General features: G+C 38.7%; 3 protein-coding genes across 3 annotated transcripts; 1 reads left to right on the top strand and 2 right to left on the bottom strand.

Annotated features, from left to right (window-relative positions):
• Positions 1 to 13,138: 13,138 nt before the first annotated feature.
• LOC110877143 (probable RNA methyltransferase At5g51130) lies at positions 13,139 to 20,003 on the top strand. The gene is made up of 8 exons (XM_022125302.2): positions 13,139 to 13,320; positions 14,672 to 14,786; positions 15,507 to 15,554; positions 16,454 to 16,706; positions 18,352 to 18,439; positions 18,526 to 18,591; positions 19,512 to 19,580; positions 19,760 to 20,003. The coding sequence occupies exons 1-8, from the start codon at positions 13,192 to 13,194 to the stop codon at positions 19,847 to 19,849; spliced, it is 858 nt and encodes a 285-aa protein (XP_021980994.1). The 5' UTR covers positions 13,139 to 13,191; the 3' UTR covers positions 19,850 to 20,003.
• Positions 20,004 to 21,305: 1,302 nt separating this feature from the next.
• Positions 21,306 to 23,688, bottom strand: LOC110877141 (putative aldehyde oxidase Art an 7). The gene is made up of 3 exons (XM_022125301.2): positions 22,934 to 23,688; positions 22,669 to 22,832; positions 21,306 to 22,577 (listed from the first exon to the last, which is right to left on the bottom strand). The coding sequence occupies exons 1-3, from the start codon at positions 23,603 to 23,605 to the stop codon at positions 21,374 to 21,376; spliced, it is 2,040 nt and encodes a 679-aa protein (XP_021980993.1). The 5' UTR covers positions 23,606 to 23,688; the 3' UTR covers positions 21,306 to 21,373.
• Positions 23,689 to 23,717: 29 nt separating this feature from the next.
• LOC110877140 (auxin-responsive protein IAA14) lies at positions 23,718 to 27,925 on the bottom strand. Its single transcript, XM_022125300.2, has 5 exons — positions 27,483 to 27,925; positions 25,809 to 26,035; positions 25,014 to 25,137; positions 24,691 to 24,752; positions 23,718 to 24,068 (listed from the first exon to the last, which is right to left on the bottom strand). The coding sequence occupies exons 1-5, from the start codon at positions 27,812 to 27,814 to the stop codon at positions 24,031 to 24,033; spliced, it is 783 nt and encodes a 260-aa protein (XP_021980992.1). The 5' UTR covers positions 27,815 to 27,925; the 3' UTR covers positions 23,718 to 24,030.
• Between the last annotated feature and the right edge of the window lie 44,164 nt (positions 27,926 to 72,089).

Below are 72,089 nucleotides of genomic sequence, written 5' to 3' on the forward strand. Positions count from 1 at the left end.
CAGAAGTTTGAGAATACAACGAAGGTGTTTCTCATGATCAGCTTGGTTCTTCGAGTAGATAAGAATGTCATCAATGAAGACGATGACGAACTTATCTAAATAAGGCTTGCAGACGCGATTCATGAGATCCATGAACGCGGCTGGTGCGTTAGTGAGTCCAAACGGCATCACTAGGAACTCGTAATGTCCATAACGAGTCCTAAACGCGGTCTTGTGTACGTCTTCCTCCTTGACCTTCAACTGATGATAACCTGACCTTAGGTCAATCTTGGAGAAATAGCTTGCTCCTTGCAACTGATCGAACAGATCGTCGATCCTGGGTAACGGATACCGATTCTTGATAGTGACTTTGTTAAGCTCACGGTAATCGATGCACAGACGCATCGAACCATCCTTCTTTTTAACGAACAAGATTGGCGCTCCCCAAGGAGATGAGCTAGGTCTAATAAAAACCTTTAGCTAATAGATCATCCAACTGCGTCCTCAACTCCTTCATCTCCGTTGGTGCCAATCTGTATGGTGCTCTTGCTACAGGTGCAGTGCCTGGAATGATATCTATCCGAAACTCTACTTGTCTATCCGGTGGCAATCCGGGTAGTTCTTCAGGAAACACTTCAGGATATTCCGAGATAACAGGAATATCTTCAATCTTCGGCTTCGGCTCATCAATGGTAACTTGTGCCATATAAATGACACATCCCTTCTGCATGCACCTGGATGCCTTGAGCATGGACACTTGCTCCGGCAATCCATGCTGGGTATCTCCTTGAATAGTAAGTGACTCACCAGACGGAGTCTTAACTATTACTTGCTTTCTGTTGCACAGAATCTGGGCTTGGTTACTCGACAACCAATCCATGCCTATTACTATGTCGAATCCAGCTAACTTAAAGGGAAGCAAGGATAACGGGAAGGAATGATTCCTAATGGATATAACACATCCATCTAGAACAGTCGAGGCGGTTTCTATGGTTCCATCGGCTAATTCCACCTCATATTTCACACTTAAGGTTTTAACAGGAAGGTTCAACAGTTTACAAAACTTATCATCTACAAACGACTTATCAGCCCCCGAATCAAACAAGACTCTAGCAAAAACATCATTTACAAGAAACGTACCGGTAATGACGTTATCATCAAGGACTGCTTCCTTTGCGTCCATTTTGAAGACTCTCGCATTAGTCTTCTTCCCTTCCTCGGCCTTCTTTGCAAACTTTGGGCAGTTGGGCCGAATGTGCCCTTTCTCGTTGCAACCAAAACACGTTGCATCCTTCATCTTCTTGCAATCCACAGCTTTATGATCTGTGGACTTGCAGATTCCACAACGTTTCTCGAAAGACTGGGATTTAGTTTCCAACCGACACCTCCCGAAGTGGTGTCTCCTGCAGATCTTGCATCTGGGTTTTTCACCCGACTGATGATCACTTCTCCTAGACCCCGACCCTTTCCGGTGGTCGTTGTTCCCTCTATGTCGCTTTTCAGATCTTCGTGAGGTGTCATCCTCACGTTTCCGTTTGTTCTCCTCAGAGCTCTTCATAGCTCTCAATCTAACCACGTCTTGAGTGAGGGAGAGGGATAGATCCGCTACTGATCTAAATGTAGTAGGTCTTGAAGCTTTGACGCTGGCTTTAATCTCCGGTGCCAGACCCCCAATAAATCGAGCAATCCTACGCGGCTCCGGGGTCACCAAGTAAGGCACTAAACGAGACAGCGTGTTGAACGTAGTAAGATACGCTTGACAATCGAGGTTCTTCATGACTAAGGATACAAAATCCGATTCAATTCGCTCGACCTCGTGCTGCGGACAGAAATTCTCTTTAATCAGGGCCACAAACTGTTCCCATGACAAACCGTACAGTGTGGCCTTACCGGCAGCTTGTAGGAGTGACTTCCACCAGGCTAACGCATCTCCTTTGAATGACTGGGACACGTACTTCACGACGTCCCTATCAGCACACCCGCTGATATCAACTACAGTGTCCATCTCGTCAATCCACGTCATGCAGTCGACGGCTCCTTTTTCCCCAGTGAAATCTCTGGGCTTGCAAGATACAAAGTATTTGTACGTACAGGACCTGCTGTACGTATCACGTTTCAGTCCAATCTCCTGCTTTGGGACGCTGCTGTGGTTGGAGGAATGATTATCATCCTCAACTTTCTTTGGCTCACTCTTTTTAGATGGAGGCTTACTATGAGCCCCAGAATGAGTCTTAGCCTTGACATGCGTCACTGAGCGGGTTCTACTCTGAGTACCACTAGATTCTTTGAACTGCCTATCCATAGCCTTGGCGACAGCATTATCTATCAGTGCTTGCAGTTCTGCACCGGTAACGTGAATCTTTGCATTATCTGAGCGTTCCCCAGAATGACTGTTGGTTTCTTCCGATTTGGCCATCGTAGCTTTAAGCTACAATAAAGGACAAGGTCTTATTTAGAACCTAACAGTATTATCGTCCTAGACGATTTATTAACCATGGTATCAAAAACCTTAGCAGTTAATTTAATAAATTCATTCAGGCTCTTATTAGCAATCAAGGAATGAAAATATATATATTGGCACCATAGGCCTAGTCACAAGGACAATCACTAAATTATAAATTTAGATTTTTATAGGACTATAAATTGTATAATTAAACAAATAATCCTTTACTAGACAGAGAGTCATAAACCACAACTGTCATTATATAACATAGTTATAACCCGTAGGTATCAAGCCATTAACAGACTTGTGTACAGATAAAATCTGTAGATATTTCTTTACTAGGCAGGGAGTCATAGACCACAACTGCCACTATATGACATAGTCATAACCCGTAGGTATCAAGTCATTAATAGACTTGTATACAGATAAAATCTGTAGATAATTTATTAAAAAGGGTGGCTTGTGTGATTTTACAGATCACGCTTGGCCAGGAATGTTAACATGTTTTCAGATGTTAACAGGGAGTTGAATCCTTTCAACCAGGTTTTACCATCAGGGCCAGGCCTGTTAATAAGGCATTCAGGCTAGGTTATACCTTACTAAGATTCTTATAAAATGGCAATTCAAATAAAAATTGATATTTTCCATTATTTTAATATTATTCATGCATACAAATAAAATGATAAATTCAAATTAACCATTTTAAATTTCCAATAAAATACCAGTACATATTTGCCCTAAACGGGACTTTGAAATAACATGGATAACATGAATAACAGGCCCGCGCAGGGGCTAAACAAGTAACAACAATAACAAAACAAAATAAAGCAAACCCACGCAGGGGTCAACAGAATAGCATACCCACGCAGGGGTAGAATAAGATAGATATACCCACACAGGGGTAGAGTACAAGGATAGATGTCCACACAGGGACATGAGTACATGAGACAAAAATCGAAGGATTCAATGATCCCTCTTGCTCTTACCCTTGAGCAGGTCAAACACCTTCTTGAACATGCCACGGTTGTGACGGCGATCATTCTGCAACTCCCGTCGCATGCTATCAATCCCATGCAGGATTTCCTGAACCTGCGGCGGCGACATCATAGGCGCCGGTGGCGGTGGCTGGTAGTGCTGCGGCTGCGGCGGCTGGTACGGCTGCGGCTGCGGTGGCTGCTGGTAACCCGGAGGGTAACCAAAAGTAGACTGCCCAGCAGTCCAAGTGTCTCCCAATGGACCACTGGGTGGGAGTGAGCTGTAGTTCACAGCTTGCCAGTAAGGGTCACCTGTGTAATCATAACCCTGAGGGAATACATGCTCGAACGGGTTGAACTGAGCGGCACTAGCATAAGCCGGAATCGGCTCTCCAAAATTCTGCGGCGGCAGAGGCGGGATCGGAACAGAAGTAACCTCCGATACGGGATGCTGAGACTCCCCTGTCTCGGACTCCCCGGGAAGAGACGTGTAGCGGCTGCTACTAACATGTGGAGGGGTGCTTATGCGAATCCCTCCGCGCGTAGACATGCGCGCATTCCTCCTAGGCCTCTGAGGCGGAGGAGGTAAGACTGGTGGCGGCGGTGGTGACGGAGTGATCACGTCACGCCACAGGGCCTCAGATAGGTCCTGCGGTAGAGGCGGCTGCTGCTGAAGCTGCTGCGAGTGGTGCTGCGAGTGCACCGGTGAACCATGGAGCGATTGGAGCATCGGAGTACCATGGAGTGATTGAAGCATCGGAGAGTTGTGGCTAGGAGTGTGGTACCAATCATACTGCCGAAACCTCTCCTCGTAACTATCCACACCATTAAATGGTGATCCTGTGTATGGTGACCCATCCGATATCTCAATCGGATGGTTAGGCGTACCTGATGGAGGTAGCGAGGGGTCCGTATCCTCGTCTACGTCCATCTCGTGCCCTCCCGGAAAATGGTCCTCCGGCCCGAGTGGGTTGTGGCCCACTGGCTCCTCCACATAAGCATTAGGGTTATACAAACCCTGGTAGGCTGGCGCTGGATACTGGTGCGGTGACTGGTGCAATGGTATGTATGATCCATGCGAACCATGGGGCCCGTTCTCCGAATGGGGCCCAAACGAGTGGGGTAATGACGGAGAAGTGCTCGCGGAAACCGAATGCCTAGCAGGCTCGGCAAAAGACCTCCAAAGGTCGTTGGCGGCTGTGTGGTGTGTAGCGGATGGAGCCCGCCTATGCGAGGGGCCAGCCTCATGATCGTGCGATGTAGGAAATCCTCCACGACCTCTCATCCTTGGCGGCATCCTGATCCTGTCAAAAATCAAACAAGTTGCACAACAATATATGTAAGACAATGCAATAATAAATAGAAATAATTTAAACGAAATGTTGAACATTTCCTAAGTTCTTTGTCTAGACTCGAAAATCGAGGAATGTGCAATTGTGTAACTGAGATCAAACACAAAAGACTAGTGTTTAATTCACTCAGCGTTGGCTCTGATACCAACCTGTCACACCCCCATTTCCACGTGTCACCGGTGGGCCCGGTGTGGGGTACAGTGACGTAGTTGGCATCGTTAGACAATCAACACAATATAATAATGCACAGCGGAAGCAGAATAGAAACATTTCAACTTTATTTAAAGTGCAATAATAAATATCACAGTCGTTGAAATGGATCCACAGGCGGATCAAATAAAAATAGAAATAAATAGTTCAACAGATAAATGTCGTCCGAGTTTGCGAGACTATTGTGGACGCTCTCTAGGAAACAGCCAGCCTATTTCCGTATAGTACCTGCACTTAATCTTTTGGGAAAAATACGTCAGTTTACACTGGTAAATACAAATCGACTGACTCATTTTGAAAATGATTGAAAATTGATTTAAATGCACAAGGCATAAATAATTTTTTATTAACTTGGGATAATTATATAATATAAACTTGTGAACGAATTACATGCACTTATATCTCTGGTGGCCCGGGATCTACTGTCCGGGCTAGAGATTTAATTGACACACCACATCAAAGAGTTATACACGACGGGTGTACGCCTACACCCCGTGCTCTGGTCGTGGCCATCTCGTAAGATAATGCCAAGGATATCCGGGACACGGTCAACAACCCCCCAAAGCCTTTAAGTAAGACAAAACTGTTTAAACGAAATCACACAAGCTATTCAAGACTGTACACCCATAGGGCGCAGGACTTGTGCGCCCGATCAAGCGGTATTTTAAATACCGTACCCCAAGCCCGTATAGGGAAAATAAGTCAAAATGTATTTACCTGAGCAAGTATAAGTCACAAACGATAAGTGGTGGTAGCTTTTACCGGGCTTCCTAATCTGGAACAAAGGTTTATAATTAACCTATTAGATTCCTAACGGCCTTTTATTTAAGCTTAAGCTTTGACCGGTTAGTTTTAGGAGTGATACGGTTTACGCACGATTAAGCGAAAGACCGGATAGAATGTGATTTAGACCCGACAAGTTTGAATACTTGTATAATATGGGTATACTAAATACATTCTGGATTTTGAAGTAAAAACGATATCGTTTGACCCGTTTTGGTCAATTTACGCAAACTAGTTGCGTAAACCGAACCGAACGCGAAAAGGGCGATACGGGTAGCCAAAAGATTCAAATGCAAGTTCCCTGAATTAATATGCTTAGAATATGATATTATATCAGTAAGTTATGTTCTATATTGCCCGGGATAATTTTAAACTCAATTTATGCCTTAGAAGGGCATTTTGGTCATTTAAAGGATAATAAAAGGGTGAAATTAGTAATCTGAGTTTCGGGTCTGGTTCATACAGTAAATATACTTAATATAACATATTATATCAGTAGGGTATGACCCATATGTCAAATATATCATTTAAAACCAAACTATGCACCGTAGGGGTAATTTAGTAATTTCACAAGGGCTAAAAACGCCAAAACTGGAAACCTGAGTTCAAAATATTATACTTACTGTTATTATATGAAAATATGTAATTTACATCAGTAGGTATAAGTCTTATAGGTTTAAAACAAGTACAACGCTTACTATGCGCTAAAAACGCTAAATATGCGATTCAAGGGCGTTTTCGGGTTTTCAAATAAAATCTGAGATTTTTATATTTCCAGAATACTTAAAATAATTTATTCATCATATAAAATCAGTAGAAAAAGGTTTCGGGTCAAAAGGATGTGTAAAACTCATTTTATGGCTAAAACGGTCAAAACCGACATAAGCCGAAATGACTAGGCGACCTAGGATCCGTTCAGCCAAAAATTAATTAAAAATCATCAAAATTCCCAGAATATTATAATACATCAGTTGGTAAAAAGTTTCGTGTCAAAATGTGGCCAGAAACGGGTTCTACGCGAAAAGGACCGTTTATGTAAATTTATAATATAGTTTTACGCTAATGGCCATAACTCACAATCTGGACCACCAACTGATCTGAAACTTTCGGTGCAAGTTTATATAATAAAAATAAAGATTTCTATCCTTTCACTTTTCCAAAAATCCCGTTTTAAATCAAAAAGGGCAAAATAGTCAACTTTATGCATAAACCGGAAACATGCATTCGAATAGGCTAAACATAGACTCAATCAAAGAAAATTCCAGAAAGTTTAACTACAATAAAAATAGTCAAAAATGCTATCCAATACAGATCTCGAACATGCATGTATGAATCCGAATCGATAGTCTACGAAATAACCGTTTTACAAGACTTTCGGTTCCGATTCGTGGCTATACTATAGATTGTCGAGTTGATGATGATTAGAACACATTCTTATATGTGTTACAAGTTATTTTTAATGATCAATCAGGTTGCATGTCATCTATATCATTAATCATGTCATTTTTCACAAAAATCGCTTCTGTTGACTTTTTAGAAATAGGTTTGACTCGACATTAAGCATGCATGTAGTGGGAATCAGTTAGTACCCTTTAGAGGGTTTGTTTCCCACATAAATACCAATCTATAACAAGTTTCAATTCGAGAAATGACTGAAAGAAATCCGTTTAATCAGAAAGTCAAAGGTTATGAACACCCAGTTTGACTTTTACTAATAATCAAAGCAAAAACGGATTAAAGAACGAATTGAAGGCTTACAATGGTCCTAAAGATGTTTAGTGGACACTAGAAGTCGGCCTTGATGATCAGATTATCTCCAGAGAAGCTTTGAGAGCTCTTGCAAGTCTTGGTGTTCTTGTTCACAATGGTAAATGATCAAAAATGAGATGAATTCGGATTTAAAGCAGAGATTCTGAGGTTTACTGTTGATGTAGGCATGCATGGCATGTTATTGGTGCAAGAGGAGGCGAAAATGAGCTGTATTGCACTTGAATTCGGACCCAAATAACCCAAAAACGAATTCCGGTCGCTGGCAGTCCCACGCGGCCCGCCTGGGCATGTCCAGGCGGGTCGCCTGACCCTCCTGATCAGCCAACAAGTTTCAATCTTTGGCAGAAATGGTCCCTGAGCTTGTACGTGCTGTTTCGGCTACTTTTCTCGACCCGTAAACCCCCAAACTTGGTTTTTAAGGACCTTAGGACTTTTACCAACATGGTAATGCCCTCGGATAACTTTGCGCTCAACCGAAAAGCCCTGAAATTCGACGTTGACGCTTCTAGTCCCTTAAGTACGGTTTTGGCCATAACTTTCTCATACGTTGACGAAACTTCATGAAATTTTAACCACATATTCTAGTGAGTATATTTTAGCTATACAAAGCTTCGGGTCTGCCAAAAGTTCACTCAGAGGTATAAATTGAACATGTTGACACTTTTGGCCCCTATAGTTTACAATACTTCACTTTTGGGCAATTTCCGCGTCGTATGATCCATGAACCATCCGTTAAGGGTTATAAACATCATGTAGGGTTATCATAGAGCCTATTTATCCATTGTTGACACTTTGGACCCTTACGTTCGATAGTTTTCACTGTTTGTCACTTTTAGTCCCTCTAAAGTATGTTTTCACATAACGGAACCTTATGACACGTGTCAAGACATTATTGGACGAAATTTTTCGAGGTGTTACATTAGGTACTTTAGAGCTTGCACGAGGAGGCGTGGTTGTTGTGGGGCATGGATAGTCATATGCCATGTTAAACATTTATTATACTTTTGAACTTACACTTTGGTTTTGAACATTATGCTTGCGCCTACAACTTAAACTATGTTTTGTTTTGAACACCAATTATATTGTGTTTGGGTTTGTGTTTAATTGTATACTATGTTCAATATGATTGGTGGCTTGATCCTGGTCAGTCACGCCTCCAGGCGGTGATACTCCGCATGTGGATTTTGGGGGTGTGACATCATGTGGCAAGGGGCGAAGGTCACCTTCGTGTGGCATGAAGGCCACGGAGGCTGCCTTCATGCACTTTCGTGTGCCTTCGGCCCAGGGAGATGGATTTTGGGTTCTTTTATGTTGCTTCCTTATATTTTAGCCCGTTTTTTAGGTATCTAGAGTGTACCAAAGTAGTGTATGAATATAATGTATGTACAATTAATATTTCTAAGTAAGTCGAGTCTCGGTTTTGCATATAAACACGCAGGGCCGGTTCAACCATTTTGATCGCCTAAGGCGAAGTAAAAGCTTGTGGCCTTTTTCCAAAAAAAAAAAAAACAATTTGAGAAAAACTCTCCTCCTCGTTTTTGTTTCTTTTGCCTTTTAGAATGGCCGGATTCATGTTTACAATATCTATTAGATATTATAAATCTATCAAAGATTCAGAAAATTAGGCAACTAGTAAATTAGGGCTAATATCACAAACTAGCAAATATATCACAAACTTCAATTAGGCAACATATTTTAACCAGAATTCGATTTATTCATACCTTCAAAAGACGATGATGCAACGGAATCTATTATGCAGCGTTGAACTAGAATTCGCAGCGGCTTGTTGGCTTGATACTTTGCTTCGACTGTTTCTGAGTTTCTGAGTTCTGACTGTTTCTGAATCAATTGAACTGAAGAAGATGATACATTTTTTCGACTGTTTCTGAGTTTCTCTAACATGTTGCAATCTCGAATCTCCATATAAAGAAGATGAACGGAATCAATTAATTAACTGAAGAAGATGATGCAGCGTCTGTTTGTCTTCCCGGTATGCCGTTGCCAGTTGGCAGTTGCCGCCTTAACCTATACAATGCCTTTACCTATACAGTGGCTTTCATGACCTTTCAGTTTTCATCTCCAATCGCAGACAAGCATAAGCTGCTGCATATGCATATTTGATGGGCTGCCCAATACTAGAGATAGACAAATCGGGTTTTTTGTATACCCGAAACCGGTTGCTACCCGTACCCGGTTCTTGACTGAGTTTGGCTGGACCCGATTCTTCTAGGACCCAGTTCCGGTTAGTACCCGGTTTCAAACCATAATTACCGGAATTGTTCCTCGGAGGAACCGGTTCCCCGGGATCTTCCAGAAAAAGCTGCAAGAAAGCTGCCGGAATCGATTCCTAACTGCTTTATATCCATTGGAATCGATTAATTGCCACTAAAATTTTGAAATCGGTTTCTAGTATTTATAAGAACATCACCTTCAACCAAAACTTAATCCCACACAAATTGGTTTCACCCTACAAGTTACAACTAAAATCGGTTATGGCATGCAACGACGAAGTGATAATGGTTTTGGAAACCAAAAGAAACCCCCAAGTTTGGAAGCACTTTGATCTGTGCCTGATGTCTGATAGCCATGAAATGGCACGTTGCAAAGGTTGTGGGAAGTTCATGAAGGCTACGACGAACTCGACCCTCAAAAAACACACTGACCGTCATTGTCCGGTAACAAAGGCTGCGGCGAAGAAAAGTGAAGGATGCGAATCATCCGGAACCGGTTCTTCGAAGGTTTAGTGTGTTTATGTGATGTTAGTTTGGTTGTGTTTATGTGTTTGTGTTTAGGTATAATGTTTGGTTTTAATGTATGGTAGGTAGGTAATGGTTTATGGTTGGTTGTAATGTTTGGTTGTGACTTGTGATGTTTGGGTTTAACTTTTAATGTATTTGGTTTCATTTAAATTCTGCTGGTTCTTCGTGTTTATAGCGGAACCGGTTCTGGGTAGGAACCGGGTAGGACCCTATTTTTTTACAAATTGTGGAACCGGGTACGAACCTACGGGTTTTTTTTGAACCCGGAATCAGTTCTTCTATACATCGGGTAGGAACTGGAACCGGTTCCAGGTAGGTTCTACCGGGTCGGGTTTGGAACCGGGTATTATGCCCATCTCTACCCAATACATATAATATATAATTTTTTTTTTAAATGGAGGCCCTATAGTTTTGGTGGCCTAAGGCCCAAGCCTTATTTGACTTGAGCTTGGGCCGGCCCTGTGAACATGTATTCAACGACTGATTACGTGGCATAACTATGTAACATGTATATGTATAAAAATGAATTTCTATCATGATCAAAGTCTCGGATTACAAGTTTGGGAAAGAATACGAATATGACACGATTAAAAGTTTCTAAAAATAGAATTACGAATACAACTTTTTAAATAATGAAAGCACAAAAATGCGAAGTATTACAAGCTTCTACCAAGTAGCTAACCTCACATTGATATATGATTTTAGGGTAAAGGATCAAATAAAAACAAAATTAACGTACGATACGTACGCATTGAGGGAAAAAGCAAAAAGTGGCGGTGTCATTTTGGTAATTATCAGCAACTTCAAAATAACTGGGGAAAAAGCAAAAAGTGTCTTGTAGAATAATTTTGAACATCTGTAGAGTAATTTTGAGCATCTATAGAGTAATTTTGGGAAATGTAGGGTAATTATCAAATTACTCTAGTAGCGTAATTTTGACTTCTGTATAGTAATTTTGGAAAATGTCTTGTAGAGTAATTTTGTTAGCATTTAGTTATGGGTTTTAGCTTATGGCTTAGTTTTTAGCTTTTAGTTGGGGGGGGGGGGGGTTAGTGTAATTTTGATAATCACCTTACACGACCAAAATTACTCTACATGAACATTTACGATGGTTTAGATTTTTTAGGTTTTTGGGGGGTGGGGGATGGTTTAGGTTTTTGGGGGGTGTAGGGATGGCAATGGGTCGGGTTTGGGACGGGTTTAGGTAATCCCAAACCCAAACCCGTCCCAAAACCCGTCGGGTTTCTAGCGGGTAAATACCCATCGGGTATCGGGTATACCCGCAGGTTTCGGGTAAACCCGTTAATTTAAAAAGATTACTCGTTGGGTATACTCATCTCAAAACCCATTGGGTATATCTATCAGGTAACTACTAACCGGTTACATTTTATATTGTCATTATAAAAATATATATCAAATAACTACAATGTATACGGAATAGAATACCTATATGTGTAAAAAATGGATGTATCATATATATACATATTTAATAATATAAAAGAAATTATATCGGGTATACAATCGGGTAAATGGGTACACTTTATCGGGTAATTGGGTCGGGTAAACGGGTATATCACTAAATCCCAAACCCGTCCCAAACCCGCGAAAAAAATAAAAACTATTCCCAAACCGTCCCAAACCCGGTTAACCGACCCTAAACCCGTCCCAAATATATCGGGTTTCGGGTTTACCCAACGGATTCGGGTTTGATTGCCATCCCTAGGGGGGTGGGGGGGTTAGTGTAATTTTGATAATTACCCTACAATTTTGATAATTACCCTACACGACCAAAATTACTCTACATGAACTTTTACAAAATTACTCTATAGAAGCTCAAAATTACTCTACTAGAGTAATTTTGAAGTTGCTGATAATTACCAAAATGCCACCGCTACTTTTTTTGACTTTCTTTCAATTCGTACGTTTATTTTATTTTCACAGGAACTTAACTCATGATTTTAGTTGATAGGTATTTTTGTTTTGTTTTTTTTTTTTACGTTTGATACATAATACATTACAAAACCCAAATATCATGTTGTAATGTGTTTTTTCTTTATGTTTCAATATAAATTTTATAGAAACAAAGACATATCATATATACGACTATTTTTTTTATTAGAGACTTCGTTCCTACTAAATTATCTCGAAATGCAAATAAAAAATTTTCAATGTTATACTCATTTTCAATAAAACATCTTGTGGGTTTCGAGAGCACTCTTTTCACCATAGGACTAACTCTTTTAAAAGTTGTTTCATACAAACTGATCAAACACAAGAAAGCGTGACTCAACAATCAACACATATTTATACTATTTGCATTTGATACTTCTAATTTATTTGCATCTGAGGCTGTGAAGCTAATTTATTTGCATCTGAGCCTAGTGGCATCTTGGGGGTGGTATAAGACTTTGGGACCAATAAGTTTTGGGTTCGATTCCCACAAGGGAGGTTTTTCCCATATTTATTGGGTTTCCTCCTGAATTGGTGTATAGGCATTGCCTAGTGGAGATAGATATGATCGGGTGGTTCTGCTGGTGACACGATGATACCCATGGCGTTATAGCCTAGTGGTATCTTGTGGGTGGGATAAGACTTTGTGACCAATAGGTCTTGAGTTCGATTCCCACAAGGGGGGTTTTCCCATATTTATTGGGTTTCCTCCTGAATTGGTGTATAGACATTATGTCTAGTGGAGATGGATATGATCAGATGGTTTCGCTGGTGGCACGAAGTGGTCCGTCAGTGATCCAAATTTGTCGTTCAAAAAAAAAAAAAAAGTTGGGTTAGAGTATTGTATCAAAAGAGCCCTTACACTTCAAAGTTATTACAAAACAAGTCCTTATATATTAACTTTAGTCATAATCAGGTGCCTATTTCATTACAACAAAACCTTCTTTGCATAAACCCTAGAAAGAAAGAAAATGGAAGACAAAGAAGAAAACCCCCAAAACGACAGCGTACAAGCCAACGGTCAACAGTCCAGCAAGAAGCGAAAGAAGCAGAAAGAAGTTGCCATCTTCGGCAACTACAGAAATTACTACAGTTATCGCGTAAACCCTAATTTCCCAAATTCATTCATATGTTCGTCTAGATATTATTACGTTTGTATACATTATATATACATATGCTTTACTCTTTCATACACTGATTATCTTAATTGAAGGTGAAATTGTTAAATGTTAGATTTTTATTTGCTTAAAATTTTGTCAGTTAGATGTTTCAGGGCAGTGATTGGTATAATAAACTCAGTTTGATAGGGCTGCTCCTGCCCTTTTACAAAACCGAACCGGCTCGGCTCGTGTATCTTAACGAGCTGAAATGTTGAGCTTGAGCTCGGTTCTTAAAAAGCTTAGGCCGGCTCGTTTATATTTAGAACTCAGTTTATATGGCTTTAAGTTTACAAACCGAGGCGAGTCTACTCGGCTCTAATATCTTAACTGGCTGAAATGTTGAACCACGCTCGGGTCATAAAAAGCTCAGGCTATCATAGAAAAAAATTCGGTACCCAATTTTTTGGCGTTTTTGGGATCGCTACTTTCGGTTCAGTATGGCGGTACGAGTTTGGTACGGTACCGGTATTTTACTGATTTTTTAACTTCAAATACCGTACCGTAACGGTATTGTACTGTATCAAATCTACCAAATCGAGCATTTTTGGTACCGGTACCCAGTTTTGCCAATTTTCGGGATCAGGGGCGCAGCTTAAGAGGGGGGGGGGGGGCGCCCGACCCCCCGAACTTTTCGCTCAGTAGTGTTACATATGTAGTTTTCGTATAGAAATTTTTGGGTATATACGTTTTTGACCCCCGGTTCTACCGAAATTTTTGGGTATATACGTTTTCGAACCCCCCCCCCCCCCGGCCGCGTCTTCATTGTCAAGCTTCGCCACTGTTCGGGATCGGTATTTTTGGTATTGGTATATTCGGTACCGGTACCGAGCTCAACCCTATCTCAGCACGTGGCTCAACGAGCCAACTTGTTTATTTTTTGTACTTAAAATTTTGTATTTTTTGCACATATTGATAATGCATGTAACAAAAAATAATATTTTTTTTAACATGCACAAACTGCAAAAGGTACAGGTGCATTATACAATTCTAAAGAGTTCAACATATTCTTGGTTTTGAAATGAACGTTCCTGTATATACACATACACACACACATATATATACATACATATTAAATCTTTGGCTTTAATTTAAACGAGCTCAACAAGGGATCTTACCTTGGTTCTGGCTCGAGTTTTTTTAGTGGACTCGAGTTGCGAGCTTTTTGAACAATCCTAGTTTGAATTTTTTTGTTTCTGTAACGAAAATTGATTCTTTTTCTGATCGATCAAGATTTAAAGAGGTTTGATTTTGTGTTTATAGACGATTTATACATCAATTCATTTTTTTTCAGATTGATCAAGGGTTGGAAGAAGATCCTAGAATTAAGGTTATGAAGAAAGAATGGTTTGAAGGGAAAAACTGTCTTGATATTGGCTGCAATAGTGGATTAATTACCATCACAATCGGTAATCTTCACTTTTAGCTTTGAGTCAAAGTGCATAACAAAGAATTAAGTACACAGATGGCCCCGATGGTTTACCAAACTTTCGGATTTAGTCCCTAGCTTTCTAAAAGTACATAGATGGTCCCTGTGGTTTGCACTTTGTAACACATTTAGTCCCCATCTTTTTCCAAAAGTACATAGATGGTCCCTGTGGTTTGCACTTTGTAACACATTTGGTCCCCATCTTTTTCCAAAAGTACATGGACGTACATAGATGGTCACTGTGGTTTGCACTTTGTGACACATTTAGTCCCCATCTTTTTCCAAAAGTACATGGATGGTCCATGTGGTTTGCACTTTGTAACGCATTTCGTCCCTAACTTGGAGATGCTAAAACCTTTAGATTTGTTGGTTAGGGACTAAATGCGTTACAAAGTGCAAACCACAAGGACCATCCATGTACTTTTGGAAAAAGCTGGGGACAAAATCCAGGATTTTGATAAACCACAGGGACCATCCGTGTACTTTACTCGCTTAACAAATAAACAATCTGTATGGTCATATGGTATTTTAACAACGATTTCAGTCTCCATTATGCATTCTACAATCGATAGTCAAACAAAAGTTATATACAGTCATAAAATTTTGTGATATATCATGTCACATGTGTGCTATATGATCGCATATTTCATGCTGCTATTGTTTCTGGATTTGATATGAATGTGATTTTTATTGATTGCAGCAAAAAAGTTTGGTTGCGAGAAAATTCTTGGGATCGACATAGATTCAGGTGAGTGACTTTGATCTTGAAAGAACTCGGAACACATAAAAAATTTATTATAAAGGTGGCAATTTTGGCCCATTAACCTATACATGGGTTGATTGTGCTTGTTTTTTTTTAATCTCAAACGGGTTGGATAAAAAAAAGTTAGCTAAAAGGTAGGGTGCAAACGTGCCGAGCTTGAGCTCGTTTAACTTATGAAACCTCGAGCTCAGCTCGATTTGAGCTTTGTTTCAAAACCTCAAGCTCGACTCGTAGGTAGCTTTTTAAAGCTCGAGCTCGTTTAAACTCGGCTCGTTTGAAGCTTTTTTTTAGCCGAGCTCGGATTGGGTCGGGTCGAACAGGTTGAAAGTGATTCAAATTCATTTTTAACACACACGACTTCCTAAAACATTTTTATTTTAGAGTAAACTTCCGTTTTGCTCCCTGTGGTTTGGTCACTTTAACGGTTTTGCTCCAAACCTTTAAAAATAGCCATTTTACTCCCTGATGTTTCGGTTTTTTTGCCAGTTTGCTCCCCGCCTCTAACTCCATTCAAATTGTTTGTTTTTCCATTTTGCTCCCCACAGGGAGCAAACTGGCAACAAAACCAAAACATCAGGGAGTAAAAAAATGGCTATTTTTAAAGGTTTGGGGCAAAACCGTTAAAGTGACCAAACCACAGGGAGCAAAACAGAAGTTTACTCTTTATTTTAAATTACAGGCTATTGTTGTGATAATATTTCTTTAGTAGTCATAGTTAATGCATTAACTAATAATTTTTAAAAATGGAAAAAAAAAGAAAACATTTGCGGGGCAACACAACTCGACCCAACGTCTTTTGATCCATTTAAACATATGCATGATCTTATTCTCATTATGTAGTAATGAGAATTCTATTGCTGAGCTACCAATTCTTTATTTTCCAGCTCGAATTGAGGATGCATATTGGAACCTAAGAAGAATTGTGAAATCGAGTGAAAGTAAGAAGAATCAAAAGGTTGACAAGTCAAAAGATGTCGGAACCAATGGTATAACTGATCCGCCAGATAAAACGGGCCGGGTTGAAATTTCAGCGGATTCTCCTGCTTCACATCTGTTTGACCAAGTCTCTTTCCAGAAAGACAATTTCGTTCTTGGTTGGACAATACCAGGAGATAAGGTGTACGATACCATTCTTTGGTAAGCTTATTCCTTGCCATATAACAACAACCATACCCAGTAAATCCCACAGATAGCAAAGCTACTTATAGGGTCTGGGGAGGGTGGGATGTAGACAGACCTTGCCTCTATCCATACGGATAGAGAGACTGCTTCCAGAGAGACCCTCGGCTCGAAAACGAACAGCATACCAACACTCCAAGTCAAAGAATATAGAAAATAAGAAGTCAAACATACCAAGAAAGGGATCAAAGTGACATAATATTATGTAAATCATGTATAATAGCATATAACATCATTTGGGCATAAACACAAGAGACAATCACCGGAAAGGTACCTTAAAGATAAGAGGAACCTACGACCCTAAAATACACCCAAGGCCTAACTGCAATATCCTCTAAAAGTCCTTAACCCTAATCCTATGCCTCCACGAAGTCCGATCTTGGACCACGTCCTCAGAAAGATGCAACTCTAATAAATCATGTCTAATCTGCTCATCCCATGTCAGTTTGGGTCTGCCTCTTCCTCTCCTCCCCTCCACCGTAAGGGTTTCCACTACTCTAACCGGTGCCGTCGTTTCCCTCCGCTTCACATGCCCAAACCATCTCAATCTCCCCTCCCTATTCCTTGCCATATATTAACTAAAATACCAAAACTAGCCTCGACTAGCTAATGTAGTCACATATTACCTTTTGATTCAAACTATGCAATTTATTATATACGATGTTTCGGTAGTTCAAACAATTGACATATACTCTATCTGAAGCTAAGCCAGTCAATAGCGGTGGGATAGCGGTTATCGGGCTCTTCCAAAATAGCGGTGTCAAGTAGCAGCCCAGAATAGCGGAACCGCTATTATCGGCGCTATTGACCGCTATTTGACTGATATTGACCGTTGGATGCTTTGGTTGATGTGGGCTCGGAGGAAAGATTACATGGCTTACGATTAGATCATGTTTCAGATATTGGCACCTTTGAGTTTTGACTTTTGATGTTACTATTATATATTTTTACGTTTCATATATTTGTGTGTATATATATAGAGAGAGGCAGGTTAACGTACAAAATCCCTTAACGTACAAACTGTACGCGATTCAGAATCAACATGCGAAATTGGTTTATAAACATGCGATTTTGGTAACTTCTACACCATGCGAATTTTGTTTTTAAACTAACATGCGAAAATTGTTTTTTATACAAACATGCGATTTCCCGTTTTCATTTGTAACATGCGATTTGCATTTTCTTGGAACATGCGAATTTAATTTTTTTTAAACATAACGTGCGAAATTGATATCGCGTACAGTTCGTACGTTAAGGTATTTTGTACGATGCACTTTTTCTATATATAAACTCTGCATGATATAAAATTACCGATATCCCACCACTATATGACTATAACCTATATCTCAAATATCGGCCCTTGACCGCTATTTGATTTTGGACCACTATAACTGCATAGCGTAACAAGTCAAGAATGACCCACAACGCTTTACCGTCCGTTTCTTAGACTTTTAAGTGATTAATGTCTTGAATATGATTACGCTCTTCATGACTTTCAACCCATTTGACCCGTTTCATTTTTAGCTAAATTATTTGACATTTTTTTTGTTTCCATTTGACCTGTTTTATTTAGCATTGAGTGCATTTGTTTTCTACCGTGCAGCCTAAGTGTTTCCAAATGGATCCATTTGAACTGGGGCGATGAGGGTTTAATAACACTATTCTCAAAGGTTTGGCGGCTTCTTAAACCTGTAAGTGATCATTTAGCTACAAAAACCGTAAGGGCATTTTTTTTGTTTACATCTTTTATATATAATGTTTAATTAATCCTATACAGGGTGGTATTTTTATTTTGGAACCTCAGCCGTGGAAATCATACGTCAGTAACCGTCAAGTGTCGGAGGTATATTCAAGTATTGGATTTATACACTAAAATGCAACATAGTTGTCAATAGCGCGCTATGTAGCGAAGCGACCAAGTGTCGCTATTTGGGTCATAGCGACCAATAGCGACAGTTAGTTTTTTTTTATGTAAATAGCAATTAGATATAGCTATAAAATAGCTGGATTTGTAGGTTTTTGTTAAATATACATGTAAAATAGCATATATACCAAGGTATTTTGATATAATATACATATAAAAATTTTAAAATTCTTTTTCTAGTGTATCGCTATATATAAAATAGCGGTCGCTATTTGTCGCTATTCGCTATGTAGCATATAGGTCCCTTGTCGCTATTTGTCGCTATTCGCTATTAACAAGTTAACAACTATGAAATGCAACTTATCTTCGCTTTTCAGTCATAGTATATAAGGAAAAAAGGTTTTCCCCATTTTTTGCGTACGTACTTTCAATTTTGTAAATCTTTCATCGTAAGTAACCTTTTATATCAAGTAAAAATGATGTCGCCACGTCACAATTTTACCTGCTATAGAAAGTTACTTAAAATGATTAAAAGTGGCAAGTGTGTTTACATATAATGGGAAGAAAACATATAAAGTACACGGATGATCCTTGTGGTTTGCACTCTGTAACACATGTAGTCCCTAACTTAGACCTGCTAAAACCTCTAGATTTGTTGGCCGGAGACTAAATGCGTCACAAATTGCAAACCACAGGGACCATCCGTGTACTTTTGGAAAACTAAGAACCATATCCAAAATTTTGGTAAATCACAGGGACCACCATCCCATCCGTGTACTTTACCCTTTTTTTCAGTTTGACATGTGTGTTTTACGAATTTACGGTGTAGCAGCTTGTTACCATGAATGTTTCGTTTTTGTTTTTTATATATTAAAGATTTATTTTCTTGTCATCTGTAGGTAGCGTCGACTAACTACAAGAATCTTAAAATATTTCCAGATCAATTTCAGGAGATTCTTTTGGACAAGGTTTGTACTTCTTTCTTTTTCGTAATCGAATACATAGTTTACACAAACTTTTGTAAGGATATAATATGAAACGAATCTGATTACGTAAACGCAGGTCAAAGTTAGTACATACATCGAGAACGTGTATTTGTCCGCCTTCACGAGTTCATCTTTACATTTTCTATTTTTTGTGATTGCAGATCGGATTTAGGAAAATCGAGAACTTAAGTTCGAGTTTATCTGGAAGCAAAACCGGGTTTAATCGGCCAATCTTAGCTTTATGGAAGTGAATACGTTCGGCTTTTGGGTATCCATTTTTGTTCTACAGGAAACCCTTTTATAGATGAATGAAATGTGAATGGATATCGTTTATACAAGTGCCGATATCAATCCTATATCTTGTCTTGGTTGATTACTAAAACCGCATATCGCATCTTGATACCACTAACAATCTAACAAGTAGTTTAGAGAGCCAAAAGCGATCGATGCGTGAAGCGATTACTGTGATGCGCAATGATCCCTTAAGGCAGCACCAAGACGATAATTCTTAATGCGTACAGACCGGTTAGACCTGGAACATGATATATAACCGGTCTGGTTGCGTCTATTAAGACCGCCTTCATTTAGCAACTAGATTTTATATTTTCAGGGGAAAGTTCTTGTACAATTAATCTTAACATACTAAACATTCAAATTGAAGGAAAACTCAAAAAGACAAGGTGACATTTTTGTAATTATTAATAACTATCAAAGTTACTCTACAAATATACATAAAAAACCTAACCCCCCCCCCCCCCCAAAAAAAAAAAACCCTAAACCCCCCCACCCCCCAAAAACCTAACCCCCACCCTTTCACCCAAGCTAAAATGCTAAAAACTAAACCCCCAAAAAACCTAAAAAATAAAAAAAAACACAAATTATTTTATTTTTTTAACATTTTTTATTAAAAAATCGCTACTTTTAGTAGCAGCAAAAAAAAAATTTTTTTTTTGCTAACAAAATGTAGCAATTTTTTTTATTAAAAATATTAAAAAAATTGTGTTTTTTAGGTATTTTTGGTCGAGTTCACATTTGTATAGTAACTTTGATAGTTGGTGGTAATTACAAAAATGCTACCTTGTCTTTTTGAGTTTTCTTTCAATTTGTATGTTTAGTATGTTAAGATTATTTGTATTTGATCTTTTGCCTATATTTTCAGTACTTTTGTTATGCTTTCACTGATTAATTTACTATTAAGGCTTCATATTTTTCTAAATTATATTTTCTTAATACTTCAAATCCATACAAAAAGATACAAATATCTTAATGTTTTGTTTTATGTTAGTTATATATTAATATTTAAAAAAAAACTGAGTTAACTATAACGTTATCCAGTTTTTGAAATCGGTCTGATCAGTGAAAATGTATTTTGTTATGTTTTCATTGATTATATTTCTATTTTGGCTTCATATTTTTTAAGGATTGATATTTTATTGCTACTATAAATCCGTACAAAAAGATACAATACTTCAATATTTTGTTTTATATTATATGTTAATGTTAATATTTAAAAAAAACTTGTTTTATATTATATGTTAATGTTAATATTTAAAAAAAAAACTAAATTATCTATTGTAGTGTTATCTACTTTTTAAAACCGGTCTGATCAGTGAACATGTAAGACGCTGTTCAAATGCAATTGCAGCTGTAAAAACAATGGTCAAAAAACAATGGTCAACGTAGAAAACTTTCTATGTATTACTTCTTTTTACTCTACAATACAAACTCCTAAATTACACAAGTCAAATGCTTGACTTAAACAAGTCAAACACATTTTAGTCAACATGTACCCAATAACCCTTGCTAGGAACACCCCTAAAACTCACAAACAACATATAATACCCCGGCGGAGCAATCTTTCCGGATGGCGGCGCTACGGTGGTGATCGACTCATCTGTCACCGCCTTCACCGGCAGAACCAACAATCTTTGATTCATTGAAAACCCATGAGTTGTAAATGGTGGATAAACCATTGTCACCTTCACATTTTGAGGATTCACTTGACCACTATTGAATTTCACTCCAACTTTGAACTCTTGACCATACTTCAACACCTTATCCGTCGTCACCTTATCCGCCATCTCCGGCAAGATCTCCGGCCGATGTTTTGCCAATGCCGGGTCAAGATAATGTGGGGAGAATTTTTCGACCCGGAGTTCTGTTGGGTACTCGGCCTTTAGAAGGTATTTCGCATGCGGATTACTTCCGGCGACTAATATTTTTCCGTCGGGGATCAATGCCGAAACCGAATGGTACATTCGGGCGATGTTTGTTGGAACCATTTCTTTAAACCGTTGGCCCATCGGTTTATTCGGAGTGTATAGTACGGGAGTGAAGTTCGGGTCGATCGCATTTTCCCATCCCGCGACGCCCTTTTGTGCGCCGTTGATCATTAAAAGATCGCCGGTTGGGAGATGTAAGAGGTCGCCCATGCACCGGCCCGACGGCATGTCTTGTTCTTTCTCCCATTTCGAGGAATGATCGCTCAACACGAGTCGGTGGCAGTCCCGAAGAGCAGGCACGAAAACCCGAGTTTTCGTGTGTTTACTGTCGACCGCCTGGTAAGATTCTTGTGTGTTGCCGCCGCAAATCACCACCTCGGCGTGGATATCCTTCGAGGTTAGGGTTAGCGGGAGGAGGGCAGCCATGCCGGAAGGTGGGTAGTTTCGTGCACCACCGGGTAGTTTTGGGAACTCGCGAACGACCGTGCCCGTGGAGGGGTGGAATATGATGGCACGGTCGTTTGCGAAGAGGAAAACGTTTCCATCGGGAACTAAGAAGAGGAACGGGTAGAGGTTGTTTTCGATGTACATACCGGGTCCGGGTTTTTTCGGTACGGTCGTTTCTTGGAGGAATTTGAGGTTGAATTTTTTCGACGGGAATTCAAGCTTATTCGGTGGCACAATCTCGTAGCTAAAGGAGTTTCGACCACCAACCACAACTGCGCTTCCGTCTTCCAAAACTTGGTTAGATGAATACCTGCATTATTGGTTATTCGGTTCAGTTCAGTTTTATCATACGGTTTAGTAAATTTTTAAAACTATTTTCAACAAGAAAGGATATATAGTACCATCTATTATCAGCAAGAACATTCTTTTTCTCCACAAAGTTGGCATTGAGGTCACTTACGGACAACATTCGAACGGATTTATAACCGCCTCGAGTGCCACCGGTAGCCACCAAGTCGCCGTTGGGCCATAAGTGTCCCGACGAACACCATGGTTCTCCATCCATCTGCGATACACACATATTTACATATTCAAGTACATTGTAAAGACAATGTATATTCATATGCAAAACGAATGCGTATACGATGATTAAAAACGAATACTCACATAAACTGTCCGACTTTCTCCGGTTTCGACGTCATAAGCGATGGCATGTGCCCAACAATCGGGCTTAAAGTTCATCTCGGGGCTTAAAGGACAGTTGCCCGGTGGGCCGAGTTCCCGAGCAGACGGGCCTAGAGACGTTGTATCAAACCACACGGCCTTGTTGTTTGGCATCAATTGGAATTGCATCGCGGCAACACCCACATTTGGATTATCAATGGCCCATGAACCCTTGAAATTTGTCTCTAAGTCATTTTCAGCTGGCGGAGTTCCTGGTGGAATTTCAGCAGGAGTTCCTGGTGGAACTTCGGCTGGAGTCCCAGGCGGAACTTCGGCGGGAGTTCCAGGTGGAACTACAGTTCCACCTGGAATTTCATGTGGAACTCCACCTGGTGGAACTACGCCAGGAATTTCATGTGGAACTTCGCCTGGTGGAACGACACCTGGAATTTCTCCGCCAGGTGGAACTACCGTTGGATTTCCAGGTGGAACTACGGTTGGATTTCCAGGTGTGACTTCACCTGGCGTTCCTGGTGGAATTATGTAGCCATGGTGATGGCCCTTGCCGTGTCTTCTCTGAATGATACCGTGGTGCGGACCGGCGTTGGTGACGGAAAACGCAAGGAATAGACAGATGACGGTGCGGCGGATGGCGGCCGAGGGTGGTAGAGCCATTTTTTGAGATAGAGGGTAATCATATTGTTGCCTTTGATTGATGAAATATCAAATATTGGTCCAAAAATCATGGAAGTCCATACACAAAACAAATGGTTGTTAGATTTTGCTATAAATGAGTACAACAAACACATGTGGAATCTAACAATGGGATTTTGCAAAATCTAGAGTACACACAAACAAGCACAAGGTACAAGTAGTAGCTTATGCTAAAACATCCATATTAACAATTACATATCTAGGGTACATATTTATATCTTTTTATATATAATATATATATATATAAGTGTCTATGCCCCCATAAGCCTAAAAATGGGACACACAAAATGAAAAATGGAATAAAATGAACATTATCACTTCACAAGAATCATAAGATGAAAACTATAGAAATCCAAGTGTCGGGTCGTCAGATTGAATGTTTGCGACTAGTTACCGCTTTTGCATTTGTCTGCGACTCGAGGGGCTGTAAAACCACACATCAAACAAGAATAAGAACATTAATTACATGAATATATGATCGAATTTTCGATTCAAAGCAAGAATCGTCACATGTTATAGGGTTCTTGATTCTTGTTTAAACGAAAAAGATTACCAACTTCTTGATGCTAAATTGTACTTTTCGTCCTTTATGTTTCAATGTTTCGACAGGCGTTGTCCTTTAACTTTAAAAATTACACCGTACGTCCTTTATGTTTGCAATCATTAACGGGTCGTGTCCTTTCAGCTAAACCTGGTTAACTTTTTATGTTAAAACCCCTCATGTACACATCACGTGAGGGTATTCTCGTCCTTTCCCCCCCTAGATTTTGTGAATCGAGGGAGAGGATACCCTCTTATTGCAGATTTTAGGAGGTAAAAAGACAAGAATACCCTCACGTGATGTGCACGTGAGGGGTTTTAACATAAAAAAGTTAACTGGGTTTAGCTGAAAGGACACGACCCGTTAATGATTGCAAACATAAAGGACATATAGTGTAATTTTTAAAGTTAAAGGACAGCGCCTGTCGAAACATTGAAACATAAAGGACGAAAAGTGCAATTTAGCCATTTAATAATTTATCGTTTACATAACAATCAAGATTTACCTAAGCCGATTGCATCTGAACTCTTCATGATCCGCATCCTCTTACAAGTTCCAGTAAACATACTGTAACAATCAACAACGGTGAATGTCAACGACCCATTTGACCAAAAAGAGTTTGACTTTAAGTCAAACAAGACAATAACTTTCAGCTTCAAATTAAATGGAATTAATGAATTTAAGACAAAAGGAAGGTCACCAACATTGTAATAACTAAGGTCAACGAACAAGATGTGTTCTTGCTAAGTTGACGATAGAACTACATCGGGTTTAAACCCGACTATAAGGTTTGACCAAAAAAAGTCAAAGTTATGAAATGAGACTTACTCCCAGGGAACATCTCCAACGAGCATCAAGTCACCATCTTTGTCTTCGTAAGTTAGTACATATTCAGAACCGTTCAGAAGATTCATCAATGGGTTTTCACTCGACCCGTGAGTACCGTATTGACCTGAAAAGTCAACCACATTCAAAATCAATTATTCCAACAAGAAAAGAGTGAAATCTATGAGTTAAGCAAAAATATTTTAGCTTTTTGTTCCAGATTTTATATTTTTTTTATAAATATTTTGTAACTTAAACAAGACTATATAATGTTATATTATATTATTCAAATTTCAAGAATATATTATTTCCAACAAAATTATCTAGGAGGTTTTATTTAGGGGTGGCAATTTCCGACATGACACGAATATCATCAGGTTTTCAGTTGTCATATTTAACCCGTTTAATTACACACGTCAACACGCTAACCCGTTTAACCCATTTTTTACAACCCACCAACCCGATAACATGTTTACAAGTTGCATACTACCCGCCAGGCGTCAAACCGTTTAACACGTTTAGATAAAAGAGTTAAACAAGTCGTGTTTAGGTTACACCATTTTAAGTGTGAGCAACTTTGAGTTAGCGTCTTTTACACGAATAAAAATACAGGTCGTGTTCAGGTAGAACAATTCGACCCACCAATCCGACACGACTGACACACATGTTTCCTTTTAAGGTATTTATTTTACCCGTTAGATAAATAATAAATAATAAATAATATAATCCGAATTGACCCGTTTGTTTACGGATCGAAATTGTCACCTTTAATAATACTAATAATAGAAGGAAACTTACCAAGGGTGAAGCTACTAAACATTTTCTCTAAAGCCAAAGAAAGATCCTGATAACTTGAATAGATCTTAAGATCCACTTTCCTCAAATATGGAGCTCCATCCATACTAACTTTCACATAAACACATGATCCGATTTCGGCATTCGGGTCATCTTCGTTCTTCGTGTTTTTAGCAGCCATTGAATTCTTTCGAAAAGACCGAATTGGAGGCCATCCCACAACTTGTGCCCTGAGTCAAATTAATATTTTCATAATTTTAACTCGCCGAAGAATATGGTCAAACGTTGACTCTTGTGAGCATATGTTTGACTTTTGAAGGTCAACAGTGTTTGAATTTTTTTTAAAGAAATAACAAACAACAGCATATGATCAAAAAGGTACCCTTTCAGTCTTTCACTCAGTCTTTTTTATTAGAAGTAAAATAGTTTGACTTCAAAAGTCAACAAAATTACTATATATATTAGAACATTTAGTCCAATATGGACCTATGGTGATTCTTTCATGTAAATATCCCCAACAAATAGTGAAGTACAAAAAGTACTATGAACTATAAGTGAATTTATGCTCAAAATAAAAACAAATATGCTCAATAATTTTAAATTTCCTTTCTTATATACAAGTTTGACTTCAAAAGTCAACAAAATTACTATATATATTACTAGTTATGGTAATTCTTTCATGTAAATATCCCCAACAAATCATAGAGCACAAGAAGTACTATAAATTACAAGTGAATTTATGCTCAAAACAAAAACAAATATGTTCAATGATTGAATTTCTTATATACAAGTTTGACTTGGAAAGTCAACAAAATTACTCTATATTTCAACATTGATTCCAATATGGTAATTCTTTCATGTAAAAATCCCCAACAATTATAAAGTACAAAAAGTACCATAAGTTATAATTGAATTTATGCTCAAAAACACAAAAATAAGTCCAAAAAATATTAAATTTCATACACACAGGTTTGACTTGAAAAGTCAAACATATTAAACTAGCAAAAAAAGTGACAAAAATCCTTACTTTGAAGCATGAAAAGAAGCTTGAGGATGATAAATAAGAGGTCCATTATAAGTAAAATACTTTCTTCAAAAGGCAACAAAATTACCATATATTTCAACTTTGGTTCAAATATACATATTCTTTCAAGTAAAAATCCCCAAACCATCATATATATGTTCAAAAAATATTGAACAAATTAAATGCATATATATGTTCAAAAACCATAAGTAAACTTATGATTCAAAACCATAAGTAAACTTATGTTCAAAAAATATTGAACAAATTAAATATTGAATTACCAAAAATATATGTTAAAATATTGAACAAATATATGTTAAAATATTGAACATATATATCTTCAAAGAATATTGAACAAATTAAATATTGAATTACCAAAAACCATAAGTAAACTTATGCTTAAAAAACATATATATGTTCAAAAAATATTGAACAAATTAAATATTGAATTACCAAAAACCATAAGTAAACTTATGCTTAAAAAACATATATATGTTCAAAAAATATTGAACAAATTAAATATTGAATTACCAAAAACCATAAGTAAACTTATGCTTAAAAAACATATATATGTTCAAAAAATATCAAAACTTCTTAAATACATGTTTGACTTAAAAAGTCAAACAAATAAAACTAGCAAAAAAAATCCTTACTTTGAAGCAGCAACAGGAACTTTAGGTGAAGATGAAACAGCAGTATCTTTCCCAGAAGTATTATTCTTGTTTTCAGCCAAAAAGGCACCATTTTTAACAAAATTAATGGTATCTGAGAAACCCCTTTTGGCTCCTGAGACCAAATTAGGGTTCTTGGCACCACCAATAGTGGTTCTTTCAGGTGACTCAGAACCAGGCAGACCGAGTCTTAACTCGGTGGCTTTCAAGTTCAAATCTTGGTTGTGGGTTTTGGGTATTGGGTCCATTTTGGGTTGTGGTGAGTGAGTGTTGGAATGGTGGTGGTGGTGGTGTTGTTTTAAGGATGTAGACATTGAAAATGAGAGGGTTTTGGTGACATGAAAATGGGAAGAATAGTGTGCATAAACCAGTGGAAAAGAAAGGTGGTGGTGCCTTGTCACCCTTGTTACATCTTTATTTGATAGAGAATAGAGAATTTTAAATTAAAGTTTTATTTATTTAAAAAAGAATTACATGGTTAGTCCCTATTTTGTGTTAATATTCTCACGCCTCACCCCTCTATCTCTCTGTATATATATATATATATAAATATATATAGAGATAGAGTGAAAAATGGTGCGAGAATAAGATTTAAGGATGTGGGAATAAGATAAGCCTTAAAATATGTATATAACGGTTTTGATTGATCTTTAGGTTTGAAAAATTATATATCTGGTTTTCGGTGTTTAATTGAACGTAATATGTTTGGTCCCTAAAATGGATGGCTGTTGAATTTTTCCATCAGAAACATTGAACTTAAAATCGTCTGGACAAATTCAGAAATCGACGAATTCACATGTCAACCTTCAATTGCACATTTTGTAGCTACAAAAGATATGGAAATAATGGTAAAGCGAAAAGCTTCGATTTCATTTAGATGTTTAGGTAATCAAATGATCATGCCATTCTTATTTCAATTAAGGCATCTAAATCTAATCAATCTCCATTCATTTTCCTTTCTTGATGTTCTGGTAACCGCATGTTTGCTTGAAAGGATTCCTTTCGATAATCATATATTTCCTATCATTTAATAAGTCATGAGATCAATCGACTCAGTTTTATCTCTCTAGTCATTGAAAATTAACTCAACCTCGTATTGTCAACAACAGAGACTGTGATATGCAAATCACCAGCGATCAATCAAGACAAGTTTGTTTTGCAAACATTTTTGGTTCAGTGAATTAGATTTGCAAATTTTGATTTGTATATTTCTAAGGGTTTTAACTAGTAAAATTTATTTGCATATTTATAAAGGTTTTGTTCTAGTTTTAATTAATTTGACATGGTTCTTAGAGGTGTGTTGGGTAGGTGTTGGCGACGGGAAGGTTGTGGGGTTACGGGTAAGATTGACAGACAGTGTAGGTTCAGATGCAACTTTTTTAATCATTTTTTTAAATACAGGCGTATTTTAGTCATTTTAAAAAACTAAGTGACATCGATTTCAAGTAGCAAATGTGTTACGTTCGAGTGTACGAGGACCAAAGTTATAATATATATCAAACATAGGACCAAATCCATAATACACACATAACATATGGACTGTCTATGTAATTTTCTTATATGTAACGAATAAACTAAAAGTGTATTTATTTTCACATACAATAACAATAATAACAACACTTTAAAAATTATTGAATATAATTCAGGGTTGTTAAAGGGGTCGTGTTCGTAGGTTATTGGTAAAACTTGACACGAACCCAAAAAACTGACACAATCCCAAAAATCAAGGGACATGAACATGACGTGAGTTTTACGAGTTAATATGAACACGACTTAATTGACTTGAAGATTTATATTATCATATTCTATTTTTTTATCACTCTAAAGTTATAATATAAGAAAAAGTATAAATGCATTGAAAATAATTATGTTTAAGCTTCAAAACTCGATACTCAATTTTCTTTTATAATCTAAAATTTGATATAAAATATCGAGTCACTTTATGCTATAACATAAAAATAAACAAGTCCACCTGTGAACTTTCCAGGTCAGTATGATCACGGCCCATTTAGCTAAATGTGGTTGTATGTTTGACCAGAAACTAATCGAGCTCATTTAAGCTATATTCAAATCTGTAAATTTTATATTAGATTTGTTCCGTTTTAGAAATTCACACCTTTAGTTATAATTATAGGGATGTGTTCAAAACAAAACCTTTTTTAAGTATAAAATTGCAAAAATCATTTGATACACTTACAAGTAGTGCTTTTTATAATTTATAATAGAATATGGAAAGATCATGGTTTGGAGTTACATAACCACCATACTGATTACAATTAAAAGTAAAAGAAAACAGTGTGTGTGATTCAAGGCTTCCGCATGCATTGGGTACGGGGTATTGGGCCAAATGGCTTTAATGTTAAAATTACTAAAATCGTTCGTGAGGTTTGGGTATGTTTGTCAGTTTCATCTAAAACAACTTTTTTGTATCATATTGCCCTTCACTTTTGGGATTTTTTGCCATTTTCATCCAAATGTTTAATTTGCTTTATATTTTCTGTCAGATATTTTGATGAAAATGACAAAAAATCTCAAATCTCAGGGACGATTTTGGCAAAAAGTTAGACGTTTGGATGAAAATGACAAAAAAGTCACAAAAGTGGGGGGTAATATGGTAAAAAAAATTGTTTTGGATGAAATTGGCAAACACACCCAAAACTCATGGATGATTTTGGCAATTTACTCGGCTTTAATATACGTAACTTTCCCCTACATTTACAAGATTAAGTACTATATATATATATAGATATATATATTATTTATTTTTTGAACGGGCGAATTTCTTTTATCTGTGTCTGTGTGACTTAAACTCAAGACCTCCCCTCCTAAAGTGTTTAAAGGTTTTGCTATTTTTATATTACAAATGCCATGAAGTTTAATGGTTAAGTTTTATACATCTAAATACATATTCTTAAACTTGAGGTACTAAAATTGTGTTTACGTTGTTCAATTGTCACTAAGATTTGACGCATATTTGAATACATCACATATGTGATGTTGACTTGGAAATAATGTCACAGTTTGGTTACTATGTTTTATTTATGTGATTAATTTTTTGTTTAAAGATGATCCTTTATCCTTTTAAATTATTTAGTTTTGCTTAGGTCGTTTTCACTTTCATTTTCGCTTTCTTTGTCATCCACTAGCGTCACCGTCTCCTCCGCTAACCACAACCCACCCACCAACCACAACAGCGATAGGCCCTGATCACCATAACCAATCTATTGATATTTATGAAAAATGAAAATTTTTAAAAAATTAGTTGTAAAATTTAATCGACTGCGATCCACCAAAGTAAACCCAAGGAAACAGGAAAAATTAGACCTACATACTTGAGTCTTTATGTTATCTTAAATCGTGTTTATATATTTCTCATGTTTATTATAAGGTTTTACTTGCACGACAATAAAACTGTTTGTACAACATAACATACAATGTTATGATATGTTATGATGTTATGTTGTATCTTACAATAATAAAATACAGTTACATCATATACTAATATTATATCTCATCCCCTTTAAATCTAGAAAAGTAAAACACTTATGAATGTAATTTTCAAAGTGGATTTAGAGTGGCAATTGTTGGTGGGTTCACTATAGTTTTCACTTTTGTGAAAAGTGTGTCCAAATGGGTTAAATTTAATAAACATGGTGAGCCAAAAAGAAACAACATAAAGAGCTAGAGATAAGTACTACAATAATGAAGCCCACCATCATTTAGCTATTTACTTTCTCATAAAGATGTTAATATCAATTATTGAGTAAAACAAATAATTCACTTTATATTATAAAAAAACAAACATGACTGATTTACAAGAATACAAAAGAAAGTTGTGCATGTTGCCAAATTAGTTACTGAACATAGAGATTTAAGAAGTGACACGGATTGTATCTTGATATTGTATCCGAAAAGTTAATTTTGTTACTGAGTTTGGTTGACTGCCATCCAAACACGCTATCTGTAAACTTAATTTATCTCATATTTGATGAATTAAGATGGTTTGACGAGGCTAGTTGGAGTTAACGGAATTCAATATTTTAAGAAGAACCCAACAAAATATGAATTAAGATGTTTTGAAGAGGCTTGTCGGATTTCACGAAATTCAACATTTAAGGAGATGACACAGTTGTAAGCGTTTGAGTTCATCTAACAGAATTCAATCTTTTAAGAAGTCCATCTAGCACAATTGTAAGCAGTGGTGGATCCAGTGGGGGTTCCTTGCCCAGGAACCCTCGGTTTGGAAAAAAAAAAAAAAATACGGTGGAAACCTTGTATGATTTAGGAACAAATAGTGAGATTCTACCAAAAGAAATCCCCTGAAAGAAATTCTTGGATTCGCTACTGGTTGTAAGCGTTCTACCACTAACCCTCTTGAAGGTTACATGTACAACACATAAGCTACATTTTACGATTATAGAGTCCTGGCAGGATTCTATAACTTTACTGGTAATTGTAAAAAAATTGTAAATAATAACCTTTAATACAATATGGTATATAACATGTCATGTGCAAATGGAAAATAAAGTGAGAGCACACATGTAGATTATTATGGATGTCATAATCTTAAACAAAGACTTTTGTTTAGCAAACATTTTAGGAGACAACATGAATCTTGGAACAGCATGAGCTGACCCCATGATAAAGATTTGATTTGATTTCAGATTAACAAAAAAATAAGAAATAAAAAAGAATTAAAGCTGTTGATGTGAATTGACAAATATACCCTGTTCATACCCTATTGGCATTTGGCACCAACTACTCAACTTGAACATCACACACTGAACCAGATGGACCCCACATGAAGCAGTGAAGGTTCAGACTGTTCAGTCCAATTGTATCTAAACCATGTACACCCAATGCATGTTTTCAAGGTTTATGTTAAAACAGATGGCCAGAAAAGGCAGTCCCCCTACCCCAATATGAGATCCAACATGTGTACCTTCAAAAGTGTAACATGTATATTTTTTAATTGTTTGTGTGATAAAAATACAATTTTAAATTTTCACAACTGTATTAATTTTAACTTTTAGGAAACACAATATCCTTTATGTTTAATATTTTTTAAAGTAAATCTCAATCTATAACTATACCCTAAAATTACTATAGACGTCCCTAAGTAGCTTATTGTCATCTACAGTTTCAACGTTTGAAAAACGCTACACTTTTTAGTTTTCTGTAAGTTGACCATCACGTTGACTGTTACAAAGACTATTTTGCCCTTTTTGCACATCAATACACGTCTCTATGGTTTATTGTACTTCTCTTTTTACAACCCTGCGTTTCACCAAATATATTTTCCCTCCAAATTCAAGTCCGTATAACCATACGAACACCCGAACATTATATGTATAACCCGTATAACCATATGAACACTGGAACTGAGTCCAGACTAGTATTTACATGGAGACGTTTCTAAGAGCTTCCATTGTGGACAGGGTCGTCCCTGAGAATTCGTGTATCCTTTTCGAGCTCGAAAAAATGTGCCCTTAGGCCTTAACGAAATTGGGTATTGAGCTTACTAAATGTCTAAATCTAATGCCAAAGAGGTTAATAATTAATCTAAACCATAAGAACAGTTTTGTAAGTGGGCCTATGTTGGTGTTTGTATGGATGTACCCTATTAAAAAAATATTTTACATATACATATCGGGTGTTTTTCATAAAAAAACGTGCCTCTCGAAATATCGGGCCCTGGCCGGTGGTCCTCCCCGCCCACCCCAGGGCCGGCCTTGATTGTGGATGTTTTTATCTCCCTACATCTCTTACCTCCTTTTTGACATATACAATCATTTTCTTGTTACACAAGGAGACATTGATTTAGGAAGATAAGTATAAATTAGTTAATATGTTATATAACTTTATATATGGTTTGCTAGTTTTTTAAGGGCCATGAGTTATTTCAAGTCATTAAATCAAGTCACAGTAAAAAGTCAGAGGTGAAGATATGTTATTTCTGGTCTGAAAAATAATTATTTTTCACATTAAAATTGTTAATGGTAAAGACAAGGGGTGGAGCTACCTGTACCAAAAATGATATAAACTAGCTTCTGGATCCAACCAAAATCATAGAGTGGTACTCCCACTTCAAGCTACTACAATGCTTAATGGGACCTGCATTTGCAAACAAAAATATGAAAATTATTAAAGTTCTAAGGGCAATGAATCCATCAACTCATCATTTACCGACTTATATCTATATCTTGAAAAAATATTTTTTTATGCTTAAATCATGTATAAAGACAATAATAAAATTGAACAAAAATACGAAGAGAGAATGTTTAAAGTTTAAACCACCGGATCTAGTCTTTGGTTTTATATGGCAAGCGTATACTGTAAGATTATATTATATAACACAGTGTATAACATTGTGTTGTATAATGCAACCTGACGACGGGGGTAGCCCAAGGTCAAATAAAATGACTAATATGCAAGAGCTTAAAAGGTTGAAAGGTTCATCGGATGAAAAGCTGTAAAGTGAGAAAAAGCGAGGAACAGTAATCAGTCACATCTGAGGACTCACCTCACCAACTCACGCCCACAAACTCAGAGCAGGTCTGCACAAGTACACTCTATTAACCAGGGGTCCAAAGCCTTCAACCCCAAAAGGGGAAACCCTCCATTGCAAACAGGTCTCGCTAGTCTTGTATATGCCATTTCAGGAGATGTCTTCCCCTATAAGAAGACAGCTCATTTTCACTTCTGGGACATTCCGAAACACAGAGATTCCTTAATCTCTGGTCATTCAAAGAGTACTTGATCACTTCCAAGTTACTCTTCATCACATTCAACACACACTCATTCTATTTGCTTTCTTTTCTGGATTCGAGCTTGCCTCGAAGAAGGAACTCCAAAGCAAACAACAATTACATACTAGTGAACCTCCTTCCATGTTTTGCAAACGTGGAGGGACCCCGCGACCTGCGTTAGGCAAAACTGAACCCTTCAGCCCTTTTGCCTAACCAACTCAGCTACCATCCTTGGTCTCGTGTTTGTTGCATCAACAAGTTGGCGCCCACCGTGGGGCTACGCCGCTGTTTCTTCTCAAAAAAGACCTAGTAGTGTAGCTCCTTTCACTCAAAACCACCATGTCAGAAAGTGGATCCCCGGGAGAGGTGAACCAGATCCCTAACACCTCCACCCCGGGTAGTGGCCTAGCTCACACAACTATAACAACACCGTTTTCAACTCCGGGGAGTACACCCGAGTTCCTTACCTTCAACACACCAACCCCATCCAGATCTGGGGCTCCGTCTCCCAACGTTGGTGTGTCGGACACCCCGGCACGTGTTGAACTTACCCCCGAGGGGGTCGCTAATAACTTCCTCGAGTTAAGGTCACTTCTTAACCAGCATGTGAATAGAGAAAGGGAAAAGGGGGTAAGGATTCGTCTAGATTACGACGAACCTGAGCCAACGTTGTCTCCTGGGCCACCCCTACCACCCTTTGTTACAAGAGGTGAGGCTGGTCCCAGTAACCCTTCAAACCCTCATCCTTATCTATCCACTATGACAAACCCAACTGTTCATCCTATTCTCTCTTCCCAACCAATTGCTAGTGGCACTCCCCTGGGACACGAGTTAACACTTGATCAACTCCTACAGTCCCCGGTAACCAGCTGTCCTGCTTCTCTAACCACCACGTGGGAGCAAGCTCTGTCCGTGCTCCCTTTAGCACGAAGTGCTGTTACTAGCACCCCTCTCGGGGTAAACTGCTCAGTTGGTCCAGCAAGCCTTCAGGGTTTCAATCTCATACCTAACATGATGTCACAGATGATGGCCAACTTCCCATGGCAACACTTTATCAATCAAGTGCTGGCCACCCAGGGAAACCATGGCAATAACAACAATGTAGGCATAAGACCTGAAGAAGACTTGGCCAAACCTTACAAGCCAAGTAACCTTTCCTGCTTCTCAAGGCAGATAGCTGATTATGATTTTCAGTCAAAGATCAAGATGCCAGCCCACATCAGAACGTATGATGGGACCGAAGATCCCGAAGATCATCTCCAGATCTTCACTGGTGCCGCTCGAATAGAAAAATGGTCAAATGCTGAATGTTGCCTAATGTTCATGCAGACTCTTATTGGATCCGCCAGAATCTGGTTCAACGACCTACCTGCTCAAAGCATTCGAAGCTTTGATGATCTCAGCAGAGGTTTTCTGGCAAACTTCTCCCAACAAAGGCGATACGTTAAAGACGCAACAGTAATCTTCCAGATAAAACAACGCGATGATGAAAGCCTTCGAGCATTCATTGAACGGTACAAGAAAGAAGGGCTAACCTATGTAGGGGCTGACGAGAAAATGAGAGTGGCCGGTTTTATGAACGCCATAACCTCCAAATATCTCACACGAGATTTCAACAAATCTCTACCCAAAACCTTGGAGGAAGCCCTGGAAAGGGCCGAAGCTCACATTCGGGGAGAGGAAGCTGTGGATATCAAAGAACAAAGGAAAAGGGGGTCTGGCTGGCGAAGCAATAGCCCAGCCAGAAAGAGAGGAAACTTTAACTCTTACGACAGACGCCCAAAGGGTTCAGACCCTCGAAGGGTTGAAGGGCGAAACCCTTCAGGCAGAGATAAAGGCATGAGTTTCACTCCCCTCACCAAAACCCCTCAAGAAATCCTGGCAACGGAAGAAGTCAAGCAAAACTTTAGACCTCCAAGGCCTCTCCCCAAGAGTCGAAAAAATGAGAACTCCACTCAGTTCTGTGAGTTCCATGAAGAAAAGGGACATCACACCAATGATTGCTTCCAACTGAAAAAGAGGATTGAAGAGGCTGTTAAGTCAGGAGAGCTCGCTCATTTGGTAAAAGGGGTTCGAGACAAAATGGCTGAAGGCAAAGGGAAGGAAGTAAACATGGTGTATTCTGATGAAAAGGTTCCTTACAAGAAGCGACGGTTGGAAGATTGGGAGCTTCAGTGTGTCTGCTTCCCACCAACAAGGAAGGAACCACTTCCTGGTCCCCTTGTGGTTGAAGCCACCGTGGGCACATTACAAACATGTAAAGCATACATAGACACGGGAGCAGCCACTGAAATCATGTTTGAGAAATTTTTCAACCAATTAAGCGATGAGGAACGTTCAAGGCTTCAACCCTCAGGAACCTCCATAAAAGGTATCGCCGATATAACCTTGAAGCCTTTGGGGCAGATAACCCTTGACGTTTGTTTCAAGGAGGGATCAAAAGAAAGAACCCGACCACTGACCTTTGTGGTTATCAACATCCCTTCCAACTATGACGTAATCATAGGGAGGCCTGGACAATGTGCATTCTACATGGCAGTGTCTATCGGCCATGGCACAGTCAAATTTCCTACTGAAAGAGGGATTGCAACCCTTCAACCCTCTCAGGAAGCTTACCTAATCGAGGGTGAAAGTTCAAACGGTGAGAAAGACAAGCAAGGGTTAGTCATCAACCCTAAATACCCTGAGCAACGGATAAGGGTCAACCCCAACCTTTCCCAAGAGACTCTTTCATACCTTGAAAAGCTGCTGAAGCATCACAGTGATGTATTCGCCTGGTCTCCTGAAGATATGACTGGGATCCCTCGAAACATTGCTGAACACGAGTTAAGAATACCACCTAATGTCAAGCCAGTGGTTCAAAAGAAAAGAAGCCTGGCACCCGAAAGAAGCCTGGCAGCTTGCCAAGAGGTCGAAAAGCTTGTATCAGTGATATATGTAAAATGCAACATATAAATCACATCAATTAAGGCATAAAACTAACCCTTTTTAAGTACTAATGTTGGAAAAAGAGTGTTTTTGTCTTCCTTTTGTATTTTCAGGATGAAATGAGCTCAAAATCACAAAAGAAGCAAAAAGACAACTAATTCTATCATAAATACAAGAAAAGGAACAAAAGTAGACTGCCCGGACCCTCAACGGCACCTCCCAAGGCAAAGAAGAGAAAACAGAGTCTGAACACGCCCCGTGTCCAGCGAACACGGGGGCGTGCCCAGGAAACAGCAGAAAAGACAAACCAGTAGAAGCTTCCATTGCCCACCACGGGGCCGTGTCCAGCGGGCACGGGGGCGTGGTGAAAGTACAGCAGGCGCATTAATTGTAATTGCGAATTACAATTAATGAAGGGAGAGAATGTCAGACGGGCACGGGGGCGTGTCCAGCGGACACGGGGCCGTGCCCAGCCTTCTGTTCAGCCTATAAATAGAGGAGCTTGGCTTCATTCTCTTTCATCCCTTGGCACACCACCTCTCTCACACTTCATCCACCACCCACCACCACCATAACACCATCATCCACCACCATCATCCATTGTCCATCGTAGAGTGTGTGAGTCATCTCGGGATCCAAGATTGATCGTAAGAGTTCTTGACAATCAAGGCCATGTTTGCCTAAGTCTCTTACATCACTTGGTGAAGACAAGTGTTTAGTATAATACTTTTTATTTTTAATCTTTTGCACTTTTTATTTGGTTTTGTATTAATGACTTTAATAACTAGTTGCTTATGTTGAAGGTGATCTTTCCTTATCGTTTGTCCGTGGTGTCTTGGCATTATTTTACTGTCTATATAAAATAAAAGATTTTCACCATTCATATTTCCACGGTCTATATGGAGGTATGTTGGCTACCTGGTCGGGGGTTAAGGGAACGGTTTGGTAAGGGTCTTGCCCTTGTTCAGCGTTTAGAGGTCCTGCTTGGGACCTGGGTCAAATTTAGTAGGATCTCCTTCAATACCCATAGGTATTGGATGGCGGGGATCCAAACTCTTTGACCCCCTCATAAGTTAACTACTATTAATACTATAACCCGGCTATTTAGGACTGTATCCCTGCTGACTCAGACTACTTAGCCGAGGGTAACGTCACCGCCAAAAGCGGGGCCTACCACAATTTGCATTAATAACTTAATTCATTATCTTTCAATAATCCGACCCTTTAGGATTGTATCCTTGCTGACTCAAACTACTGGGTTGAGGGTAACGTCGCCTTCAAAAGAGGGGCCTACTACAATAACTAAGATAATCTCTTAAACAAGTGCAAAAGTGCGAAAATAATCAAAGGTTATACTAATACACGTGTCGGATCCAAGTGATTCATCTTGTCTATCTGTTTTTATTTTATTTTATTTTTCAGCATTTAGTTAGTTTTTATTTTTCTTAGTTTAAAACATTTTTCTCACTTTTTGATTTGATTAGACGTTGAGGATAAACCGGTATTAAAAGCTCTTGTGTCCTTGGACGACCTCGGTATCTTACCAACACTATACTACGTCCACGATGGGTGCACTTGCCCATATGTGTGTTTAGTGTTAGTAAATATCGTGTTTTATAAATTTAAAACTTGGCTAAAAGTGTAAAAAGGGGCTAAAATATATATCTAAAATATAACACACTTCACGCACATCAAGTTTTTGGCGCCGTTGCCGGGGACACAAGGATTTTAAGAAAGTTAGAAATCAACGGCCTAATCATATTTTTATTTTTTTTATTTTTTTAGGATTATTTCTTAGTTTTTCAGCTTCTGCAGAGCTCAACACGGGGCCGTGCCTGCTGAACACGCCCCGTGCTCAATCATTGGAACTGGCAATCCTGTTTTAAGTCAGACAGTAGGCTGAACACGGGGCCGTGTCCACTCAACACGCCCCCGTGCCCAAGATTCAGTTGCTGAAAACAGAACCGTTAGATCCCGGCGGTTGGTAACTTCTGACACAAACATGAGTGATAGTAATTCTTTTTACTTTCGGCACTCTTATGGTTTGTGGTGTCGATTATGTGGAGGCGAACATGAGGAATTAAAATGTTATTTTCTCACTTATAGGCCCCACTATATAGACCCACCGATTCCTTGTAACCTTAAGAGGGGCGAAAGTAAAAATAAGCACTATCTCTCCCTCGAATGCGCCCAGCCAGATATTCTAGGCGAAATGCTCCTTGACGAGTTATTTCAACTAGAAGAACTAATTCTCAATTGGTCAAAAGAACTTAGGAAGGATTTTATAAATCCATCCCAAGATGATGACCATGAGGAAATGTTGGAACCGCATTCCAACAACCTCGTTGCTCCCGAAAATACCTTCATACCTAGAAAAGACGTGGACGATAGTCGTCCTTGTGCCGATTGTGCCGCGAAGGACTCCCCATCGACTTCGTTCGGTGCATACATAGACCTGAGCGATTCGGCATACACCTTCTTTAACGAGAGCCCGGAAAAGGGTTGGACTTGTCCACCTAGAATGAAAATAGGAATTACCCTCACCGATAACCTCTTGCGTTCTCGCCTTAGTATAGGACAATTAAGGTATCTTAGGCACTTTGGGGTTGTTCCAACAAGTCAAGAGCCACCCGATATAAATTAACTCCTTAGTAAAGACAAAACTTCATAAAACAGCTTTCCGACACGGGGCCGTGCCCGGCCAACACGCCCCCGTGTCCACCAAAAGATTCCCTTCTGATCAGAACGTCAGAATACGGACAAACTGTGTCAGGATTTCATCTGCACACGGGGCCGTGTCCAGCGGACACGGGGCCGTGTCCAGAAGGCTGTCGTTTTCTATAAATGCAGCCAAAAATCCTGCACATTTGGACCAACTTGGGACAGAGATTTGAAGGAATCTTCTCTCAAACAATCCTAAGTAAGTCTAAAAGAAGTTTCCAACAACCCATCTTGTCCTTTCCTCTTCTAGACATTTCCTTCTTTCTCATCTTTCTTCAAGAACTACCATGAAAAGTTTGAATTTTTCAACCTTTGTGGTAGGAAACAATGAGTTTGATCATGGAATCTTGGTAAAAACATGTTGTGTAACATTGTTTAAAGTTATTTGCTGCCAAAAAGTCTACATAAATTCAGGAAATAACTTAAAAAACCCAAGATTCCTTGCTCCAAAACTCTGCAGAAAGATGAACACGGGGCCGTGCTCAGTGAGCACGGGGCCGTGTCCAGAAACTGTTTCGTCATATAAACTGCTTTTGGTTTATTTTTCGTAGAATGGCGAGTGAAAACAGCGAAACATCATCCGTTCATTCCTCAAACAGCCGAAGGGGAAGAAGGCCCTCCGTTGAAGCTACACTTGTGCACTATGTAATAGCGCTAAGGGAAGCTCTCGATGAAATGACGTCAGTAGAGGAGGTCCTCATTGACCGTATTAACGATCTTACAATGGGACTTGAAAGCAGCTTCCAAGAGATTAACCTTTTGCACCAAAGGTTAAACATTCTGGTAGCACCTCCTGTGGAACCAGTCCTTCCACAACAAGACTGGAACCTAGCACTCGGGGTTCACAACCCTACCGGGTGGGAAGACTTTCCCGCAGAACCTCCCATGGAAAACCCGCAAGAGATTCCAGCGGAAGTTGCAACTCCTCAAACTAATGCAAATGAGCCCTCTTTTCTCCTTCCAAGGGAGGTAGAGGAGTGGCTCGCCGACATGTGAGGAGAACCACACCCGGAAGAAGGAGTTCTAAAAAAAAAGCCTTATCTAACCAAGATTATTAGCTTCTTGGAAATTTTGCTAAATTAAAATAAAACATAGGGCTAGAACTCCATAGTTTAATATTTATGTACTTTTATCTTTAACTTTATGTAATGTCTCTCTATGTTCGCAATGCTATGATGGTTTTTAAGATTGATGGTTGTTTTAACAAATAAAACACACTCATGGTGGTAATGGATGAAAAAGGGAATGAGAAAAATGGAACCATGCACGAAGAACAGAGCAACCCGACAAAAATCTCCATCACAGAAGGCTCAACACGGGCCGTGCCCAACCAACACGGCCCCGTGCTGAGCACCCTGCAGGAAAACACCCAGTTCAGGTAACTGGACACGGGCCGTGTTCAACGGACACGCCCCCGTGTCCAGGCTTCTGTTTCAATTCTCTAATTTTTGTTACTGGCACTTGACCACGGGGCCGTGCCCGGTCACCACGGGGCCGTGTCCAGGATGCCAGTAACATAAATCTTTGCTTTTTAACTTACTTTTACACATTCTAATCAACCAAAAACATTATTTTTGGACACATTGAGGACAATGTGTAATTTAAGTGTGGGGGGGATGCTAAAACCTTGAAATTTTGCAAATCCTAAACACAAGCCTTACACAAAACTCTATTGGAACCGCTAAACACCCCAAATTTTTTCAAAAAGTTTTTCATTTTTTTTTCATTTACTTGTCTTAGTTTAAGTTGGGAATAACAAGTTCTAAAAAGGTTATATTTTTACAAGTTTACAACCGATAGCGTCGTGATAACAAAGAACCAACATAAGAAAATTATGAAACGGCATAACAAGTCTAGTTAAAAATTCGATTATATATACTTGATCACATTAAAAACCCATTCCCACAAAAGTGAGTTTTGAGCCTTTATTGAGCACAAAAATATACATATTTAGATTAAATGCTCATTTTTCGTTTCTTGTGTGAATAGCCGCTTGGTTCTTACAAATCTAGAACTTGCCACAACGATACATTCCCGGTCCTTACCAACTTAAACCCAAGTAAGTAAATGATGGAGGCATTAGGACTAACCATTTTTCTTTCAACACCATTATTTTTAACTTTTTTTTTATCACCTACCCAAAATCCCCCTAGATAGCCCCTTTGAGCCTAAACCTTTTATTTCATTACCCCAAAAACCCTTTTCACCCACCAAAAACCTTTTTTATTTTTCACCCTTTATTTTAGTAACAAGCTCGGTTTTTCGTAAAACTCGCCTTTTTATGTGATGAAATATATATATATATATATATATATATATATGAATGAAGTCAAAAACAAACAAAAGCTATATAAAAGCTTGTTTGGAGAAATACTTCAAAATAAAAAGTCGCTAAAGACAAGGCATTTTACGAAAACCGACGCTTTTACGATTTTCGCCCTTTTTACTAACCACTAACCCAACCACCCACCTTTAACCCAAGCCTAACCCTTTACCCCAAAAAGTCCTCTTGATATTTACAAAGGTAAAAAGTTAAAAAGGAGGAGAATTGATTGCTTGGCAAGCCTATGGAAGGCGTAAGTTCCATGCCGCTCTCGAGTGATTCACTAAAAATATACACCTTCGACCGAGTGTTGAGTGATCCCCCGTGAGGTATGTGAACTTGTATATAAATGGAATTTTAATAAGGCATGCTATGCCCAAATAAGTAATTTATCTTATGAAACGTTCAAAATAAATCATAACGAATAGGATTGTAAATAAATAAAAATAAAACTTATAAAGACCTTGGATTCCCGACACTCTAGGACAAGCTAAAAACTTCTCTTCTACCTATTCCATTTGGTAGTGTAAGCCACATTTAAAGAGTTTTGCTTGAGGACAAACAAAAGTTCAAGTGTGGGGGTATTTGATGTGTGTAAAATGCAACATATAAATCACATCAATTAAGGCATAAAACTAACCCTTTTTAAGTACTAATGTTGGAAAAAGAGTGTTTTTGTCTTCCTTTTGTATTTTCAGGATGAAATGAGCTCAAAATCACAAAAGAAGCAAAAAGACAACTAATTCTATCATAAATACAAGAAAAGGAACAAAAGTAGACTGCCCGGACCCTCAACGGCACCTCCCAAGGCAAAGAAGAGAAAACAGAGTCTGAACACGCCCCGTGTCCAGCGAACACGAGGGCGTGCCCAGGAAGCAGCAGAAAAGACAAACCAGTAGAAGCTTCCATTGCCCACCACGGGGCCGTGTCCAGCGGGCACGGGGGCGTGGAGAAAGTACAGCAGGCGCATTAATTGTAATTGCGAATTACAATTAATGAAGAGAGAGAATGTCAGACGGGCACGGGGGCGTGTCCAGCGGACACGGGGCCGTGCCCAGCCTTCTGTTCAGCCTATAAATAGAGGAGCTTGGCTTCATTCTCTTTCATCCCTTGGCACACCACCTCTCTCACACTTCATCCACCACCCACCACCACCATAACACCATCATCCACCACCATCATCCATTGTCCATCGTAGAGTGTGTGAGTCGTCTCGGGATCCAAGATTGATCGTAAGAGTTCTTGACAATCAAGGCCATGTTTGCCTAAGTCTCTTACATCACTTGGTGAAGACAAGTGTTTAGTATAATATTTTTTATTTTTAATCTTTTGCACTTTTTATTTGGTTTTGTATTAATGACTTTAATAACTAGTTGCTTATGTTGAAGGTGATCTTTCCTTATCGTTTGTCCGTGGTGTCTTGGCATTATTTTACTGTCTATATAAAATAAAAGATTTTCACCATTCATATCTCCACGGTCTATATGGAGGTATGTTGGCTACCTGGTCGGGGGTTAAGGGAACGGTTTGGTAAGGGTCTTGCCCTTGTTCAGCGTTTAGAGGTCCTGCTTGGAACCTGGGTCAAATTTAGTAGGATCTCCTTCAATACCCATAGGTATTGGATGGCGGGGATCCAAACTCTTTGACCCCCTCATAAGTTAACTACTATTAATACTATAACCCGGCTATTTAGGACTGTATCCCTGCTGACTCAGACTACTTAGCCGAGGGTAACGTCACCGCCAAAAGCGGGGCCTACCACAATTTGCATTAATAACTTAATTCATTATCTTTCAATAATCCGACCCTTTAGGATTGTATCCTTGCTGACTCAAACTACTGGGTTGAGGGTAACGTCGCCTTCAAAAGAGGGGCCTACTACAATAACTAAGATAATCTCTTAAACAAGTGCAAAAGTGCGAAAATAATCAAAGGTTATACTAATACACGTGTCGGATCCAAGTGATTCATCTTGTCTATCTGTTTTTATTTTATTTTATTTTTCAGCATTTAGTTAGTTTTTATTTTTCTTAGTTTAAAACATTTTTCTCACTTTTTGATTTGATTAGACGTTGAGGATAAACCGGTATTAAAAGCTCTTGTGTCCTTGGACGACCTCGGTATCTTACCAACACTATACTACGTCCACGATGGGTGCACTTGCCCATATGTGTGTTTAGTGTTAGTAAATATCGTGTTTTATAAATTTAAAACTTGGCTAAAAGTGTAAAAAGGGGCTAAAATATATATCTAAAATATAACACACTTCACGCACATCAATCAGCTGGCATTCTCTGAGAGGTCAAGTACCAATCATGGATTGCAAATCCTGTTATGGTCAGAAAACCCGACAACTCTTGGAGAATGTGTATAGATTTTAAAGATCTTAACAAGGCTTGTCCCAAAGATTGCTACCCGCTCCCAGAAATTGATCTCAAGGTTGATTCCCTCACGGGGTATCCGTTTAAATGTTTTCTTGATGCATACAAAGGTTATCACCAAATCCTCATGAAGAAGGAGGATGAAGAAAAGACAGCTTTCCACACAGACAAGGGCATTTTTTGTTACCAAAAGATGCCTTTTGGCCTCAAAAACGCAGGTGCCACCTATCAGCGACTCGTTGATAAGGCCTTTGAAGACCAAATCGGTAGGAACATGGAGGCATATGTCGATGACTTGGTGATTAAGAGCAAAACGGAGTACCAAATGCTTGATGATATCCAAGAAACTTTCAAAAACCTTAGAAAGATCAACATGAAGCTCAACCCGGAAAAATGCTCGTTTGGATTCGATGAAGGAAAATTCCTGGGGCACATCGTTGGAAAGCAAAGTATCAAAGCCAACCCTAACAAGGTAAAAGCTGTCCTTGAAGCTAAACCACCGAGAACCAAGAAGGAGGTTGAAAGCTTAAACGGGAAGCTCGCAGCCTTGAAGCGTTTTACCTCAAAACTGGCCGAAAGGTCTCTACCATTCTACAAAACGCTCAAGAACTGCTCAGATAAAAAAGATTTCAGATGGACCGATGAAGCTGAGGAAGCTTTCAATCAAATGAAGCAGCACTTAGCTTCCCTACCTGATATCGCAGCACCAGAAACTGGGGAGCTCATATCGGTGTACCTTTCAGTTGCCGACGAAGCCATCAGTGCAGTTCTCACTATTGAAAGAGACAAGGCTCAGGTACCCGTTTATTTTTTCAGCAAAACTCTAAAATTAGCTGAAACCAAATACCCTCCCCTCGAAAAACTCGCTCTAGCCCTGGTTCAAACAGCCAGAAGGCTTAGAAGATACTTCCAAGCACATCCTATACAAGTGGTCACTGACCAACCTGTCAAGAATGTGCTTGAAAAACCTGAGAACTCAGGAAGGTTGGCAAAATGGGCAGTGGAACTGGGTGAACATAACATCACCTACGTCCCACGAAAAGCCATTAAAGCTCAAGTCCTGGCTGACTTCCTAGTTGAAGTCCCAAACCAAACAATTGAAGAAGTAAACACCACAACCGCTGAACCCTCCAACCCTGAAGCCTGGAAATTATTCACTGACGGGGCTTCAAGCGTTGAAGGGTCAGGAGCTGGTTTAGTCCTGATCAACCCTGAGGGGCTAGAATTCACGTATGCTCTCCGTTTTAATTTTCAGACCACCAATAACGAGGCTGAATATGAAGCACTGATCGCTGGTCTACGGCTGGCCAAAGAAATGAAAGTCAAAAAGCTTGAAGTGTTCACTGATTCACTACTAGTATCAAGCCAAGTTAATGACAACTATGTCGCCAAGGAGCCCAACATGAGAAGGTACAAAGAAAAATCCAAGGAGTTAATGAACACCTTCCAGACATGCAACATCAAACAGATTCCAAGATCCCAAAACAAAAAGGCCGATGCCTTGAGCAAATTGGTATCTCTCACGTTCGCCCACCTCACGAAAAAGGTGTTGGTTGAAGTGTTAAAGGCCGGTCGATTGATGAATTGGAAGTGCAAGATGTGGTCACCGAGGAAGATCCAAATTGGATGACTCCTATCAAAAAATTCCTTCAAGACAATGAACTACCTAATGATCAAACAGAAGCCGAAAGGGTAAAGATCAAAGCAAGACAATATGTGTTGCAAGGAGAAACTCTCTATAAAAAAGGTTACCTTGCACCCTTGCTAAGATGTGTGGGCCCTGAACAAAGCAAGTATTTGGTTAAGGAAGTGCATGAAGGAATATGTGGAGCTCATTTTGGAGCTAGGTCGGTGGTTGCAAAGCTCATGAACCTTGGATATTTCTGGCCATCAATGCATCGTGACACCGTTGAGCAGCTGAAGAAATGTGACGCCTGTCAAATCCATTCCCCAATACCAAAAAGTCCCAAACATGACCTGGTTCCCATAACCTCGGCATGGCCATTCCATAAATGGGGAATGGACATTGTTGGGCCATTCCCTCCAAGCAAAGGGGGAGTAAAATTCCTATTGGTAGCAATTGACTACTTCAGCAAATGGCCAGAGGTTAAACCCCTTGCCAAGATCACAGGAAAGCAAGTCATAGACTTTGTTTGGCAAAATATCATCTGCCGCGATGGGCTGCCAGGGGTAATTGTCACCGATAATGGGAAACAATTCGCCGAGAAACCCTTCAGCCTTTGGTGCAAGGAATACAGGATCAACCAAATCTTCAGCTCAGTGGCTTACCCGCAATCAAACGGCCAGGTTGAAAGGACCAACAGAAGCATAGTGGAAGGCATCAAAACAAGATTGGGGAGGTATGAAAGTAATTGGCTTCAAGAATTGCCTAGCGTTTTATGGGCAATTAGAACAACAGAAAAAGCAAGTCACAAGAAGACACCTTACAGCTTGGTATTTGGATCCGAGGCCGTAATCCCCGCTGAAATAGGAGTTGTAACCTAACGAATTGTCAACATGGATCCCGAAGTAAACAAGCAAGAGACCATGTTGAACTTACAACTCCTAGAGGAGGCCCGGGATCAAGCAGCAATACAAGAAGCCAAATACAAGCAAAAGATGGAAGCCTATTACAACAAGAAGGTCAAGAACGAACGATTCAGGCCAGGGGATCTAGTCCTCAGAAACAACGAAGCTAGCAAAAAAGAAAATCAAGGGGAACTAGGCCAAAAATGGGAAGGTCCATACACCATCCTCGAAGCTCACAAGGGAGGGTCCTACAAGCTGGGAGATCTAGAAGGCAAAAGGCTCCCAAGGCACTGGAACGGAAAAACCCTGAGAAAGTTCTATGTTTAGAAAGTTTGGTTTGTATCAAAACAAAAACCTTTTGTAAAAGCAGATATTGCTTGAATGAATGAAGTCATTTTATCAAACTTGTCTTTCTATCCTAATATCAGGTTGAGAACCTAGCAAAAAACTCCATGGCAAGGGCCATGTAAGGGGATGAGCTCCCAGGCCATATCGCTCAATAGGTTCAAGGGTTGAATGGACCTATATAAGGGGTGAGTTCCTAGATCAATACAACTCCATGAGATTTGTTAAGAAAAAACAATAACGTCTCATAGACAGGTTTGAACAGCCTACACCAATCGTTCCTTAAGTCTTAGAAACACAATCAACAAATAGACTTACGAAATCAACTAAAACTACAAAGAAATAAGGAAAAGGATAGATACTACGTCTTGATGTTAATAAACACTAAGGTAAAGTGTCTGCAGCACGGAACCCTTTAAAGTGTAAAAAACATAAAGACAAAGTAAACAAAGGCAAGGCAAGAAAATAAAAATAACTGACAAAAATAAACAAACTTATCAGTTAAACATGCAAGCCAAACCAGAAGCTACCAAGGTTTCAAGCCAACAGAAAATAAGCTTGAAAGGTTAAAGGCTTCAACCCATTAACAACTACACAAAAAAGCTTGAAGGGTTGAAAACCCACAAAACAAACCAAGCAAAATAAATAAACAAGCATAACACCAACAACATAGCAACCATCATACCATAGTTAGGAAGGCCATAAAAGACCCTCAGAAGGTAGTCAAAGCAAGTCCTAGTAACTTGCAAATAAAACTAGTGTTCAATGGCCATACAGGCCTAACCAACCAAACCTAATATTGTTTAAAACATTACAGACATTAAGTGTTTGCTAAGAAAGCTACGAATGAACATCAGTTATCAGAAGGCTTGGAACCTTCAACCTTAGACTTCTTGGCTTTCTTAGCCTTCTTCGCCTTAGCACCTTCATCAACACCAACCGCAGAGGTCTCTAAACCAGCATCTTTTGAAGCATCAGGCAAACTTGAGAGGGTATCATCACTATCCCCAGAGTAAGACCTCTTCCTTGACAGGGAACCCAAAACCTCAGCACAAACTTTCTCATTCAACCCCTCAGGCTTCAATTCCTGTAAAACAGATAAAGGCTTACCAAAGCAAGATGATACTTCATGAATGTAAGGGTAGGTTAGCCTCTCCATCTGCTCAACAGAAGCCTTGAAGATATCAGAAGCCTCGGGGCGAAACATAGGTGACTTCTCCAAGGGTTGTCCGGACTTATGAAGCTTGTAGCCAGCAGTAAGGCCTTGATGTTTCCCCAGGTTCAAAAGCTTAGTGTAAACATCACCAAGGGCAGAGTTAAACTCCTTGGAATGTAAAAGATAAGTGACAACCTGCTGGAAACCATGCTCAATCAACCACTGATTGTCCGCAGTCACTTGGCCAACCGAAGCTTTCAACCCTTCCTTTTCTTCACGAAAAGCCTGCTGCTGAACAGCCAAGGCCTCTCGGTCAGCCTTTAGCTTCAGCAAGTTAGCCTCAAAGCTCTTCCTCAGATCACCCATCTCAATATCATGAATCTTTTTCAAATCATTAACCTCCTTCTTCCACGCTGCTTCCTTCTCTGCAAACCCAGCTATTTCCTTCTTCATTGACGCCAGGGAGGATTTCATCTTATCCTTCTTCTTGGAGAAGTCCTCATATTCCTGCATCCTTTGGTGAAAGCGAGTAATCCCTTGAGGAAGCATAGCAGCAAGGTTACAGGTGGTTAAAACCATGCGAGACAACATAAAGTCATCGTCCATCTCAGCAATGGTTTCACGCACAGAAGGAGGAGCAAGATGACTAAGAGCATCCTCACAAACAGCAGCATCCTTGAAGGTGTCATCATTCTTCACCAGCCAAGCAGGCACATAAGTACCTTCAGGGTTCAACCCTTCAACGTCCCTGCTTGAAGATTCCTGAACAGGGACAGCCTTCTTGCCTCGAACCTTCTTACCATGAATAACCAACTCCTTGTCCTTTTCAACACCTGCTTCAACTTGATCCTCCGAAAACTCAATATCATCAGTCAAATCCACTGGCTCAGTAGAAGTGGATTGAGGACCAGCTTTCAACAAACGACGAGAAGATCGGCGAGTTGAAGACTTGGGAGCACTAGACTTGGTAAAACCCTTAACGTTGGCAACACTAGCATAACCCGTACCCTCAAACCTTTGCTCGGAAGTCCTAACCACAACATTCTCACCCGGAACAGACGGGGCATCCTCAAACACAACATCGGACGTGTCATCACTCTTGATAAAGTCCAAAGCAGACATAACTGGTAAAAACAAAACAAAAGAAAATAAGGCATAAGCAAAGTAAAATAAGAAAAGGCATAAGGGAAAAAATGCATACCAATGCCATTTCTCATTAACACCGGATCCCGATCGGCTTTTCCCCAAATATTACTAACCCCTAAGCACTAACAAATGTTCGGGAAAGGGACGAACCCTCGAAGGGCACCCCCGAATGGCTGAAAGAAAAGCATCGTTCAACTCTGATTCAGAAGGCTCCGGATCATTAAGAACAGCATCCGGATGCCTCCACACCATTTTGAAAGGAACGATAGACTCAGAAACCCAGAAAAATCGATCCTTCCAGGACCCAAGCGTTGTAACCATGGGCGAAATAAGACAAGTATCAACCTTTGATGTCTTAAAGGTGAACCAGTCACCATTTTTGGCTAAACGAAAAAACCTCCGAAAGAGCAACAAAGAGGGATCATACCCAAGAGCACGACACAACATTTCAAAGTGCAAAACCCTAGCCATCCCCTTTGGATGAACTTGCCCAAAAGAAACGCGATAATACTCAAGCAAGTTCAAAACGAAAAACGAAAAAGGATAACGCAGGTTAGACCACTGAAAATGACGACAATACAAAGCAATCGCACCAGGGTTTGGTTTGTCAACAGGCACATCGCAAGCAGGGGCAGTGGGGTTAAATTTTTTATCAATACCATACTCCAAACAAAACAAGTCTACTTCCTCTTGTGTCATTCGAGAGAATGACTTTGCTAAATCTTTAAGAGCACCCATTTTTGAAGAAAGTAAAAACGAAAATGGAGAAGAAAAACTAACCTGAAGGAAGAAACTTGGAATGATTGTGAATAAAATGAAGAAGTTCTACAAGTATAAAATAAATATGATATTAAAGCAGGGGTAATAAAGGTAAATAAATGGCTCCTGCAAAACCGCCGCCTGACACATGTCAATCAAATCAACTGTCAATCGTTTGAAATTCAAAATTCAAAAAGTAACTGCCTCAAGCCTTTCAAGCCTCCAAGCAACGAACCCTTGAAACCTTTAAAACATATGCCTAAAAGTCAGAAGTCTTTGAGCATACTACCCCAAAAACCTCTGACTTGGGGGGCTGACGACGGGGGTAGCCCAAGGTCAAATAAAATGACTAATATGCAAGAGCTTAAAAGGTTGAAAGGTTCATCGGATGAAAAGCTGTAAAGTGAGAAAAAGCGAGGAACAGTAATCAGTCACATCTGAGGACTCACCTCACCAACTCACGCCCACAAACTCAGAGCAGGTCTGCACAAGTACACTCTATTAACCAGGGGTCCAAAGCCTTCAACCCCAAAAGGGGAAACCCTCCATTGCAAACAGGTCTCGCTAGTCTTGTATATGCCATTTCAGGAGATGTCTTCCCCTATAAGAAGACAGCTCATTTTCACTTCTGGGACATTCCGAAACACAGAGATTCCTTAATCTCTGGTCATTCAAAGAGTACTTGATCACTTCCAAGTTACTCTTCATCACATTCAACACACACTCATTCTATTTGCTTTCTTTTCTGGATTCGAGCTTGCCTCGAAGAAGGAACTCCAAAGCAAACAACAATTACATACTAGTGAACCTCCTTCCACGTTTTGCAAACGTGGAGGGACCCCGCGACCTGCGTTAGGCAAAACTGAACCCTTCAGCCCTTTTGCCTAACCAACTCAGCTACCATCCTTGGTCTCGTGTTTGTTGCATCAACACAACCCTACGATATTGCGAGAAAAACTTAACGCGTACAAAGTTAAATAATAGATCTGAGCCTCTTAGATGTTAAATGGCCGGATTAGGCATATGCATCTTTATAATACAAGTAAAGATCATAAACTTATTTATTTATCTTTTTTAGAGTAAATTGACAAAATTGTCCATGAGGTTTGATCATGTTTGTCAGTTTCATCCAAAACATTTGTTTTGTACCATATTACCCTTCATTTTTGGGATTATTTTTTGTCATTTCTATCCAAACGTTTAACTTTTTTGCCAATCCCTGAAGTTTGAGAATTTTTGTCATTTTCACCAAAATATCTAACTAGAAAAAATAACACAAATTAGACGTTTGAATGAAAATAACAAAAAATCCCAAAAGTGAAGAATAATATGATACAAAAAAATTGTTTTGGATGAAACTGACAAACATTCACAAACCTCGAGGACAATTTTGACAATTTACTTTTTTTTTGAACGGCAAATTTGGATCACTAACGGATCACTGGAGTATCATCGTGTCACCAGCAGAACCACCCGATCATATCCATCTCCACTAGGCAATGCCTATACACCAATCAGGAGGAAACCCAATAAATATGAGAACCCCCCCCCCCCCTTGTGGGAATCGAACCCAGGACCTATTGGTCCCAAAACATTATCCCACCTCTAAGATGTTACTATGCTATAGAACCCCGGACCTATTTACTTTTTTTAAGTTCAGGATCTTTCCATAATTCCGGTATTTAATTATCATTATTATTATGTTAGGGTATATGGAGTAGTTAGACACTTGAAAGTGGTAAACTTTAAAATCAACCAATGAGAGTGTGCCATGTCAAAGTGGTAAACTATGCTCAAAAGTGTTGACAATGGTTAAACACTTAGACAATTCATAAATTGGTAAACTATTTAAAAAAAATGTGTGATTGGTTAAGATGGCATGGACCCCACCACATACTACCCCCTCTCTCATCCTCTCCCTTCTCACCGATCGACAATTGGTCCCCAATCATCAAAGTCGCCGAGCGACAAAGAGGGTTGGTGGCGGTGTTCCCGCACGGCAAACCACCTTGCCCACCTTATCATAAACCATTTCTTTAGAGTCACAAGCTCTGAGATTAATCTGACAAGTGACAAGCATGAAAACAAAGGTAATTATTAGCAGTACAGCAAAGTAGATCGTCACAAACTTTTTTATGTGGGACCCACAAATTAAAGATTAAAATAAAATTGTAGGGCCCATAAGTAAAAGATTAAGATAATGAAAGTTCCATAAAATTTAATGTTAACAATTCTACTAATTCTTTCATATTTTAACTCTAAACCAAAAGATTAAAATAAAATTGTAGGGCCCATAAGGGTGAATGGAGTGGGCAGTAAACTCACGCGGTAAATATGTTTACCGAGCGGTAACACCGCCGTCAATGGTGTTTACCGCTTGGCTGCATTGTTTGATCGGTGAAGGTTTACCGATGAGGGAAGGGGGAGAGAGAAAGGTGTGTGGTGGGTCCATTATTTCTCAACCAATTACACATTTTTCTTTTTTTTAAATAGTTTACCTAAACCCCATTAGGTAAACCACCACTAACGTTTTTAAGCATTAGGTAAACAATTTAGAAGAATTGACGTGACACTGTCTGATTGGGTGAATTGGGAGTTTACCTATTTCAAATATGTAACCACTCCCTTCACCCTAAGTGAAAGATTAAGATAATGAAAGTTCCATAAAATTTAATGTTAACAATTCTACTAATTCTTTCATATTTTAACTCTAAACCAACTTTGATGTGAGCTAGAAGAAATTTGGATGTGTGTTTAATTTCATGTAGGGTTTAATAAATCTTATTATGATTCTAGTTTTTGTAAAATCACTATAAATAATAGTACGAGACTCATTTCTATGGCATGTTGGATAAGTCGATAATAATGGTCCGAACACTTTAAATTCGGTGCATTTAGACTTTTTAATTATAGAGTTACGGGTTGTTTGGTATTGAAATATTGTTGCGGTTTAAATAAGAAAATAACATTATGAGGTAAAATGTGCCCTAGTATAAAGAGGATAATGTTATACATGAGTGAAATCAATACAAGAACAATATTAAGTTGACTCGTGAGAATCCACGTAATGCTTGATGGATATGCAAGAAGTTAGAAAAAGAGTAGGATAACTAGTTACATGATCACCTTATTTATCATTGTTAAAAGCAAAAGAAAAAATCATTTTGTGTTTCTAATGGTTACCTATATAAAATTGATTTTTATAATAAATGTTCATATATTATATAATATGTATTCATCTATTTGAATCAGGCTTCTAGTTGTGACAACCTGTAACTTCAGGTTAATGCCTTAACCTAGCATAGTTAATTTTGTCATGCAATCATTTAGCATTGTTGGAATTATGTGTTACTTTATGATTCAAACCCTAGAAGACATGCTTCGGGCATGTGTTATTGATTTCGGCAACAGCTGGGAAAAGCATCTCCCTTTAGTGGAGTTTTCATACAATAACAGTTACCACACCAGCATCCAAGCCGCTCCATTCGAGGCATTGTACGGACGTAAATGCCGGTCACCTCTCTGTTGGGCAGAGGTGGGGGATAGTCAAATCACAGGTCCAGAAATGGTAGTTGATGCTTCTGAATGGATTGCACAGATACGACAACGCATGGCGGCAGCTCGCGACCGTCAGAAAAGTTATGCTGATAAGCGCAGGAAACCACTCGAGTTCCAAGTTGGGGATCGAGTGCTACTTAAAGTCTCTTCCTGGAAGGGTGTGGTTCGTTTTGGCAAACGAGGCAAACTCAATCCGCGGTATGTCGGACCGTTCAAAATCACTGAAAGAATAGGCAAAGTAGCCTACAGACTAAACCTACCAGCTGAACTCGGTGCAGTTCACAACGTTTTCCACGTGTCGAATCTGAAGAAGTGTCTGTCAGATGAGACCCTCATAGTTCCTTTGAAGGAGCTCACTATCGACGAACAGTTGCGATTCGTCGAGGAACCAGTAGAAATCACGGACCGGGATGTTAAGGTCCTCAAGCACAATAGAATACCTCTTGTACGAGTTCGTTGGAACTCCCGTCGTGGCCCAGAGTTCACCTGGGAACGAGAAGACCAAATGAAACTCAAGTATCCCCAGTTATTCGAAAACCATGCAACCACTACTGAGGCTGAAGCTACTGCAGAATTTCGAGACGAAATTCCAAATCAACAGGGGGATGATGTGACACCCCAGGGAAACCAGTAAACGACACAACTCAACTAGCTTCCTCAGTAACCGCATGCTAAATTTCGGGACGAAATTTCTTTCAAGTTGGGGATAATGTGACAACCCGTAACTTCAGGTTAATGCCTTAACCTAGCATAGTTAATTTTGTCATGCAATCATTTAGCATTGTTGGAATTATGTGTTACTTTATGAATGATTTGACAAATACATGAGAACTTTGTGCCTTGACTGTAAATTATATGTGGTGTGTGTGTTTTATGTAAAAGATGATGCTTAGGGGTGTTTAGTGTTAATAATGAAAGATAAAACAAAACTTCTCAACCCTAATCATTCTCACCAATTCCAATCATACGGCAGTGCAAGTTCTCTAATCATTTAGGGTTTCACCAATCTCTAAACTCTTGATCTTTGATCTTTCAATCTTTCCTGAGCAAACCCCACATCAAATCTAAGGTAATGTTTACATCATACGTTGTTATTCTTATTCAATTGATCTCATGCAAACCCTAGTTCTCCAAACAATGATTCTGTGATTAGTTGATCTTTTAGATTGTTTGTAAGATGATTTGTAATTGTGTGATGATTTGCCTGTGATTAGGACCAATCCACATGCTAGAATAGTTAAACTTTTGGTTGATTCATATGGAAGAATAGGGTTTTGATCGTACTGATTTATTGTAACTGTTGTATCAGAAACCATTATTTGGCTTTGTTGATTCGTAGTGTTGTTGTTTGGAGTTAACAGTCCGGGCATTGTGAAGTCACAAAGTCCGATGATTGTGATTATGAGAGTCAGGGTTTTAAACATTACATGGGGTCCGAATTTTAGTTGATTTCCCCGAGTCTGAGTTTTATTGATGAAGCACATGGTCCGAATTTTATACTTGATGTATGGTCCGAGTTTTATGTTGAAATGCTTGGTCCGAATTTTGGTTAGGATGTATGGTCCGAATTTTGGTTAAGGAAGTTTGGTCCGAATTTTGTAAAGCACACAAGGTCCGAGTTTTGTAGAAAGGTATGAGGTCCGAATTTTGTAATGGGTGTTTGGTCCGAGTTTTGTGGGGGGTGCTTGGTCCGAACTTTGAGAAGGGAAAGCATGATCCGAGTTTGTTGATGCTATATGGTCAGAATTTCATGTATAAATAAGTGTGAGTTTATTGCAAACACTAGGGATCCGAGTTTACTTATAATGCCAAGTTCAAAACCCTGTATAAGGAACACCTTGCATGCTACTGTATGTTACGGTATGTTACTGTATGTTACTGTATGTTACTGGATCATACTGTATGTATGAACAATCTATGTCATGTCATTCTGTAAACAATTATCACACGGAACACGGTTGTTTGGACATCAAGGAATTGTAAACCCTAATTGAACGTAAACACTTACATCGAGTTTATGTGCAATGTACCCTAGGTCGTGTGTAACGGACCTCACCATTAATTAACACTAGAAGCACAGTCACAAACCGAGCAAACCAAGGTGAGTTCACACTCTTACCAAGGCATGGGATTCCCGGTGGGTAGGGAATGGGATTGAAGGAAAAGGATTGATGAATTATTTGGATTTACACTGTTACTAGACTATCTACCATCGTCCTCGGTTGCGAAGGACCCTTACGTAAAACCTACGTAATACTTGTGCTTACTACTGTCCTCAGGGTTCGAGGGACACTTACGTAAAACCTACGTAAACTCATACATACTACTGTCCTAGGGTTATGAAGGACACTTACGTAAAACCTACGTAAACCCCCGCGTACCACTGTCCTCGGGATAAGAAGGACACTTACGTAAAACCTACGTAAACCTCATACGTACTACTGTTCTCGGGTTAAGAAGAACACTTATGGTTACCTCTAGTCTAGTACATACACACATGGAAAGCCCCCACTAAATGAACATACAATTGACGTAGTTAGTACCGCATGGTGATGCAACGAACTTACTATTACGAACTTATTTACTGTGAACTCGCTCAACTAGTTGTTGACTTTCTGTTACATGCCTTGCAGGACCATAGGTATTCATGGAGCTTGCACGGGAGGCGCGGTCGTTGTGGACAGGGATCGAGAATGCTTTGATTAAACATTTTGACATTATATATTCATACTTATGTTGGGTTTATTTTTACGCTTCCGCTAAACGTTGAATTTATACTTATGTTTTGAACACCTTTCATATGGATTGGTTTGGTTAAATTACATTTACTTTTACTATTTACGTTGTTCAATATGATTGGTGGCTTGATCCTGGTCAGTCACGCCTCCAAGCGGTGGTACTCCGCGTGTGGATCTTGTGGGTGTGACACTAGTATTTTCACATTTCTAAGACCACCCGTAGTGTGGCGGTATTTAAAAAAAATGAAAAAAAACGCCCGGAAACGCCCCCACCCCCATTACGGTTTATTTTAAAAAAAATCAAAAATTGAACTTTGGCGTTTTAATAATAACGCTAATATGCAAAGCAAGTGGCCAATTGGAGTGTTTGCTTTTTCTTTTGCATGTGTCCAAGGTTTGACTAGCCAATCACCAATTGTTTGCTTTTTCTTTTTTTCTTTTTTTTTTTAATGATTGGAAGGGACATTATTAGGCATTATTCCCACTACGCCAATTTTGCAATAAGCCCCATGCTGACTGGGATGACACGTGTCAAATAATGCCCCATGGTGGGGGCATTATTTTTCTTAACCACTACGGGTGGTCTAAATCTTATTTTTATATCCCTTTTCACTTACTCTCTCTCTATATCTATGTATGTATAGATAGAGAGAGATAGCGGAGAAAGATGTGTGAATATTAACTCCAAATTATAGTTGATATAATTAGTTTTTTATTTGTAAAACTGATTCGTTTTGGTTTGTATTGAATTGATCATCTTTTTATCAGTTTACTAGAAGTAAACCCATCACTTGATCCATCCATTTTGGTAGACCTAGTGGTGGTGTGTCACTTTATCATTTAACATGTTGAAAATAGTTACATACAATGATAAAAACTAAAAGTATGTCATATCCAAAAAAAAATTGTTTTTCTTACATACAATAAAAATAACAAAGATAGAAACAAATTATATTTTAGTACAACAAACCTCTTTTACAATAGATGATAGGAATTATTACAAGCAAACTTTGTTGATAGATGTTTAATCATGCAACTACTTTCAACTTTAATCAAAACAATTATATGATTTTAGTTTTAAAGCATACTTTCTTCAAATTAACCTATGAAATTTTGAAAACTATGTTGAACAATAGGGGTTTCATAAGATGATAGTATCGACTCCGAACCATTTAAATTAAATCATATCAGTTGATTCAGCGGGTTTGGTTCACGGTTTATGATACATGTTTATGGTTCATGAGATGGTAAGAAAATGAAACATGTTGTTTAACTGTATTATTTAACTTCATTAACCATCTTTATCGTTGTAAAGTTATGAAACAAACTAAAAATTTAAAGAAAAGCGGTTTAAACTGTCAAATCGAATCGGTCTAGCCATTCTATTTGACCCAACCAGTCCAGTTAGTTTAGTTTGTCGTTTACAAAGCGTACTTACTTGTTAGGCAAATAACTTCCATTAAAGCCAACCGAACTGGATTATAGAACCCCATATTGAATTATGTTTTGAAAATCATAGCGGTTATCATGTCGAAAGCTCAGGGGTTCACTGGTTTAAATTGTCAATCTGGTCTTAGAATTTGATCAATCAACAAAGAAAAGTCGCAAACTTTAATAGTTTCCAGTTTATCGACATTTTTTACATGTGAGAATAGATGACAGCAGTGGCGGACCCATGAATTATTTTCTGGGGGTGCGAACAAAGGGTTCAACCAAATTTTCAAGAGGTGCAGTCGGGATTTTTACTTCAAAAATACACTAAATTTTTTTTTAAAGGGGAGCGCCCGCCCACCCAAGCCAAGGCTTGGGTCCGCGAATGGATGACAGTGATTGTTATCAAGTTAACCAATCATATAATCTAGTATGATTTTAAAAAACCTCTAATTCCAATTTGAATGGTCGAATTTCATGCTTAGGAACACTTATGAGGAGCTAATCACTTCTAAAAGTTATTTTTAAAATCAAACTTGTAATAATGTGATGCACATTAATATTGCTTACGTTTAAGATTATGAGGAGCTAATCACTTCTAGGATAGGGTCACATAGTAGTGCTCAAAAAAGAACAAACATAGTGGGATTTGACTTCGAATGCAAACTAATCCAAATAAATTTAGACATATTTACAATAAAAAAAGTTAAATATAAATATATAAATAATAAATAATAAATATAAATCAAGCAAGATGACACCATCATGGGTGTAATATAACTTTCTACTAAATTAATAACAAAAGTTATATAAAACGGTAGTGAGAAATACATTATATACTTATGGCTTTAGATAAGATACCTAAGACATTTTCTTTTAATTAAATTTAATTCTCTTTCATTTTTATGTGTGATTTATGCACTACTGCTTATATTGTTTATGTGACTTTCTACTCATAAATTAATTCCATAAAATGGTAATGTGCTTATTTCAAAGTTACTTTTGTTTATATGTTTCGAATAATTAACATTAACAATATAGCTTAAACTATAACAAGTTAAATGTATCATATGCGTGATCTAAACATATTTTCAACACAAAAACCTTTTAAACTGCTTATAAATGTTACGTATAATGAAAATATACTTATACCACCGTTACTCATTTTCAACCATTTAGAAAGTTAGATTTGTGACAATCCGAGATTTCAAGGTCTTTCCTTTACACATCACTGACGTCACATCCCTGTTTTACAATTTGATTTACGTAGTGTCGTGTGTGGTTTATCTGAATGGTTAATGTTTTATGTGATGTGTAATACTTGATTGTTATGTGTGTAGTATTATATATAGTTCATCTAATAATTTATAACAAGGTTCTTCGCCATAAGTTGTCCTCGACGAAAAATGGGTTTTTCATCACCCTTGGTCCCGACGAATAATAGGTTTTTCGTCATCCCTAGCCTCGACGAAGAATGGTCCTTCGTCGAGCATGTCTTTCGCCGAAAAGGGGCCTCGGCCCAGAGAGGGTTGCGGCCCAACCCCTTTTATATTATGACCTCTTGTAATCAGTTACGAAAAAACACATAAAACCCTAAGTCCTCTCTTGTTGTTCTCTGTGCGACGGCAGTAGAAAGTCTCGAAGCTTTTTCATCTCAATCTATCTAATCAATCTGGTATTACGGTTAGTGTCCTGGTCTTGTTTAATGGACTAATTCTGATATGTGGTATTATGTTGTGATCTTTGTAAGATTAGGGTTCTGTAAATAGGATTGTAAACCTAGAATTTGCATGATAAGGGTTAATGATCTAAACATGTTCATATTCTTGATGAAATTGTCGACTATATTAGAAGTGATAATCTGATTTACATGAGAAGGTTAGTGATTGTATCGAAATCGTGATTGTATATGATACACGTGATGACTTAGGGTTAGCAATAGAAACCTGTGATTATGAATCGGTAATAGGTCTTGATCAACGTCTGTTATCATGTTTGAATCTATGTTAATGTATATCAATGAGGTATATTAGTTGTGATGACGAACAGTGATTAAGATTGTTATGAACATTATGATGTAACCTTCGTTTGATCCATGGTTTATGCTGAAAATGTGTAACTGATGTTATGAAATCAAGGCTGTGTAACTGATCTTGTCAAAACATAGAAATACTCCGTCAAAATCCTGTATCGACGAAAGATGGGTATTTCGTCGGAGTTGTGACGTGACCGTGTCGTCCCGATCAGTCAAAAACCCAATTAAACCTAGGTAGCTAGGGTAAGTCGGGTATCGAATCCACGAAGAGCATGTGGTCAGTATCGCATGACCTGTTCGACTAGTTAGACTATTTACAAAAATGTACAAATTGATTATGAAGCTTGCTTATTTTTATTTGTTTTTTAGGTTTTGAAAAGGAGTCGGACTAAGCCGACAAATTGATATTATTTAAAACTACTGTTGATTAACTAAGATTGCAAACTAAATTACTAAATGATTGAAACAAGAAAGTAGAAACAAGTTCCACACCCGGTTTCGGTAATTGCCAACCTAGGGTGATGTTTTAAATTCAACTCAATTGCATACGATTAGCGGATTTAGTGTATCGTGACTTAGGTGCCAATAACTATCAACGTTTCGAAAAACGGACAAGAATGCACTTTGTAATCAACACAAGTAAAACCTAACCACGACAATGCATAACTAAACATAACCATTTCGTAAAGTCATAACTTTTAACATCGTTCGACAATTTACGAATACGAAACAAATGTAAACTATTGTCAATGGTTTCAAAAATCAAACACAATTTGTCACAAAGTTGAAGCAAGAAACAATTCGAAACCCTAAATTAAACAACTACCTATACCGGGGTGAAACCGAGGAGACTAGTCGTTCATAGTCGAAGAAGCACAATCACCGGAGGATGAACACGAACCCCGAACCATAATCTTCAAGTCTTGAGGAGAGGTGGAAGTTAGGGTTTGAAGATGAAAGTGGAAGAGGATGATGGTGATGATGGAATGATGGAGATGGTGATTTGATTAGGGTTAGGATGAAGATGGTGTTAGTGGTTGTGTTAGGATTGATTAGGGATGAATTGGATGATCAAGAATGGTTCCAAGGAGGTGTTTTTACCTCCCAAGGTTCGTAACCCCCGAAAAATGGTCAAACAAAACGTTATAACTCGTCAAAGATCAACAAGAAACAAGATTTCACGACTCAGCAAACGGAGGCCCGTCGCCGACGGCCATAGGGGCGTCCCCGACGGCCTCTGGTTTTGCCGGTTTTGTCCGAAACTGTTTTCTTCATAACTTCTTCGTTATAGCTCCGTTTTACTCACCGTTTTCGCCCACGTTCTCGTAATTCAGCCCTCTATCATGCCATCTTCCAATATATTCATTTTAAATCCATTAATATTCAACAAAACACATCCAATCTTCGTGATTAACCCGGTTTTGTTCATTTCACATCCCCGGTTGATCCGATTCGCGTCCTGGTGCTCTGTTTAGCTCCCGATTAGCTCCTTAAACTCTTTTAGACCTGTAAAACACAAATCCCATTAAAAGTAGGCTATTCAAGATTAAAAGCTATGTAAAACATCAACTTAAGCACAAACAATCACCGGTTTTCGACCACGTATCACATCCTCACACTTGTCTTTTGCTTGCCCTCAAGCAAATCTGTTTTTCACTTTCACGTGGGTCGAACGAGAAACACACATCCCATCCCCGAGACTAAAGTTAAGGTCTAAAGTCATACCCGGTTTAAAGTTTTTACAATTTACGAAATATCTAACGGTAAACTGAATAATCACATATAAAATGGTTATCGAAGATTAACCCGCCTTTGAAACTAATAAATCATGCACACCCCTCACAATGTTCTCTCCACTCGGTTTAAAATTTGGCTAATAGATAACGAATTAGTACTTTTCAAGTAATCACTCAATACCGATTAGAACACGTATCCGCATAGGCTTGCAACTCAATCGTTCTCCACCACCGAACACGAATACTAAGTACAAGTCATAAGGTCTTTGGAGGGTTGTAATGGGGTTAGGCGAAGGGTAGGAAATAGGATATTTAAAGTGGCTAAGGTGATGAAAATTTGATTTTTATTACAAAACAACTATTCTAAACATAACTAACTATAAACATCAACTATGAGGCAACAACTTTCGCCTTTTATTCAACAACTACTAACACATCTTTTTTTTTCTCAACGCTTTTTCATTTTTTTTTTCATAACATTTTCTGATTTTTTTTCTTTTTTTTAATTTTTTTATATATGAATAAATCACAACTATACAAACTTAACTCCTATAATCGAATCTTCATCACACGGGTTTAAAAAGAAAAGGCTTATGGTTATAGGCTAATTGGGTTGGTCAAACGAAAGGTTTAGGCTCAAAGTGGGCGACTAGGGGATTTGTTTGGGTAAGGATAGATAAATGGTTTTAAAGGAAAAGGTTCACCTAATGCCTTAATCATTCTCGTGCTTGTATTCGGTCTATGGTCTCGAACGTATCAAAAATTGCAAGTTCTACAATACGCGACCAATGGTCCACTCAAACAAAGAAACATGTATATGTAAATCTATGATATAAAAGTGGCTCAAAACCTCACGTATATAAAGGGTGTGGTATGTGACATGCATAATGTACTAGTTTCTTAGGCGGGTTATTCCCAAATAACCACCCGCTAAATACCCGTCATGCTATTAATTTGAACTTGACCATGACAAAAGACCAAATGGGTTGTGCTATCCCTCGTTGACTTAGTTACTTGTGCTTTTAAGATCGCTTTTGAAACAAGAAATTTTTGAAAATTTTTTGAAATTTTCCCCCATCCCCACACTTGCGGTAAACATTGTCCTCAATGTGTAGTGTTTAAATGAACGGGTCAAAATCGAAAACTTTTACTACTCCCCCATCCCCACACTTGAGGTAAACATTGTCCTCAATGTGTAAGAACTAGAGTTTTAAAACGCACAAGGGATGTGACACGACTAACCTCCCCAAAATTTCACCCCGGAAAAATAAAATACAAAATACAATCCACTTATTACTAAACTAAGAATCAAGGTAAAAAGGAAACGCATGCACCTGATTTTTGTCGCTTGATGCTCATATCTTCTTCTTCTCTCCATAAAAACGGTTGTCCCGTGAACATGTTGTACCTACAAATTCTAACCCTTGTGTAGAAGCATGCTTCTCACAACCATCAAAATTTGTTAGTTACCTAGTTCTACCACTTTTATAAAAATATCACCAAGCCATACGTTATTTCACTTTGATTTATATGGAAAATAATTTACAACAATAACAAGACTAACTCACTTTTGTAGGAATCACAGTTGCATTTAGCTTATGCAACAAGCCCTTTTAAACGTCCCGATAGCTCGGGAGGACGAGAGGTCTCGTGAGGGTTATATAGGGAACACAACCACAAAGTTCATTTAACTAAGAAAAGAAAAAAAAATAAAAATAAAACGAATAATAGTACAAACTCTACAACAATTATACCTGATTTGCCTCTCATGGTGGTCGAAGTGCACATTTTCCTACCGAGTTGCCTACATACGCTCGGTGTTTGGCATGCCGGATCCATTCTCTTTTTATTTTGCTCGGCATGCATCTTGTACAACTTTGGGGTCGCTTCTTACTAAACTGGCCTATGTCTTGCAACGCCACCCTTCGAATCCTTATACCCGAACCCGCATCCCCAACTTTGTTGGTTGGAGTGATAAGTATGGGACAAGGATGGATATGAACGTGGGCATCTTTCGAATCCGACTCGTCTCGCGGTGTGATGTCTTCCGCTCGGTTCAAACATTTATTTTCCTGCTCGGGAAGATCGATAACCTCTTCCACCACATCACCATCTCCTATTGTACCATTGGCCCAAACCTCTTGGTCTCGTTTAAGTTGGGCTAATTCCTCCGCTAATTGACCCACTTGCACCACCAATGCTTTATGGGCTTTATCTCTCACTTCATTCGTTTTCTTCATATATTTGATATCCTGGTGATATTCTTTCATCATGTTCATGAGATCATCAAGCTTAGAATGCATCGAATCTTGTGGTTTCTCGTATGCCGGTGGAGGGTATTCATTATAATAATCATCATACTCCTCTCGGTAATTTGAGAAATGTGACAATTCGGGTTCATAGTAGTATTCTTGATAATGTGGTGGTGGCTTGTAACCGGACTTTATTTTTCCTTTCTAAAACACTGGATCTTTCCAAAACACAGGGCAATCTTCATGTATGTGAACTTTTCCACAACAAGGGCATGACTGGTAAGCTTCGCTTTCTTTCTCTGGTGGTAGAGGTGGTCTAGTGTATGGATAATGTGAGGATGGACCATTGAAATCTTCATAATCCGCCCTCCTATAATCATACAATCTGATGTGTGTAAAATGCAACATATAAATTACATCAAATGAGGCATAAAACTAACCCTTTTTAAGTACTAATGTTGGAAAAAGAGTGTTTTTGTCTTCCTTTTGTATTTTCAGGATGAAATGAGCTCAAATTCACAAAAGAAGCAAAAAGACAGCTAAATCTAACATAAATACAAGAAAAGGAACAAAAGTGGATTGCCCGACCCCTCAACGGCATCCTCCCAAGCAAAAAAGAGAAGTCAGAAGACTGAACACGCCCCGTGCTCAGCCAGCACGGGGCCGTGCCCAAGAAGCAGCAGAAAAGACAAACCTATAGAAGCTTCTATTGCCCACCACGGGGCCGTGTCCAGTGAGCACGGGGGCGTGGCGAAAGTACAGCAGGCGCATTAATTGTAATTGCGAATTACAATTAATGAAGAGAGAGAGTGTCAGACGGGCACGGGGGCGTGTCCAGCGGACACGGGGCCGTGCCCAGCCTTCTGTTCAGCCTATAAATAGGAGTGCTTGGCTTCATTACAACTCATCCCTTGGCACACCACCTCTCTCACACTTCATCCACCACCCACCACCACCATAACACCATCATCCATTGTCCATCATAGAGTGTGTGAGTCGTCTCGGGATCCAAGATTGATCGTAAGAGTTCTTGACAATCAAGGCCATGTTTGCCTAAGTCTCTTACATCACTTGGTGAAGACAAGTGTTTAGTATAATACTTTTTATTTTTAATCTTTTTCACTTTTTATTTGGTTTTGTATTAATGACTTTAATAACTAGTTACTTATGTTGAAGGTGATCTTTCCTTATCGTTTGTCCGTGGTGTCTTGGCATTATTTTACTGTCTATATAAAATAAAAGATTTTCACCATTCATATCTCCACGGTCTATATGGAGGTATGTTGGCTACCTGGTCGGGGGTTAAGGGAACGATTTGGTAAGGGTCTTGCCCTTGTTCAGCGTTTAGAGGTCCTGCAAGGGACCTGGGTCAAATTTAGTAGGATCTCCTTCAATGCCCATAGGTATTGGATGGCGGGGATCCAAACTCTTTGACCCCCTCATAAGTTAACTACTATTAATACTATAACCCGGCTATTTAGGACTGTATCCCTGCTGACTCAGACTACTTAGCCGAGGGTAACGTCATCGCCAAAAGCGGGGCCTACCATAATTTGCATTAATAACTTAATTCATTATCTTTCAATAATCCGACCCTTTAGGATTGTATCCTTGCTGACTCAAACTACTGGGTTGAGGGTAACGTCGCCTTCAAAAGAGGGGCCTACTACAATAACTAAGATAATCTCTTAAACAAGTGCAAAAGTGCGAAAATAATCAAAGGTTATACTAATACACGAGTCGGATCCAAGTGATTCATCTTGTCTATCTGTTTTTATTTTTATTTTATTTTTCAGCATTTAGTTAGTTTTTATTTTCTTAAGTTTAAAAACCTTTTCTAACTTTTTTTTGATTTGATTAGACGTTGAGGATAAACCGGTACTAAAAGCTCTTGTGTCTTTGGACGACCTCGGTATCTTACCAACACTATACTACGTCCACGATGGGTGCACTTGCCCATATGTGTGTTTAGTGTTAGTAAATATCGTGTTTTATAAATTTAAAACTTGGCTAAAAGTGTAAAAAGGGCTAAAATATACATCTAAAATTATATTACACTTCGCACACATCACAATCCACTGAGGTAGTCTTCCCGATCCTTGTTGGCTTGAACTTTTTCGTAGAAGACAGAGCAATCCTCTAAATAATGCTCTCCGCTTCCGCAACACTCACACGGATCATCATCTACCCAATTCATATCGAAAGATAATACCTGCAAAACATGTACCTGCACAAACAAGCTCGACCACCCAAAGTAAAATCACGAATATACAAGAAAGAAAAACTAAACTAAAATCGAACAAGCAATGAAATACTAAGCGCACTAGCTCCCCGGCAACGGCGCCATTTTGACGTGACTGTGTCGTCCCGATCAGTCAAAAACCCAATTAAACCTAGGTAGCTAGGGTAAGTTGGGTATCGAATCCACGAAGAGCATGTGGTCAGTATCGCATGACCTGTTCGACTAGTTAGACTATTTACAAAAATGTACAAATTGATTATGAAGCTTGCTTATTTTTATTTCTATGTTAGGTTTTGAAAAGGAGTCGGACTAAGCCGACAAATTGATATTATTTAAAACTACTGTTGATTAACTAAGATTGCAAACCAAATTACTAAATGATTAAAACAAGAAACTAGAAACAAGTTCCACACCCGGTTTTGGTAATTGCCAACCTAGGGTTTCTACATGTTTTAAATTCAACTCAATTGCATACGATTAGCGGATTTAGTGTACCGTGACTTAGGTGCCAATAACTATCAACGTTTCAAAAAACGGACAAGAATGTACTTTGTAATCAACACAAGTAAAACCTAACCACGACAATGCATAACTACACATAACCATTTTGTAAAGTCATAACTTTTAACATCGTTCGACAATTTACGAATACGAAACAAATGTAAACTATTGTCAATGGTTTCAAAAATCAAACACAATTTGTCACAAAGTTGAAGCAAGAAACAATTCGAAACCCTAAATTAAACAACTACCTATACCAGGGTGAAACCGAGGAGACTAGCCGTTCATAGTCGAAGAAGCACGATCACCGGAGGATGAACACGAACCCGAACCATAATCTTCAAGTCTTGAGGAGAGGTGGAAGTTAGGGTTTGAAGATGAAGGTGGAAGAGGATTGTCACACCCCTGTTTTCCACATGTCACCGGTGGGCCCGGTGGGGAGTATCGTGACGTCATTGATATCATCATAGTCAAACAACACAACATATAAAATGCACAGCGGAAGCAAAAGATATAGATTTATTTCAACTGAATAAACTGTAATGTTTAAGCATCACAAACAGTCGAAACAGATCCACAGGCGGATAAAAATAAAGAGGAAATTTGTTCAACAGACTTTAACATCTAAGCTTGCGAGACTTCTAATTGATGCTAGGAGAAACCAGCTTATTACGCGTAGTACCTGCACTTAGTCTTTTTGAGAAAATACGTCAGATTTCACTGGTAAATACAATTTAACTGACTCATTTTGAAAAATGTTTTAAAATTGATTTGAATGCCTGCGGCACAAAACTTTTTATAACTTGGGATAATTATTTGCTTAATCATCTTGTAAAAGAATTACATGTTCGTTCTGCGTTCAGTAGCCCGGGTTCGTGCCGGGTTAAAGATTAATAGACACACCACTTAATATAATTCTGCCGCGAGACTTCTCTCGTACCGACGATTATATATTTTGTACAGCACTACGGGTGTACGCCTACATCCGAGTGCTAAGGTCGTGGCCATTCTTTGAATGATGCCAAGGATATCCGGGACATGGTCATTAAGCCCCCAAAGGCGTTAAACAAACAAAACAACATTTTCAAACGGGTTAATTTGACTGCACATAACCAAGACCGGTTAAGGTCAATTCCCCGACCAAGCGGTATTTTATATACCGTACCCCAAGCCCGTATAGGGAAAATAAGTTAAACGTATTTACCTGAGCTAAATATAAATTTAATCTCAGCCGCATACCACCAAGCAAGTACAGATAGCTTTTACTGGGCTCCAAAATCTGGAACGAAGGTTTTTAATAACCTATTAGATTTCTAACGGGTCTTTAATTTGGCCTAAGCCTAGACCGGTTAGTTCTTAAATGAAGATTACGGTTTAAACGCACGATAAGGCGAAGACCGTTTTAGAATGTGGTTTTGACCCAACAAGCTTGCATACTTGTTTAATATGGGTAACTTAATCACATTCTGAATTTTGAGACTGAAATGATATGGTTTGACCCGTTTCGGCTATAATGGGTAAACTAGTTACCTACGCCGATCCGAACGCCTAAAGCGCGTAACGAGTAACCATAAGAGTAAAATACAAGTTTCCGAGGTTAATATGCCAAAAATATGTTGTGATATCAGAATGATACCTTCCATTATGCCCCAAATGGTTTTAAACCCAAACTATGCCTCATAAGGGCATTTTGGTCATTTTAAAGGGTGTAAAAGTGTTTAAATGATATTCTGAGTTACAGGTCTGAATAAATCAGTAAACCTACTCATTTTATTAAGTTATAACAGTAGGGTATAAGTCCTATGTGAAATTTATCAATCTTAACCATTCTAGACTCCGTAGGGGCGTTTTGGTAATTTCACATATGCTTAAAAGGTCAAAACTGGAATTCTGATCTTAAGATATTCTCCTACTGTTTAAAATATAAAATTTTACTGAATACATCAGTAGGTTTCAACCTCATATGCTTAATTAGGTTCTAGTACATACTTATGCGTTAAAAACGCTTAAAAAGGCGATTTGGAGCCATTTCCGGGTTTTATATAGAAAGCTGATATTTTTAATATTCCAGAAGGCTCAAAATAATTTATTTAACATATTAGATCAGTAGAAAAAGGTTTGAGGTCAATCGGATTTATAAAACTCATTTTATAGCCCAAAAGGGCAAAACCGGCATTAGCCGACTTAAGCTTAGAACACTAAGTTATGCTCAGCCTAAAATTAAATAAAAATTTCTAAAAATCCCAAAATATTATTTTAATACAGAGTTTTGTATAAAAATTTGGGTTTAGATAGGCTATATGCAATTTACGCTATTTAATTACTAAAGAAGCTTCTAATTACGCTATTGAGCATAACTCCTAATCTAGACCTCAAACTGATGTCAAATTTTAGGGACAAGTTTATAATTCAGTAGTGAAGGTTTCTATCCTTTCACATTTTCAAAAATGTCGTTTTAAGGTCAAAAGGGCATAACGGTCAACAATTCGGCATATAATGGAAACTTGCCAATGAATAGGATAACTAAGGATTAAGGTTGTATAACCTCAGAGGGTTATACTAACCTATAACATGATCCTAAAGGAATCCTAAGGCATATTTAAATAAGTCTACTTCGGGTCAGAACTGAAAGTCAAAGCAAAAGTCAACTTTCGCGACTTTCGGCTCCGAACCGGCCTATACTTAGAATTATCGGATTGAACATGCTTAGACATGTTCAACTAATATTTACCAAGTTTTAAAGTGGCAAGACTGATTTTATAACTTCTTCATTATTAGTTATTAATTTTATTTAAAACAAACTCGTTTGACTTTAATTTGACCCGACAATTAAACTAAGTAAACGTGGTAATTAGGAGATGCCCTTTAGAGGGTTTAACACCTACCTAATTACGGTCACGTAGCCATGTTTGCTTCGAACCATGGCTTAATCGTTTACAAGTCAAAGCGTTTATCCAATCGTGAGAGTTCGTTAGAACTCAAGACGTGGACTGGAGTTCACGTGGGAGCGCGAGTATCAAATGAAGCTCAAGTCCCCTCACTTATTCCCAACTGACAAATCTAAATCTGATGTAACTGGTGAATTTCGGGGCGAAATTCCCTTTCAAGTTGGGGATGATGTGGCACCTGCGGAAAACCCACAGTCATCCCGATTTAACATCATGCCACTTTAGATTACTTATCAAATTTCGGGATGAAATTTCTTTCAAGTTGGGGATGATGTGACAACCTGAGATTTCAAGGTGTTTCCTTTACACATCACTGACGTCACATCCCTGTTTTACAATTTGATTTACGTAGTGTCGTGTGTGGTTTATCTGGAAGGTTAATGTTTTATGTGATGTGTAATACTTGATTGTTATGTGTGTAGTATTATATATAGTTCATCTAATAATTTATAACAAGGTTCTTCGCCATAAGTTGTCCTCGACGAAAAATGGGTTTTCCGTCACCCTTGGTCCCGACGAATAATTAAAAACGCCTAGATACAGACCCTGAACACGGGGCCGTGTCCAGCTTCTGTTTCCGTCTTTGCTTTTGTTTTCTGGTCCCGAGACTCAGTTGTGGTCTGTTGAGTGGTTCTTATGGATCAATACTCAAGAGGTTACAACTACACCTATGATGAGGATGATTATAGGGGTAATTATTGCACTAATTGTTGTAACACACACTCGGTTCAATATAGTAACTCATATCAACCATCCAATTCATACAACCATTATGAGCAGCCCAGGTACGAGCCATCAACTTCATACACATCATATGAAGACCAAAGGTATGAACCTCCTCCCTCATACTCATATTTTGATGAACCAAGGTATGAACCTTCATACTCATACTTTGAAGACTCAAGATATGAGCCACCACCTTCATACACTTACTATGAGGAACCATGGCGTGAACAACCCACCTCATATGAGTACTATGAAGAACAAAGTTTCGACCCTTATCCATCATATGCTTACAATAAAGAACAATGGTGTGAACCATCTACTTCATATGAGTACTATGAGGAGCCAAGGATCGAACAACCGGATTCAAGCTTTGAGGATCCCAATTCTTTTTCTCTCATCGAAGTGACCAATAGGATATTAGAACACATTAAAACTATCGAACGTTGCATAAAAGAATCTCGCGCAAGGGAAGAGGAATCCCGGCGCAAGAGAAGAACTAAATTGTAACAATAACGTAGAGATAGTTGAAAATGTAAAAATGGAAGAACAAGAAAGTGAAAAACCGACACATGAGTTAAACAACGAAAAAGGTGAGGCCGATAATGTTAAAATACAAGAAGAGTCTAATTTTGAAGAAATTAATCTCTTGTCACCTACTTTCGAAAATCATTGTTTAGTAACCCCTCATGCCAAGTTTTTAAAAGAGTTAAACACTAATGCTAAAATCAAAGAAATGGTAAGTGTTAAGTTAACTAATGATCAAACCTCGCTAATAAAAGAAGATCCTTTTGAAATTAACATTACACCGGTTCCATGTTTCTTTCAAAATTCATTTATTAGTAATATCACCATTAATAAAGATCTTTGTGTTAACATAATGCCTAACTACATTTTTGAAAAGTTAAGTATTAGTGATTTTTCTCCACTTCAATTACCCATTTTTCTATCCGATCGGAAAGTGATAAAATCAATCGGTGTAGTTGAGGATGTTTTGGTTCAAACAAATCAAATGGTAATCCCAACCGACTTTGTCATCCTTGATGACGCCCCTCTAGTCTTGGGAAAACCTTTTGTACAAACTCATAAAGCTTTGAAAAACCGGAAATTCAACAATCTACCTCTTCAATTAGGGGCATTCAAAAGGAGCATAGATCTTGAGCGTTCAATGAAATATCCTTTTGGCAATAATGAACCCCTAATTGAAGATGAAGATGAACCACCTGATACGATTGAAGAAGATGACCACTTTGTTGAAGAAGAGATCGCCATAGAACAAACCTTTAATGTTCTTGATCTAAATGAGCCACAAAATAAGGTGTCTTCTAAAGACCCACCCATTGAGCTCAAAGAACTTCCTAAAGATTTGGAATATGCTTTTCTAGACA

Source organism: Helianthus annuus, chromosome 9 (assembly GCF_002127325.2).
Source record: "Helianthus annuus cultivar XRQ/B chromosome 9, HanXRQr2.0-SUNRISE, whole genome shotgun sequence".
In the NCBI taxonomy this organism is placed as follows: domain Eukaryota; kingdom Viridiplantae; phylum Streptophyta; class Magnoliopsida; order Asterales; family Asteraceae; genus Helianthus; species Helianthus annuus.

What these genes read in the sequence shown, in the direction of transcription:
- LOC110877141 (XM_022125301.2), bottom strand. Translation starts at nt 23,605, where the DNA reads ATGGCTCTACCACCCTCGGCCGCCATCCGCCGCACCGTCATCTGTCTA. An exon ending in GAGAAAGTCGGACAGTTTAT is followed by an intron (nt 22,833 to 22,933) that starts GTGAGTATTCGT and finishes TGTGTATCGCAG; the next exon opens with ATGGATGGAGAACCATGGTG. An exon ending in GTTCTTGCTGATAATAGATG is followed by an intron (nt 22,578 to 22,668) that starts GTACTATATATC and finishes CCAATAATGCAG; the next exon opens with GTATTCATCTAACCAAGTTT.
- LOC110877143 (XM_022125302.2), top strand. Translation starts at nt 13,192, where the DNA reads ATGGAAGACAAAGAAGAAAACCCCCAAAACGACAGCGTACAAGCCAAC. An exon ending in ATTAATTACCATCACAATCG is followed by an intron (nt 14,787 to 15,506) that starts GTAATCTTCACT and finishes TATTGATTGCAG; the next exon opens with CAAAAAAGTTTGGTTGCGAG. An exon ending in GTGTACGATACCATTCTTTG is followed by an intron (nt 16,707 to 18,351) that starts GTAAGCTTATTC and finishes TCTACCGTGCAG; the next exon opens with CCTAAGTGTTTCCAAATGGA.
- LOC110877140 (XM_022125300.2), bottom strand. Translation starts at nt 27,814, where the DNA reads ATGTCTACATCCTTAAAACAACACCACCACCACCACCATTCCAACACT. An exon ending in GTTTAGTAGCTTCACCCTTG is followed by an intron (nt 25,138 to 25,808) that starts GTAAGTTTCCTT and finishes TTGACTTTTCAG; the next exon opens with GTCAATACGGTACTCACGGG. An exon ending in GTTGGAGATGTTCCCTGGGA is followed by an intron (nt 24,753 to 25,013) that starts GTAAGTCTCATT and finishes TGATTGTTACAG; the next exon opens with TATGTTTACTGGAACTTGTA.